Below are 72,089 nucleotides of genomic sequence, written 5' to 3' on the forward strand. Positions count from 1 at the left end.
AATCTCATCCCTCCATGAAACATGGGGGCGCTAATGTCCTGGTTTGGGCCTGTTCTGCTGCATCTGCTCATCATTGATGGACCAATGAATTGTGAATTCTACCAGTGAACTCTAAAAGAAAATGTCAGGACATGAGTCCATGAGCTGAATGTGAAGAGAAACTGGGTCATGGAGGAAGACAAGGAGCCCAAGAACACCAGTGGTTCTCCAGAAGAACCAGATGAATGTTTAGGAACAAGTCAAAGTCCTGACCTTCATCCAATAGAAATGTTGGAGCATCAGCTGATGAGAGGAAACCACCAACATCTCACACTGACACAAAGGATTTGAGTGATCAACAGTTACCACAAACAACTTCCACTCAGTTAATCGTCTCACTGATTTGAACAAATGATTCATTTACTTGAATTACTAAACAGTTTAATGTGTTTGCGTCACTAGGACAGGCTTTAAAACCAGTTGTGTCTGTGGTCATTTCATTAATCAGTGGTCACTACATTTTATCCACCCACTCGTTTTAAATGGTTCCTGCCAACCTGGGTAGATCAGACATGAGCGGAGGATCAGGGTAGAAAGTGCCTTTTAAAGTTCACAAAACACATCTGACTGGAGGAATAAGTGGAGGGAGAATGGCCTCCTGCTAATTAACAGCGTCAACCTGCTCAGCTTTAATTAAATGAGTCAATTAAAAGGTATTATGAGAATGATGCCACTGATCTGATCTGAACAAACCAAATCATTCACTGCATTTCATTAAAATTTGAGGTGAAGCGAAAAATTCAGGTTTTCTTCCTTGCCATGAGGAACAAGTACAACAAGGATGGAAAAACATTTCCTGTTTTACACAAAGCATCAACAGAGATAAGAAATATTTCAGTGCTTTAAAATAAAACCCCTTTACTATGACTTTAGCTAAATAACATTAATTATTATTCTACTGCTGCTAATTGGCCAAATTAATTGAGAACTCATTCTGTTCTCTTCAAGTTTACTCTATTGTTTTTAAAATGTGGACATCGACAAACAATAAAACTGTTAGCATGCCTTTGGACTAAGACCTGTCAGCTACAAATGATAACTGACATCCGGGCTAAAGGCTGCTTCACAAAGGTTGTTTGAAATACCCGTTACATGCATGTGAAGTTCCACAGGGATCGGTATTAGGTCCTCTCCTTTTCTCCAAGCTTCCACATGGATGAAAAATGTCTCAAGTATAAATAAATAAATATATGTAGAAACAGATAAGTTAAGACACAATAATTTACTATATTTCCTCTTTCATTCCTTTCATTATGGACTAAAACAACAGTTTAGTCTATAGACACGACTCGTGCAGCCTCTGTGGCTTTACATTTTATGTTATATTCAGAGATGTTTCTTTATTGGTGTTAATTGGTGCAAATGCTGATAAATTAACAGAGACCTGATCTCATGGATATCAGTCTCATCAGTCAGTGATTTCATGAAGACGTGATCTAAATGCTGTGAAGCTTCTAATTCCATCTAGTCTATTCCACAGACCAAGGAGGGTAAAGTGACGGTCTCCTGACGCTTTCCTCCACAGCGTGACTTCAAGTGAGGAAATAGCAATTTTTCAAAGTGCAAAAAGTGGCTTCCACACTCATAAACACAACCTTTAACACACACACACACACACACACACACACACACACACACACATCCGGATCATGAACACCGTGTTTTTCGCCTGAAGGTGTGAGGCGATAACGATGGAGACCAGAGGAAACAAGCTGCACACGAACAAAGTGATGGATGTTGAGCCTCTCTTCAGTCCAGTGTCACATTCATGACGCCTGTTTGTACGGTGATAAAATATAGAATAAAACACAACAATAAAAACCACATGATCAGAGAGTGATGGAGGCAAATAAACAACACCTGTGACAAATAAAGGCCTCACACACCAAAAACTGGCATCACTGAAACTCTGGTTTGGATTCTGTTCCTTGGTAGAATAGAATAGAATAGAATAGAATAGAATAGAATAGAATAGAATAGAATAGAATAGAATAGAGGGTATCTACGTGATCACAGCTAGATGAAGTCTCCATGGTTACGGCAAAAGGTTACAGTTGAAAATGGAGATTATCAGCACTACTTTGAATCATAGGCTTTAATAGCATCTAAATAGTAAAATTAATTTTAAAAAGCATAAAGAGCTGTTGTGTGACTGACTGAACCAACAGATTTAAAAGCAGTCAAATATATTTTATATTTTTACAGATATCAGCCAAAGAACAGAAGGAAACGGATCACTGCATTAGAAGAAACAACTGGAATCCAGACATAGAAATCCTCGTCATCCTTTTAACGCTACAATATTATATGGCTAACATTACTTCTCAGTAAAGCTCTTAGCATCTTTTATTTAGCTACATTTATCAGAACTGAAACTAACTGAAACTGAGGTTAATCCACTTTTCAAATCCAAACTAGTTCATATGGATCATTGTCTAGTCCAGTTGTCCTTAATTTGTTCTGATAATCCACATTCCTGGTCTCTCTGCATTCACTGATACATGTTACCATGTTTTTCCACTCAGGGGGCGTGGCCTCAGTGCAGGAAAAATACTCAATTCATCCCTTAGGGATTAATTCGAGTGTCCAGTAGCTTAACTGGATTAGCATCAACAAAACAGCAAAGTCAACATAAGTAAAAGCAGCAGTAAGAGCCGTGCAAAAGGAAAAGGAAGACTGTGATATATATATATATAAACTAACCTATGAACAAAACTATGTAATATCGTACAGTTGATCAGACATGTTTACATTTGGCTGAATACTAGCTTAGCATAGTAGGAGCTAGGTACAATGTTTCTCTCCTTTAAAAACACAGAACAAAAGAACATCAGAACATCCAAAAACTCTTCAAACAGAAAATGTCAACTGAATGAAAAAATAATGGTTGGGTCTGAAAACTGGAATGAATCCCTGGAAAAAGAAAACAAGTTGAACCCAACCTTTCTCTTTTAGATGGTTGGATGTTATTGTGTTTCTTAGCTCTGGGACACAACCAGTCGACAATCATTCACTCATTTTCTGTGTTTCCAGTTTGACGACTGGGAAAGTCGTGATTAAGCAAACTTTAATTCAACACATGAGTAAAATATTTAAAATATTTAAAATGCTGCAGTGACTTTTATGAAAAATAGAGACTACCAAGAATATTAACATGGACAAACTAGAGAGCTAAAGAAATGGACAGTGAGCAGGTAGAAGACGTCTCCCGTGTCCCCATCCATCATGGCCTTTGTGTGTTTGGAAAAAGGCCAATGGTGTTTAACACATAACTCATCCAAGTCTTCATGCTCTGACAACTGGAAGAATCACCGCACACACTCGGTTTTATTGACATGTCAGGATTTAAAAGCCTCGTCCTCAAACTAATGGCAGCTCTCAGGCGCATGCAAACACATCTGGAGACGAGGAGCAGCTGTGAGGAGGGAGGACCAATCAGCTGATTTAACAACAAAGTCTTCACTCTGTTGGGACACGAAAGGTTTTATGACAAAGAAGAAACGTTTTCAAAATGCTTTTAAAGGACGCTCTTCCTTTATTTTACTTTTGTTGGGTTCTTAATGGAGCTGGAGAACCTGGAGAACCCACACTGATACTTAGAGAACATGGAAACGATGGATCCAAATTAACTTAAATATTCCTTTTATATTAACACAACTCTACTTGTTGCCACTCGTTTGTGGATGTCTGTGGGTTCTTTCTCGTTTGTTTGTATTTTTTATTCACCACCGTAGAGTGAAATCAGATCGAATGTGTTCCCACGTACTCTATGATCACTCTAACAATCATCCTACTTCAAGTGACCTCAAAGATAAACTGTGTCACAGTCTTTACCATCTGTCTGCTCAGATCCAACGACAACACAAACAACACTAACGCATGTAGAGCTGCATCCAGGACCATCTGGACTCATTTTAACTCCATATGCTGCAGACAAACACATAACCATCTTTATCCTTTAGAGCACTTTTAATATTTAGACTCACAGAGGCACAAACCATGAGGACATTAAAATGTGTTACGTGGACTGGAGGACGTTTTAAATACAAACATCACAAACTAACTTGACTTTTTTCTGTATGAACCAGAACCTGGTGAAGCCACTCACCATTAACAGCTGGATACTTGTCTGTAGTAGTACTCAGCCCTAAGGCCAGTATCCAGCTGTTCTAATCTACATATAGACCAGAGCTCTGCAACGTTTCTCAGGCCAAGGACTCAAACTGATGGAGACGTTAAACAGAGAAACTAAAAAAACTAAAAAATGTCTAATCAAACACCTGCCAAACCGCCGGTACATTCTCCTCCATTTCTCTCTCCATGTCCTGAATGTTCAGAGTCCTCATGTTCATTCATTCATTCATTCATTCATTCATTAATAGATGATTAGTAGATTATTAGATGATTGATAGAAGTTAGCACCAGAAAAACTACGAGTTCTTAGTCATTGTAACAATAAACTGAGCATCATGTTATTAATTTTTAAATTATTGATCTGTGTGCAAAATCAAGCTGTTAGAATCCTGTCAGATGTGCTTCGTGTACACGTTGTGTATCTTTGAGTGTATTGACATGAGTGACCTGTCAGCTGAGCCTGTACGTCCTCATCGTCAGGAAGCCAGAGTGTTGACAGATTCCTCTCCTCCCGTCATCCCTCCGTCTTCATCCCTCCGTCTTCATCCTACATCCTCTCGCTGTCAAGAGCTGTTGGATGACACGTAAAGCCTCAACCACAAATAGACACTCACACACACACACACACACACACAGCACTGTCATTACACCTCCACCTCGGGTACATGTTGTTTCACAGGATGTTTTATTGGTGCAATCAGCGGCTCAGCAGTGACAGAGATGACCCATGATGCACCGGGGCGACTTATTGAGCTCACAAATAAAACTCTGGTCAGCAGCTGCATGACGGACGCTTCATTTATTTATTCATTTATTTATTTGGTGGTCAACAAACTAAATGAACAAATAGTTTCACATGAACAGATTTGAATTAAAAAGGTTAAAAGCTGAAGCTTTAAAGACAAAACTTTAACCAAACGTCAGAGGAGACCAAATGAGTTTTTCATGATTGTACATGTTTGCTTTTAAAACCAGAAACAAATGGTCATTTTATTTTTATGGTTAAATTAAAAACTAAAAAAAAAAAACCTTTTCATTTATTGTCTAGTCTGAAGTGAATCTTATTGTTGAGGTTTAACTATAACTACTCACAGAACAGTTGGTCTGTTCCTTTAGAGGATTAGTTCCATTGGCTGAGGATGAAATGTCACAGTGAATGTTGAGAAATGTCAAACTGAGTCAAACGGTTCAGTGAGAACCTGAATGATCTGAGTCAAGCTGGTCAGATTCTGTCCGTCTAGAGAACGATGTCTGACTCTGTGCCACCTCCTGACTGCTAACTAGATCACACAATCACAAAATACTAGAGTTCTAGTTTTAGTAGATTCCGTTTTGCTGCATCTCGCTGCCACGTCGTCTTAAACTGGTCATGTGATTTGAACGCTCTGGTGTCTGTCGACTCCCAAGAGGTAAAAAACAAAAAAAAAATTAGTTTGATTTTCATTTTAAAATTTATTCATTTATTTATTTTACGAAGTTGCTAAATAGTAAGAGCACATATGAGGACGCTGCTGTGTTTCTGGCCCAGATACAGGACTCCTCCCTGTGGTTTAAAACGTCTTTACAACTTCACTCTGATGTGATCTGTGATGCTGTCATCTGCTGAAATTTCTGCAGCCTGTCAGTGTAATGTTAGCTAGTAGCTACTAACTCCCTGATTATATGGAGTTATTTTTAGTTTCTACCTGAAATGCGCGGCTTAGTTTTTCTGCAGTCACGTCCTCTTCACTGAAACTCTTTCATTGTTTTAAACCAATGTTCTGATCCATGTCATTGACCTCTGTTACACAGCGCCGTCCTCATACAGGCTCTTTGTTTCTGTCTTCTAAAGATTGTTTTGTTTTTACAAATAAAAACTGAAAATGAAACTAGTTTTTAAAGTTTTATTTGTCCATTCTTGACCCCGATATAGAAAAATGCCTCAAATTTAAATTTTTGAATTGTGTTTTTTAATACTGTTTTCTGATCAGAAAAATCCAACGACCAGACGTTCACGGACCTTTTATTGTCTATAAATCTTCTTCTTCATAAACCACCAGGAAGAAGATCCTCCATCGTCTGTGTCCAGGTGAATCAAATTCACTTCTTCTTCTCCTTCTTCTCTTTCTGCTTTGGATTCATTTCCTCTTCCTCCTCAACCGTTTCTTTTTCTGTTCCCTTCCGTCACCATTTGTTCTTCTTCTTTACCTCCATGTTTCCATCTTCTTCCTCACGCGTTGTTTTCTCTTCTTCTGTCTATTCTATGTCATAATCTCTGCATTTGTCTGCTCCAGTCTTTTCATGTGGAGGAGGAAATAAAAATGACGTCACACATTTGAAAGCAAATACAGGTTTTATCTCATGTGGAACTAGAGAATTTTTAAAAGATATTTTTTTCTTTGACACAGAAATGATCTTATTTGTGTTTAATGTTCAGAACGTTCAAAATAATAAAGATTTCGTTTGGTTTTTGTGTTAATATCCTGGTAAAGAGGAGGCAGAAGAAGAAAAGCTTCATCCTGGTCCTTCTCCAACTAGATTTCTTTTTCTTTTTTTTGTCTGTATGGAATTGTTTTATTTTGTTGTTGGAAATTGATGCAACTCGTTCTTGGTTTTATGTGTCGATGGTTCTAGAAAAATAAAGATCAAATCAAATCTTTGGATATTTCCTCTGCTCTCTCCTTCCTCTCTGCCAACCTTTATTAAATTTTAACTTAATCATTCAACTTCTGGGTTTTGTCCTTCACTTTCCATCCTCTCGTCCTCGTCCTCCTCGTCCTCCTGTTGAGGACCGGTCACAGGGGGTGAAATCATTAGTGGAGATGGATGTGTTTGGATGTGGATGAGAGGATGATGTCGGGGCCCTCGAGCCAAAACACCAGCGTGACTCATTCGTCCGATTCTGAAAACACGATAAACGCTGAGAAGCTCGGTGGCTCCTGCAGGAGAAAGAAACCTGAAGCAAATACCTGAAAAAATAAGAACTATGAAAGTGCTGATTCACAGCTGAGAGAAGTCAGGATGTTTGTCGTGTTGGATAAACGCACAAGGAGGGAGGAGCTTTAATTTAACTGCTTATATGAATTTTTACTTCTTCATGTGATTCAAATTAAAATTTGTATCATGTTTGATACATTTATAGAAATATACTGAACATTTGTTAATTCCAGGACAAAAACTGAACATTTTAAATATTTCTGTTGGTTTGGTTTTATTTTTTTCTCCTTTTTGTGACCTTTGTTTTATTTAGTTTCAGATTTTATTCAGTTTAAGTTAAACTGAAATAAACGTCTGTGTTTCCTCTAATGCTGAAGTTTTAAATATATTATAGTTTATCGGCGCCCCATACCTGTAGGTTATGATGCTTGTTTCATTGTGTTAGTGAACACTGATGATGGATGGGTAGTTATAAGTAATCAGTGAAAAAAAAAAAAAAAAATTAAAAGCTGCTGTATCTGGCCCACAATTGATTTTACTCCAACACAGTGAATAACATGTTTTAGTCTTTAGAAGATTCAATAAATTACAACATGTTGTTGTTGGAGCAGATGCTGATTTCTGCTAATAATCAGTGTGTCATTTATTTATTTATTTATTTATTCCTCCACTGACTCGTCTGTTTCCTGTTGATCGTTGTAGGAACTTCTTCTGTTCTGTTGTGTATCAAGAGGAGAGGTGTAGAGGTGATGAGGTAGGCAGGGAATCCCAGGAAAATAGGTACTACGGATGGCAGGTAATTCAGAACTAAAATAAACTCCAGAAACATGACTCAACAACTTACAGGACACGAACAACATCAGGTAAATTACATCAGGTAAGAAGCATCAGGAAGTAACATGAACTACACGACAGGGAACAAAGGGAAGGCAGGGCTATAAATAAGAGGGCTGAGGGATGACGAGACACAGGAGAAACTAATAAGCAATCAATACCAAGGAGGCACAAGAGACAGGAAATCCAGAAACAAAATAAAACAGGAAGCTGAAAACAATGATCACAAAATAAAAGACAGAACCATGACAGATCCGTCACAGGATCTGGATTTAATCGAGAACAAAAGGAGAAGAAGTGGAACTTAGAACTCAGGTTGATACATTTATTTTCCAGGTGGATGAAGAACTTCTTCTTTGTGGATAATGAGCTTCAGGTGAAGAGACGGTGGAGTTGGTCCTCCACCTCTTCTTCTTCTTCTCCTCTCTCTTTACGGGAGTTTAAAGTGTGTGTGTGTGTGTGTGTGTGTGTGCGCGTGTGTGTGTGTGTTGTTGGATTAACAGGAGCAGCTGGAGCGTTAATATGAATCGACTGTGACGTCTTGTGAAGTCGTCGCTGGCGTCTTGAGGCCAGAGAGGTGCTTCATGCAAAAGGTCTCGACTTCCCGAGGCCCAAGAATATAAATAATAAAAAACTGTTAGTGAATGTAAACATCACCTCTACAGCTCATACATGCTTTAAAGAGACAGACTCATCTGAAGCCTGCTGGTCTTTAGATTCTCACCAGGGAGCTGCTCAGAGTAAGAGCTGCTTTCAGTCTGACACCATGTCCATTTAAGATGAAGACACTGTGTCCGCCATGTCCTCAGAGTCTTCAAGGGCAGCTCAGGAAAAACAAGAGACAGAGGGAAAAAACTAGTTTCAACTCCTAAATGTGTTTTATTTGGATTAAATCTACAGATGTTAGACAGTCTGGTCTGGTCTGGTCTGGTCTGGTCTGATCTGGTCTGGTCTGGTCTGGTCTGATCACTAGTTTTCACCTTTAACTCTGAACTTGAATCACCTCAGGACATGATTGAATATCTCAGTAAAAACTGGTAATGACTAAAAAGATAAAATATTAAATAAATCAACCAATAAATAAAATAAAATAAATAAAAATCAATTAATAGCCGGACTACGAAGGTAAAAATAATAAAAAAAGAAGTAAAATTCCATTAAAAAACTAAAAATATAAAATGATAAAATAAATAAAAGCCAAAACCCTCTGAAATAACCAGACTAAATGAATTCTAGACTAAAAATTCAATTGAAAGCGAGACGTCGGTCTTTACTTTGCTTTTAAAAATGTCCACATATTTTGCAACAAAAACTATAATGGAAACAGTTGATTCACAGCAGCTTCCTGTCACGGCCGAGGCAGCGTCATGAAGTCAGGCTGAAGGTTGATGACGACGTCCAGGGAAGCTTTTACATGCTGCCAGCTGACTGTCCTGAACTCTACATTAATTCACCTCAAGCTGGGACGTGGACCAGTCTGCTGAGTGTGTCCATACAGTAAGTGTGAAACATGGAACGACGTGTGAACACCAGCGACATGCAGCAGTGTCCTGCTGGGACTGGACCACTAATAAAGAGGCATGTGCTTCAGGACATCCTCAATGCCACAGGCAATGTTACAGAAATAAAACATGAAAAAATAAAAAACTAAACCAGGCTGAGCTCATGAAGAACACCAACACAGACTACAACACGGAGCCATGTCGGATCAAACTGCAGCTAAAACATCAGGGAATTCTCGACTGAAGCAAACTATAAAGCACCAATGACTGTTGTCTCATATTTGATATTTGGCAAAAAAAAAAAAAAGTCATTAAAGGATCCAATTTATGAAAAAAATAAAACCAAACCAACAGAAATGTTTTAACCCTCAGACTTCTGTTTAAATTATCTGGACAACAACGTCCACGTCCAAAAGCTGCTATAAAAAATGAACTCACTGCCCAATAACGACGAAACTACTGATTTTAGTGTTGAACACTAGTGTGAACATTGTTCTTGTAAATGCTGTTTTTAATCTTTCATGGCTGAGAGATTAAAAATGTAGTTTTAATGGAAGTCGGGGACATTTTTAGTTGTAAATTTTAAATCGGATGCTAAACAGAAACTAATAATGCAATCAAGTCAGTATTTTAGATAATGTTGGTCGTACCAAAGACTGACCAGAATCAAATGCCCCAGCCCCCCAAGAGGTTCAAGAGATTTATGCAGAAACAATCAGAACAAAATATTAATCACTTCAGTTTTTATTGCAGTTCTTGGATGTTGGACATTATTGTCCACTGAGGTTACCAGAGGGTGGTACATTTTGTTTTTTTTACTGTGTTCTGTTGACCTATTAGAATTATTATTAGTATTTTTTTATTTAAAAATTGTGTAGAGATAGACTTTGTTACAAAAAATTGTGCCATATGCAATAACAGCTAAATGAAGAGGAACATTCTGCTCACATGGACAAACATGTCCACATTGTTAAATGTGGTTTCTTGTAAATTGTGACCAGTAAATTGCCCTAAAAGTTCCTGACAAAGGACTGAGAAGCACTACAGTTATTAAAAATAACCACAGACTGAAACCAGGTTTAATACCTGGAACCAGGGAGACGAACCAGGAGCTGACGTCACCCTGCACCGTTAGTCACAACGGCACCATATTGGCTTCTCTAATGACTATTGGGTTGACAACTGTGAGCAATTAACTAATAACCTGGAGCTGTTGTGCTTCTAGTTCGGTTACTACACAAGTACAGAAATTAAGTATGGAAAATAAAAACGAGTGTATGGAACAATATTCATGTTTCCAAGACTGTTCCAACTTTCTAAAACTTAAAATTCTGAATATCTAAAATAAATGGATTGATCTGTTTTTTAAGGCAGCACAGTTAAAATGTTGAGAGCTCAGTCGACTACACGTCCAAGAACCTTATGAAAGTGACTGAAGATGAATGTCCTTTACTCTTCTCCTACTCCACCCATGTTAAAGCCCAATGTGAACCTTTAAATGACTTTTATTTAATATATAATTTATAAATTTATTTTTGTATTTAACTAATTTAGTTAAATGTTAAACAACGTTTAGTGTGTGTTGTGGTGCATTTAGACATTAATTTAAACTGTGCTAACGTCATTAAAGGTTGACATATAACACAGATTATTTAGCTCAGTTACATTGTGCTGCTGTTATGATAAAGTGACGCTGTTTTAGCTGGATGTCATCATGAAGTCTGACTGTGTCCGTCTGGACCCTCCAGACTCCTGAAGGCTTCCACTGACTCTGGCGTAGGATGAAGGGACATAAACTCTAGAGTTTTCCTGCCAATATGGCGGCATCAACAAAAAAGTCACCTGACGTCTGGAGCTCTACACACCAAGGAAAAGCAAACTGGGATTAAGTGAGAGTCAGTAGAGTCTAGAAACAGACAAAAAGAGAACACAGCGTGGACCCAGGATGATGACACCTCTGGACATCGGACCACAGTCTGGCATCGTGGCCCAGTTTCACTGCTCTCGTCTTTTCTCTGTCTTCAGTCTAGAGTTTTTGGTCTAATGAGGCTGCAGCCGCTACAGATGCAGCTAACACCGCCTCATTAGAGCTGCAGGGCCGTTCCATTAGCGCTGCTGCCGTGGCTGTAGCACCACTCTTCTCAGTCTGATGTTGGTTTGATGAAAAATGGATCAGTGATGTCCACTGACACTTGAGTCTGTTTATTTCTTTATATTCTATATTCTCTATCTCCACTGTGCTCTGAGCACAACATGCTCATTTAATATTTGTGATGTGGAGATGTTGCACAAACACTGCGGCAAAAACTGGTGAAAATCCACAATCAGGCCTGGACCTGTACAGAGCTGAAGGCTTAACATGCAACTTCCTAAATAAGCAGCATTAACTCCACTTAAAACTCTAAATAAACACGAATCTACTTCCTGGTCCTCACGTCTCTGTAGCTGGAAGCTGAACAAAGCTCCAGCTCTTCTCCCGCAGGGTGTCAGGGTTATTAATGAAAAGAAGCATTAGCACGAGGCTTCCAGACACAATTACGAGGAAGAAGGTTTAGGTTTAGGTGAAGCCTGGTAATTACAGACTCCACCTGGATCATTGGTTGAACACATTATCATCCTCACACATGTTGATGGCTTCTTTTAAGGAGGGGGCAGGTTTAACACTGAAATTACATACATCTTTTAAATGCTGTTTGCCTGCAGTTATTTTAAACAATGTAACAATGAATAACTTCTATTCTGTTTATTAAACATAAGTCTACCAGGGTATATGTCCTGCAGCGCTCTCGCCTTCTCTTGTTGTTTTGACTCTCTCTGAATTAACCACAGTGGGAGACCAGAGTGTTCTGATTTCTTAATTTCCACATCAGAGCAGATGAGCCTAGGGGGTGTCAACGCTGCTGATGGCGTCCTGAACCTGTAGACAAAACAACAAAGCTTCCAAACTGAATATTTAGATTCTGCTGCAAAGAAAATGTTGTTTCTGCTCCTGTAGGTAGGCTTACTTGACTTCTGCTAGATATCATGTGTAGAGGTGGTCCCCTCCAGTCGACTGGATTCAGTCCAATAAATCTCCCCCATCATCGTCTCAGGTCAGACTGTTCCTATAAATCATGAAGATAGATCTACAACCAATCTGTTTCTCATCAAATCCCTTTAAATCTTCAACAGTGGCCCTGGAAACATTAAACACTACGACTGGATTCAACAAGATCACACGTTAGAGATGACTCAGTAAATATGGAAAATAACAGCGTCATTCCTCAAATCGCCAGCAGGTGAAAAGAGACGTGGAAAAGACATTTTACTGTAGACATATTACAGTAGTTCTGAACCTGATCTGATAAACATCCTAGAGTTGGTCTTCTGTAGTTTCCTAAAGTCTTTTCTAGAGTCGACTGGATTCAGTCCAATGAATCTTTCTTTCAGTCAGAGTTATCCCTCCTATTGTCTTCAAATATTACTAACACATTTTACCCTCAACAAAATGATTTACATTAACTTGTTGACCAAGTTTTTGTGTCAGGCACTTTGTTTATCTGTTGACCACATAAAGAACCTCTTGCTACCAGTGAGTTGCTGATATTTTTTGAATGATGAACATTGATTGGAGTCAAATTGACCCAATGATAATAGGAGAGTTAATAAAGAGAGATGAGCTCGTACCTCGTGTTCTCTGCTCCAGAAATGTTCTGGTCCTCCAGGTCTGCCATAAACTCCCTAACCCTCTCTGGAAGATTAGTCTCCAGGAAACTTTTCTCTTGTTTGAAACGTTGCAGCGTTCAGTGTTTGTTGTTGTTGTTGTTTTTCTGCAGTCTTTGCCTCTGAGTGTGTAGATGATCTCCTGCCTCCACCTCACCACACAACCACATCACACCAGTTACTGACTAACACTTCCATCATTGCATGGTTGGACACAGGGACCTGTTTCTTCTTCTTCTGCTTTGATCTTTGTCAGTCAACCACCATTAAAACAAAAGAAGAAGAAGAAGAAACAGTAGTCCTCCTCTTCTTCTTCTTCCTCCTCATCCTCTTCTCCTTCTTTCGTTCGTATGTAATAATGGTTGATTCTAGTCACAGTCAGAGAAGAGGTGGTGAATAAAATCAATTAAATGAGGAGGAAAAATAAAGGACAAAAGGTTTTACTAATATATGGGGTTCAACCACAGAACAGTAAAGACAGGATGAAAACAAAAGAGAGGAACAAGGAAGCAGAAGAAACAGTCACACAGGAGGAAAAACGTGAATAAAGTGAAACTAAATGAAAGACACAGGGACGAGAATCTTTTCAAAATCAAAAAAAAATCGTTCGGTACCGAGGTTTGAGATAAACCATTGATTAATGAATAAATTAGTGAATTACTGGGTGGACTCAAGGTTAAACTCATTAAGAGGTTTCTATCATATTCATTCTTGTTCATTCATCACAGACAGCTCATTGTACATTACATGTGTTTAATCTACAACCAGAAACCAGCACCAGAACCCTCACCCCGATAAAAGTCCTCATTCATCGGTCATATCAGATCCACCGTTACTCACTTCCATTATTTTCTATGAACCCACAGAGTCAACAGTTCAGATTCTCTTCCTGCCTCCAACTGTGAAACCACTTCAGGCTTTTTATCCACAGCTGTGAAGTCATTTCTCCGCAGGGATTATCTAAATTATTTCGACTGTGATTATGTTCCCAAAGAAAATGATGAAAATCAATGCAAACCCATCTGAGGAATACAAATGGATCGAAAAAAAGAAGCGCAGTAAACATAAAAGGAGCAAGAAACTCAATACTGGCAATGAAAAGAACTCTTTCAGGATTCCTGAGCTCTGTGTGGATGTGGAGAGGTGACAACTGATGTTCATGTTAATTCAAAGATAAAAAGGAAAATCGATCAACATCCTTTGTGTTCTGGCCTCTAACACACTCGTATTTATCCGACGCTCCTGTTCACATCAGTCTGACGAAGAACTTCTAGAAACTCAGCTCATGATGATTAACGGCGTGTGAAAGGTCACATAGACAGATTTAATGACGTTTATTTGTTGAAGTTATGGGACAGAGGAAATGTCTTGATGAGCATCTGTCTGCTTTGATAGTGTTAGCGTTGGCAAAGAAAGGATCAACAGTGACTCCTCCTCAGGGGCAGTGAAGGCAACACATGGTCCTGCTGATAACGTATTCAGAATTTTACAGGATACTTAGACCTGACAGACATGATGTAAAGTAGAGTGACCTCTCTGGTCTCATTCAGCACAGTCACTCCCTCAAAGGGCCATAAATGTCACTGTGGTGCTTCAAAGCAGGAACACCTGAGGCTGAAAAATAAAGAATCTAAAATTGCAGTTTCGTTATCATCCACTAGAGACTCAGTCCCCAGATGTTGTGTTCCATTTGTACTCAGAAGTAGTTTTCAACTGAAACACCCCCGAAGTCAGATTTTCTCCTCAGAAGGTCGTAGAATCCTCACTACCCCCGAGTTGAGTTTCCAAGATGGCCGCCCCATGTGTAAACAGTGACTAGAAGCTCCTGTAGTATTCTGTTTATTAGCTCTTCTGATTAGTTGCTGTAACAGTGTAATTTAAGTGTTTTTATCTGTTATATGGGAACTACAAGCCCATGTCACGCTAACAGCAGCTAAAAACAATAGCCTGATAAAACCAAAACAGAGACAAACACCACGGTGGTAAAATGGGATTAATAGGAGATTTTTTTCTACATTTAGATTAAATAATTCAAACTTTTGAATATTTCTGCGTTGTGTGCTCTTGTAGATTTCATCACTGTAAATAATTCTAGTAAAAAACTCATGAGTTGGTTCAAGTTATCTGTTCATTTACAATTTGTGGAACTTAAATTGCATAGATTTAGTTTAACATTATAGAAATAATATCAGTTAATATCAAGATTTTTTTTGATTAAGCTTTAATTTCATTTTGCACTCAAAACATATTGAACAAACCAAGTTATATCAGGACAAGGCAGGAGCTTTCCTGGAGGCGGCCATCTTGTTTTCTGACTTCTGTAACTGGAACGTAGATAAATCAGGTGTGACATCATTCCTAGCTCCGCCCTCTGAGGTAAATGGAATTCACCAATAGAAGTCAATGTTAAATCAACATGTTCACAGCCTGATAGTAAAGCAGCTCTGGTTTCTAGAACATTTTAATCAGATCAACGATTAAAATTCTTCAAAATTAAGGGGTGTGGCCTCTTTGACACATGGGTATCCTCACCGCTCGTCCTCTTTGATCTGTGTTGAATCAACTGGGAGTTAGATGGAGTCAGACAAAGATGGAGACACGCTGAGCTTCAGAAGCAGGATGGAGGACTCTGTAGAGTGAATCTAAACAATGATCAGAGTGTTCTAGTTGACAGAGTATAAATCTTTCTATTAAAAGCTCTGAAGATGGAGGCGCCAATGACCTTCTGAACATACTTCCTCCTCCTCCTTTTCAAATTTAATTACCACTGAATAGTAAATGATTCATGTCTTTTTATCTCGAGCTCAACCAGGTTCTGGGGAATTTAATGGCCATGAACTTAAAACTTTAAAAACCTGTATAGTTTTAGTACTTTTGGTGATGACACCTGCTCCCGAATGAGTGCAGTATGAATTTAATGGTTTAAACTATTAAACACTACTTTCAGTTAAAACAGTAGAGAATTATTCAAAGAATGAGCTGTGATGAAGCCAGCTGCATTGCATGGTTTCTGGAAGCTACTGTGATCTCTCATAGTGTGTCTGAGTGCAGTATGTGTTCACGGCTTGTAACACAAGTATTAGAAAGCAGAAACGTTAAGAATGAAACACAACGATAAAGGTTTCTGACAGAGTGTGAAATTGCTGGAGATTTTCTATTCCTCCCACAGCTTCAATAATATCTCATGTGTCTGCATGAAGAGAAACACACACACACATCTGTCACAGTCTGGTAAAAACATGTGCGACGGACCTGAGGGAGTTCAGGCTGCTGCTCGCTGCAGGAACACACTCACTAAGTGATGTGTTTCCAGCCTCAGATGGATCTCTGAGGATTCTTCAGCTCGGTGCAGGTTGGTGCGACAACTGGGCTCAGAAAACATTTCTCCACCAACAGAGAGGATCTTAAAATGTTAAAGATGGACACACATAAAAATATATATATAATATGAAAGACAGTGAAACTGCAGGAGGAGACGTGGTCACTGCAATTTATTTGCTACATTCACTGGAAGATGAGTTCAAAGCCTCCAGTTTATTAGAACTTCAGTGAACCAAGGAACTCCAAACTCAGTAGCCTGGTTTCCATGGAAACTTTTCTCTCATAATGATTGAAGGTTTCAAGTCAGCTGTTTCTATTCTGATCTGGTGTTTACATGAACCTCTTCATTTAATGTGAACAGACGTAATGTGACTGGTCAAAGGTGGAGGTCTTCAAGGTTTTCCAGCTTCAGTCTATCCTGGCTTTAATTCAATTTTGATGGACCTTTTTAAACAGTTGAATATTTCTATTTTTCTGCTGTCTCAACATGCAATAATGTCTAGTTCTTTCAGAGTTGTTATTAAAAACAAGCTCTCCAGTTGAGGAAATGTCACTTTAACGACACTGAGAGTTTGCATCCAGACTGGGCATGCTCACATCTACATCACTTTAGATTAAGTCAGTGTGTAGAGGGACTGTACGTTTTCACAGTGAATGCACAGTCAGTTTTTAGTTTGTGATTGTGTAGAAATGTTGATACAAATGTGTGATGAGCAACATAATCCAGAAAAGAGAAAAAGGAAAATTAGCTTTTGTGTTTCACCAGCTATTGGGACCATTCAGAACCAGGATGGAGACGGTTTATTTAACTTTATGGACATCATCAACCTACATCAGAGATGAGCTTTTATTCTTCTTCCTCTAACTGACTCCAGAGCAACAAAAGGCCCTTCAGATATTATTTGTTTTTATATGTTTTAGTGCCGTTTCACTACAGCTTTGTACCAGAAAACAGTCGGCTGATCCAAATATTACACCTGCCAGTTCCACATTTGGCTGCTTTAGTTTCTGTTGTTTCCTGCTTTAATGTAAATGTTTGGCAGCAACAGCAAAAACTATGAAGAGATTCATGTGAACAAAAGAAAAAAGCAACACAACATGACAGCGTTAAATTAAACTGGAGCAGATAAAGAGAGAAGCCACTGTATTACTGGGACCAGATTTTATCATCATTTCTAATTAAATCTCCTTCATGTTGTGAACGCTGAACGTTTAAACAGCTGATGTCCTTCCAGTCTTCTGTGAATCACTGAATGCTCAGAGTCTCCCATCTGTAAATGTGGGAGTTAAATTACACCTCGGAGGAGTTTGTGATTCATCTTATGACTATAATTCACTTGAAAATGGCTTTAATTGTCCTGGACTCAGTGAATGTGGTGCTTTCTCTGGATTGCAGTGTTTGGCTGTGATGAAAGATTTATTACATGATTAGTGTTGGAGCTACTGAGGGTCAGGACCCATGACAAGAAGAACAATCCTTCTTTAAAAATGAGCCCTGAACACATTGGTAAAGGTTTAAAGGATCAATATGACTCCAACCTGATCAATGACTGTGATCAGAGATGAACCGTAGGACTTAAAGTCAAATAAGACTGAATGTTGAGGAAGATGAAGGTGGAAAAGTAGGAGGTGGACAAGAAGGAAGGTGAACGAAGAAGAAGAGGAGACACTTTATTTCCCGGCAGTGTGGAAATAAAGTGAAAGTTGAATCAAATCTGGTGGAAGTATAACAGGAGGAGAAGAGTTTCCCTCCATCCTTCTTAGAGGAATATTTAGAGTCTAGCTGATGTTGTGCATCTTTCTCACTGACTGGTTTATTTTAAACCAACTCTTTGTAATGCAGTTAAACAAAGGCCACTCTCACCCTCAAGACATATCATGTCCTCACACATCCTTATATTAGGACCCAGCTCTGGTCTGGGTGAAGGAAGCAATATATCTGTGAATGTTCTCAGTCATCCAGGTCATGGTAAACAAAAAGGTGTTTGAAGAAATGTAGGTGGACTTGAAGAATTTTCTTGAAGACGTTTCATCTGAGTAGCTTCTTCAGTTCTGAGAGACTGACTTGCTTCTGTAGAAGCAACTTCCTGATGGTTTTACCCACAGAGTTTCCTATTTAAACCTCAACTTTGGATGAGTGGAAAAACGTCTTCAAGAAAGTTATACAAGTCCAGTTGCATTTCTACAGACACCTTTTGGATGAGGGAAGCAACATTAGAACCAGGTGAAAAAGCTTTTAGTTAAGATTTATTGTGAAATGATAAACAGAGCACTGCACTAAGGCTGGACAAGGAGTGTTGGACAAATCAAAGAAATTAGTAAAACAAAACAACACTAAACATGTAGACCAAGTCTTAGCTTCTCCTTAACCACAGCAAAACACACTAACTTAAATGTGTCTATGCAAAGGAAATCTAGCCTTTGTGACCAGAATAGTGTCTAAAGCAGACGAAACAAGGGCTTAACAACCCTTTTCACTCTAATGTGCAACTTGAATCCTAATTTGGTTGTTCCAGTGGCCTGGAGTAACAATAGCACAACGTTTAAAAGGAACCCTCGACCAATCAGTCCTTCCAGGGGCGTGGCCATCAGCCCTCAGAGGAAAATCTGCTGCACCTGAGAGCTCATGAATCAGGAAGCTCAGTGACCATAAGACCTCGTCTGCCATCACCACTGCAGCCTTTTTGCAGGCTGTAGGTGTAGACGACAACACACTACAAGCTCTGTTCAAATCCTGTTCAAGAGTTTTGTTTGTCTCCCTGATTCTCCTGGGAGCAGCTGAAGGACAGAATCTCTCAGAGTAATATGCATTCATAAAACAAAGCTCTTCTCTGCAGCTGCTGCATCTCAATTGAAATTTCACACCTTTTGGCCTCCGTCAAGAGCTCAGGGGCAAGTTTCAGTTCAAGCAGACGTCCTTGGAGGAAGGGGAAATTAATTACCCTTCAGGTCAGATGAAGGGCTTCACGAGTGAGTCGTGTGGTTTTTTCTGCCACTGTGTCAAACAAGATGTCGAACCATTTGTGCTGATGAAGTAAATACTGACCACAGCATTTGAACTCACAGTGGCTTTGAAAGCATAAATCCTTCCTTAATATTAAAGGATCATATAAAACCTAGAGGTTGTCAGCTGTCGTTAAATGTGAACTGGTGGAACTTCTTCCTCCTTGATGAGACCATCAGTTGTGTCGTGTTGATGTAGTGATGATGTCAAGTTATTGTAATTCATACAATGTCAAGAAGTCACAGAGAAACAAAAGGGATTGAACAAGACAGTCAAGGTGAGTAAACCACTAAAAATCCAGAGGTTCAACTCGAGAGATGGTTGTTGGTAGTTGAAACTGGAAGAACATATGAGCACTTTATATGTCTTTATGTAACCTGTGAGCTTCCATTAGTGATCATGAAACAAAACATTTGATTTCTCGAATTAAAAAAACTCTGTCCTTCATAGATCAATCTTTTATGGGAGTAGACCAAAACTTTACTCTTTTTTTGAGCTGCTCGCAGCTCTGGAGCTTCTACAATGACACAGTCTGACAGGTCGTCCAGAGACAAAATCAGAACACGACAGGCAGGTACATCAACGTCATTGTGTAAATTAGGTGGTCGATGCAGCATTCCTGTTAACATCAAAGCCGAGCCAAGCAGATAAAATCCCAGGTCGACCCTTTCACATCGCACGAAACATCCCGGTCGACGTGGGTTTTTGTGCGATGTGAAAGGAGCTCCACCAATCAGTTATCAATAGCAACTGTCAATCACCTTGACATCATGTCTCTATAGCATCCAATAACTAAAACAAAACTTCTCTGAAAAAAGTGGGAACTTGAACAGACCTCTACATTATATCAACTACCTACAATGACAGAAACCAGGAGTTGTCATGATGTCAACTAGTTTTACAGTCTGTTCACTGTTTAATGTGACAAACATTGATCTACCTTTGAATGCTGTAATGAGTCCCTCCATTAGGGTCTGACGGCAGCTGCAGATTTGTCAATGTGAACAAAATAATCCTTATTTTTTTATGTAAAACCTGTGTGAGGCATCCAGCTGTCCACGATATATGAAGTCCAGATGATGACTCGAGCTCCTTTGCAGCTCCTTTACCAGAGAATGTGCTCATCTTTCTATTCCTTTGAACTGCAACAGTCCTGTATTCTATACTTCCCGCCATCTTCATTATCTATACTCTCATTCATTTCCTTATACCTTTTGATCTGGTCTCCACCGCGGAGTGCTCGAGATTAAAGCATGCCTTTTTAAACCTATATGTTTGTCCTTGAGGATGTGCAGCTGAAAAATTAGATTATAATATGCTCCATAATTCATTTGTTTATTTCAGAAGGGACAGTGCACATTAATCAACATTTTGACAATATAAATGCGCCTGAGTTAGCTAAAAGGCTAATTTACATATGCAGTCCTGTTGCCAGGTGTTTTATGGCAAAAAACAACATGCAAATACAACATGTACACAGTAACATATGTCATTATAAGAATGCACTCTGCTCCCACTATTTATATTTAAATCTGTCTGTATTTGTGCTGAGACACATCATGGAGATTTTTGCCAGCTTCCTCTGGTCTGATCTTGTTTTATTTTGATGAAACATGAAGCATTTGCTGTTTTTCACTTTTATGGAGTGAAAGAAGCAAATAATGATGTAGTTAAAGAGCTAGAGATCCACAGAGTGTCAAAGCTGACACTCACAGACCCATGATGAACCTTTCTCTGTCTCTGATAGGAAGAACTGAACCGAGCCAAGTGTTTATTAGACGTCTGCCCCGGAGAGACGATCAGCAAAATGACCAAAGGCTCGACCTGGTCTGACCCCGAGCTCCTCGTTTTATTCCCGTGGTCCCCGGAGCTGCATCACTGGAATAAAAACACACACACACATACACACACTCTCTCCAGATCCTCAGTGTCAATTCTCGTATTGACAAGTCCTAAAGCCCCCCGCAGTACAAATAGACTCCTCCAAGCTTTGTTGTTAAGAAACCAAGAGGTCAAGAACAATCTCCCAGGAGCTGCTCGGCTGATTGGTTTCTCCTCTGCTGCACTTTGAGCGGCCGCCAAAGAGGTTCTGAGCAAATGATTCGGTCCAAAGCTTCCTCTGGAGTAGATAGAGAGCTTATTAGAGAGCTTTTTACCGTCATTGTTCTTTTCTGGGAGTTAGAATTCAATGAGTCGATTGTTTGTTCAAACATTGAGTGTTTTTCTGCAACTCAGCATCTGTAATAAAAAAAAAAATCCTGTGTGAGACAGCAAAACTTGAAATACCCCAAAAAATGCGCAGACTCCATCCGGGTATATCTATGTTTCATTGTGAATTTTCTTTGTGTGCACCATCCTTCATTGACACTTCTCACATCTTCCTCTGGGGACTCAGATTAACTTTCTCCACACAGAGAGTCGATGCTACAATGGAACCGGCTGCTCTTACAGTTTCTCCTCCTCCTGAATTCTTTTACTTGAGCCCGTTTGTGAATTTCAGATCGGAGCTGCCGGCGGCGTTGTCAAACTCGTGCTGAGACTTGACATGAATGAGGAAATGAGTCGGGCCGGTTTGAGGAGGCGCCCGTTGAGCTGAGCACACAGGTTGACCTCAATCTGAGTGAAATGGGGCAAAGATTGATGGGAAAGGGCCAGGGGAAAATCAGCTGGTGGAAAATGATGACCACTGTTTAAAACAACACAACAGACACCGGGAAACAGCTTATATGGAGGCAATGCTCACCTCTGATTGCCGACTTTGGCTCCATTTTCTTGAAGAGAAACAACATTACCAGGCTTTTGCTGTCAGGATTGTAGCTGTAAGGTCTTGTGGCAAAATGTGCGAGAGTGCAGGAGGAGGAATCTCACCATCAGTGCTGATGGGACACAAAGACGTTAATGGACTCAAATTAGCCACCGCTGGCTCCAAACCTCGACCCACGTGGTTCTAATGGAGGCTTTCCACCGGACCTTTTGTCCAGCATAATGTCACCTACAGTTACAGGCAGACAAAAGCCGGACCTTGCCAAGGACACAACCTCCCTGTGCTCAGGCTGGTTCACAATGTGCATCCAGATAAAAAAGATGACAAAGAAATACAGATACAGATTTCATATACAGATGTCATTCTGTGGAGGATAAAGACACACGTCAGAGCGCCTACAATGGGCCTGTCATTTTAAAGCTGCTTTCAAATGTTCTGATTCATGAAACTAATTCCTCATCATCACTTGCAGAGAGGATTATATTAATTATTTATATTGTTAGGAACAAATACAGACAGACAGTGGTAGAAGAACAACAGTCAGAAAATGAAAGCAACGCTGCAGCAGCGTCTGCACCAAACCACCAAACAAATGACTGAAACCAAGTGAAAACATATTTAACTGTGGAGCCATTATGTCCACTGGTTAAATTAAGAGCAGGCTTGTTAGAGAGAGTCTGTCCAACTCAAATCATGGACACCATGTTCGCTACATCAGATTCTACAGTGTAACCCTATGGGGTTGAAATAAATGTCTTATTTTCTCCTTTAACATTCCTATAAATGTTATTAATATGTAAAAGGTCCTCACTTAAATATCCCAGCGTCTACTTCTTTTAAATATGTTAAATGAGCTGTAAAATGCTTTGTAGCCCAATCACCTCATCAGTCATGGAGCTGTGTTTACCTTCTCCTCAGTCTCCGTGTTCATCCACCACTGTTAAAAGGTTCAGATTACTCAGAATTAAACTAGTCTTACTGTTATTTAGTATTATCATTATAGCATTAGCACGCTAGCCATAATAACTTAGTAGTAACCAAGTCGTTTAAATGTGTCTATCTACATGTACATAAATCACATGAACACATGGGTTTCACAGTATATATGACGCTAGCTGCTATTTTTCTAAGCCTTTAGTCTAGATAACTAGCTAGAATCTGTTTTTGTTCACTGGGGAACGGTGGAGTTTCCTCCGTGTTTTCATGATCCTGTGCTGGAGCCGTAGGCTGAGCACTGTGGCATATTTTAACTTTTAATCCAATGTTATTCTCTGTTATTGCCACTTCTCTATGGATGAATATTGGTTAGAGGTATCTAACATGGTGCTCATGAAACATGTGACCAGCTCAGAACCAATCAGACGCTCCATTCCCTGGTTGGACAGACTCTGATATAGGACTCTGAGTCCAGTTGCTTTAAAACAACTACTAAAATATTAAAACAAAAAAAAAAAAAAAAAAAAACTCCCCACAATCATTTTTATTTCATCACAGTTCATCATAAAGAGCAATGACACTAAGAATGATGATGTGTAATGAACTCAGATATTCAACCACATACAGTGAAGTCACAATGGAAAGCATGACCAGTGCTTTCAAAGGAATGTCTCTGGGTGTTTTCACACTTTTATTTCGTTCCGATTTAATTCACAGATCCAACAAAATCCAAAAAAGTCCTGGAATGTGTCAGGCCGGGCTCAAAGCAGAGGGGTGGCGGTAAAGGTGACTTTATTTCACAGAATAAACAGGGTGAGGATACTCGAACAGAGTGAAAATAAAAGTGCTATGAAACAAGCTCCTGATGTGGCTATGAAATCTTATCAAAGTGGAGAGGAAAACAAAGATACTCACGGCTATGAAAAGGCTATGAAAGATAACAAACAAAAGGCGCTCCAAACAGGAGGAACTCACAATGCTAACTACACTGACTAACAAACTAACCTGACCTAACGGGAAGGGAAAAATATAACCCTGGCAAAAGGGAGGAAGCAAAACCTGGTAAGAATAACTAGGAAATCAAGAAAAAAAATCCAAAAAAACGGGAGGAAAAGCAAAGAAGGATAAAACACAAAATCACTCCAAAAGGAGGAAACAAAAACAGCAAAATCTAACAGAAACCTAATATCTACAACTAAGCTAGGAAGTTAAAAAGAAAAATCACTCTTTCAAGGAAACTCAAGGCAGCAAGGCAAGAGAGACTGTGGCTTGGATTGCAGGCACGGGTAGAAACGACAAAAATGACAAACACACTGGCACAATACAAGGGAGACGCAGACTATTTAAACACATGGAGGGAAGGGAGCACCAGGTGGACACAATCAGGAATCAGGGAAGTCAATCAGACTGGTGACACATGAGGAAGAGCAAGTGACCTGAAACAAGAGGAAAGTTACTTTCCAAAATAAAGCAGGAAATGACGAGACAAACGCACCACAACAAGACATGACCACACCGCGGTGTGACAGAACACCCTCAAGACTGTGTTCTAGCAAACAGTTTTTCTGGCATAAACATCTAGGCTACGGGTAGAAAATAATGAACATAATGGGATGCACCTGAGAGTGTCCACTCCAATCAGGTAAAGTACTTGTATCATTAGGACCTTGTATCAGTCCATGGGTAACATCGATCAGCAGCCTTTTTTAAATGGATCCAAAGGTTCAGGCTGACAGAGTGGATGATATTTAGAGACACACAGAAAGTCCCTTTGGTGGAGCGCCACCCCATCGTCCCAGTGGAAAAACCACCAGTGGAACAACAATGTCAGCAATGATTGGTTGATGTTATGGCTGCAGCTGTGGCTGACGGACTCCAGGACACCTGGTGTTTTTGCAGGAACAAAACTCGAACCACGATCAAAGAAAATGCTGTTGTACCCCCCCAGGCTTTGTTATTATCACCCTGAAACAACATCTGACGTATCTACATATACATACAGTTACACATGGTTACACTCTATGTGAGACATCAGACATACATGACTCAAAGATGCTCTAAGGCAGTCCCATGAACAAATGTAGCTTTGTTCCTCTTCCTTTATGTATAATGAATGATGCTGGCAGGTGGTCAGCCTTGAAACCCAAACAGGAGGAAGGAGCAGCTGACAGTACACAGCGCTGCTCGGAAACACTGCAATTTGTGCGTCATATGTACAAATAAGAACCGTCAAGTGTCGTTTAAATATTTCAAAGAAGCAGATAACAAGGTCTGTGGTGGAAAGAAACCAAGCCAGCTGGAGGTTTCTCTGCCTCCGAGACACAAACAATAGCTTCATCTATGTGTTTTGCTTCCCATTGAACACTGAGCGTGGAGGGAATGGCAGTAAAGTAAAAGACAATATATTTGATGGCTACATAAAAATGGATTCCAGGCTGGGAGGTCAAAGATGAAATCATCTGAGCTGATCTGACTGCTTCGTTCCACTCAGCTGGTCTTTATAGATACAGTCATACAATGTGAGGACTGTTTAGAGATCATACACAAAACTGATTCCTTTTCAGGCCTTTCTGCAATCTCCATTTAATTATTGTTCTATAGATGACCATTAAATTTGTTCATATTACCTGGTAAAGAGCTGCTATGGCAGCGTTCACCATGAGGTTGTTGCTTCTAAACCAGGAGAACTCGTCCCTCAGGTCTGGAGTGAACTCAGTAATCACACCTCCTGACCTGCTCCGTTAAAAGGCCACGGGGCATCTCGACCCAGACCTCCCAGTGGTCATCACGGAAACCTCCAGGATGTCCCTGGGCTTAGGTGGTAGGAAACCATCCGACCTTCCGATAGTGTGAACACAGTAATCACACTCTGTTCTGAAACAAAGCAAGTCAGGTGGAACACACTTTACCCACAAATCAATACAACTACCTTCTAATGGTAGAATCTGACAGTTCAGCTGATGGTCTTTGGAACAAGAGTCTGGCAGCAGCGGAGCTCCTTCTGTACGGTGTTCTGAAAGGCACAAATAACGTGTTTTTTACACTTATACACTAAATAAATAGTTTTAAAATGATTTGTATTGGAGAACGAGACAAACATCTAATCAAAAAGCTACCTTTCCTCATGTGACCTCATTGAATATCTGAGTGACATTCAGGAGTCAGGGTGAAGTGTGTGGACTCTGTAAAAAATTTAAAACCTTAAACTTATTTTGAATTTGTTCCCTCAACAAATATAAATATATAAGCTAACATTGTTTTTTACCTGAGGGACTCGTAGATCAGGGTTGTCAAAGTCTTCTTAGTTCAGGGGCCACACTGGATCTTCAGGTACTGGGACCAGTAACACAACAGCACAGTGACCTATAAATGATGACAGTTTTCCCCATTGTTTTAGTGCAAGTACATTATGAAAATGTTTCCAATGACATTTTATCAACAACCTCAAATTGAATCAAATCTTAAGAAAAAATACGAAGAATTTCAGCACATTGCTTCCATCTGCTGCTTAGTTCAGGGTCAAGTGTCATGTTATGTGTATTACACACACACACACACACACACACACACACACACACACACACACACACACACACACACAAACACACACACGCTGTTTTGATGTTTTTTCCTTGGTTTGCTCTTTACTGTTACTCGCTGTGTTTTCCTGTGTGTTGATGGCTTTGTTGGTCCTCATTAGTTTCACCTGTGTCCCTTCACCCCTCTGCCCACTGGTGTATACTTTCCCTCCGTTGTGTCATTTGTCATCCTGCCGTGTTCTTGTCTTCTCGTTGTTATTCTCTTTGTGTTCAGATTTACCTACAGCGCCTCATGTTAGATTTCATTGTCATTAAATACTTCGTTTTGTTTCCTGGTGTCCTGCATCCTTAGGTCCTACATCTCCCACAAATCCTGACAAAGAGTCCTAAAGAATGATTTAATTTAATGAGACAATCATTTTTTTTTTTTTTATAAATATACTCAAATTCCTGTTGCTGACTGCTGTCACTAAACGGAGGAGAACTAATTTCCTTTGGGACCAATAAAAAACTTTTCTAATCTAATCAGAAAGCTCTTAGTCTTGAATCATTAACCGGATCCTCCATCATAAAGAAATTACACCTCTATTCATTAGAGTCACTTTACTGTTGGTGGAAGCTAAGCGCATCGATAGGATTCATAGGAGAAAAAACTGCTTCATGACTTTGGGTTTATTTGCCCTGGGTTTTGACTGTCACATTTTATAAGGTGACAAGAGGCTGGACGCTGGGAACATGTACTTAGAACTGGAACACAACGTGGACAGAGGCTGATAACAGACTGATAATCACCTCTTGATTCTTAACGATTACTTCTTTCAGATATGCTTAGCATAAATACTACACATAAATGCAGGATTATTACAAATTCATGTTTTAAATGTTAACTAAATTAGTTAAGTTGCTTATTTATTTTAAAGTAATTTGTATGTAAATTATATCCTCAGAGCGCTGGAAGCTTATTGTCTGGATTCATTGATTTAAACATCAGTGAAAAATCACAAGAAAAGTCATATGTTTCTACATCATGTATATATTGTATATATTTTATATATATTTTTTACACAGCATTATATATTCATATTATTATATAACCTAAATATCTTTCATGTCTTGGCATCCAGTCCCAGCTACACAGGCAACCTTGACTTTTATCCTTTTTATCCTTTTATCTTCTCTTTTACTCTTTTTATGTTTTTTTTTTTTTTTTTTTTTTTTTTGTGCTCCTGTACCACTAACATGGCAACCTTGGTTTTATTTTAATAATTTCTTTGATGAAGCTACTGGACCCCGAAGTTCTCAAAGTCAATCTCATCTCATCTCATCTCATCTCATCTCATCTAATCTAATCTAATCTAATCTAATCTAATCTAATCTCCGTCAGTATTCACCGCGTCACCAACTAGGAATGTTGTTCTAGAAAAAGGGTAAAGGAGGACCAGTGAAGGATTCCTTGCTACTTGTAGATGTAGAAAACATGTAGAAAACTCAGACAGCAGTTGCATTGTAATGTTTAATTTTCTTCCTTCACATACGTAAATCTCCTGCAGAGGTTTGTCTGTAAACCACGGTCTGAACTCTTCCAACCTGAAACCCGGCTGCAGGTTTGAGTCAATGTGATCCTGCTGGAGGCTCGACTCAAAAACAGAAAACAAACTGCTACTAAAGGCTTCTGCTACCTGAACCTTTTTTTTTTTTTTTTTGGATCATGGTATTCTCTAAGAATTCCTATTCGAGATAAATGAGAATGTAACCCAGAGTTAGAATCAAACAACCAGCATCTGAGCTGCTTTCAGGGGGAAAAACCATTCAACTGGGAGCGTAAACACACCTGATCATGACTCACCATCGGCCAGCGTTAATAGTGTCGGCTTCCTACTCGAGGACACTTTTTCTGTGCGTCATCTGCTCCGAGAGCTTCTGTGAGCATCTAAATCTCTGAGCTTCTACTTCCACATTAAGTGTAACTTTTTAAGCCTTCCCCAACCGTTTGGATAAGGAGCGTTGAGGCTGCTGTCCGCTGATAGAGACGCAATCCACTTTGACAAATTGCTACTTCGGTGATATCTTATGGATTTAGGAATGATCTGTAGGCGTTCCTCTTCAGGGAAAACAGTGTTGTAGAAACTGTCTGCAATACAAAGATAGATTCTAACAAGAAACAAAAAGATACTGGATGCATTGAGTGTCTTTTATTGGTTTTATTGCAGGAAGAAAGATGGTGGAGAGCTCAGTGTCTCTGGCTGGTTCACATTAACATCAGTATCAGTATTTATAGGTTCATCAAAACAAGAATAAGAGCAAAGTTCAAGAGCAGATGTCTAGAAAGTCTCACTGTGGAAACATGGAAGGCTCTTAAATCATCACATTATAAATTAGCTGGTATGTGATTTGAATTTGAAGAATTCGTCCAGATTTTGACAAACTGCCATCAATAAAAGAACACTGAGTCTATTAGTGACGAATCTGATTTCAATATTTTCTTTAAATGACTTGACCACATATGCTGTAAATGAGAGATATGTCAGCAAACAGGCTGAGAAGGGACTCATTAAACCTCCTCATCATCTCCTGTTTCCTCCTGATCTGCCCATAACACATTTAACTACTGGTTCGCAGCCTCGGTTGAGTCACAGGTGACAAGAACAACTTTAAAGATGTCAAGCCATGGATGATGTGTGGGTCAGAGGTTGGAGGATGGAGGAAACATCAGAATTAGTCTGATGTAAAGCTCCTGACCTTCAGGCTGACCTGGGACATCATTACTGCTTCAGGTGCCTCTTCATGATGATGGATGCCTGAGTGGCAACACAGGAAGAGCCACTCAGACAAGAATAGAAAAGAAAAGCCTTCACCTCTGGAGTCACTCAGCTGATTACACTCAGGGGGTTGTTAAAAGAAGAAGTGACTATTTGCTGGTGAACAATCTAAATAGAAAACATGAGGTTCTGACCTCTCTGGCAGGACCTCTGCTTCATGATCCCAACACTGAAATAATTCCTTTGACAGCATTCAAACCAAGAGATGTTTTCAAACTGAGAAAACATTTTCATTTACATGATATTTTATGACTTTGATTGAAGACTCACATTCATAAAGTCTTTGTCTATATGTGAGTTTTCAGGTTAAGTTTCCGTCTGTGTCTCTTCGTTCATGCTCTAGATCAGGGGTCTTCTTCAGGTCGAGGACCCCAAACTGATGGAGAGATTAAGTGGGGACCCCCTACCTACTATATGTGTTCTATACTAAACTCAGGCTAGTGCTATTTATGAATGTACATTATTATTATCTTTTTGCATCCAGTATTAAGTTATAATAATCCACAGGTTCAAATAGAAAAATCTGACAATATTTTATCCAGAGAAGAGAGGTGGATTGAAAGATCAGTAAAATGTCGATGCTTTCACTGCCCATCAGACACTGAGGACCGTCCTCTCTGGGAGCCATGATGACCTGGTGGGGATGGTGGGGGCGGTCACTGCCTGTGGTTGTGGCATGGACTCCTCAGTCTGCCTGGGCCAGGGGGGTTCTGGTGGTTCTTCTGACTTGTTTTATATTTGTCTGTTCTATGTGTTTGTTCTTGGGTTGCAATTCATTTGTATAAAAGTTGCTATATAAATAAAGTTTATTTGATTTGATTTGACTTTTGAGTGAGGACCCTACACATCTTTACCCCTAGAGATCAAAAGAAAATGGTGCATATCCCAATGTTGCACACCTGTGGTGACTCCAACTACAATTCTGTTCTGTTTCACTGAATCTCCACGACCTGAAGAAGGCACAAGCTGAAATATGTTCATGTTGGACTCCCACCCATAAATTAAAGTTTTTTTACTTTTTCAAACCCATTCCAGCACTTGGACCTGTATTTTTTTATGTGCTTTTCTTAATGATTTTTCTATGTTCCTTCAGTCATTGTTCTGTTTCCAGCACACCATTGATCTGAGGAACACCAGCAGTGCTCCGGACATTTTTTATCCAATCCAACCTCAACAGTTTGTGTTTTCTGTTCCTTCCTTTATTTCTCAGTTTGTCCTTCATGTGTCCAGGATTTTCCAGTGAGAAGTGATCATCAAAGTCAGTCCAGTTCAGTGGACTGACAGGAGTTCAGTGGTCAGAGGATAATTTCACTACTTCTAAGACAAAACATATGGAATTAAACCAGAGAGATTCATCTGAGAACTAAAGAGAAGCGTCATCCTCCATTAACAATTAAACCTCAGACTTTGAAGCTGTTGTCACTTCAGAGACTCTCCTTCCTCCAGAGAACACAGAGACACTGAGGAACCAGGAGAGCAGACCCCAAATCCAGGATAGAGAGGTTGAGTGAATGTGGTTTTGAAGGTGTGGAGGTGGATCAGTTTGTCAGAGGAGACTCTGTAGAAGGACAGAGTTCCAGCAGGACAGTCCACATACACTGATACTCTGTTAGAGACAGAGGAGGAGATGAGTGTTGATCTGTTATTGTTACGAACAGAGAAACCATGATCAGAGCAGCTCAGACTCCAGGACTGATCATTGAATCCAAACAAACAGTCCTTCATGTCTCCTTTCCTTCTGATTCCTCTGTAACTCACTGATATATCAACATCTCCTCTCCACTCAACTTCCCAGTAACATCGACCAGTCACAACATTTATACACAGCAGCTGATAACAGTAGTCAAATCTGTCTGGATGATCAGGATATGACTGCTCCTCCTTCATTACATGTGTCACCTTCCTGTTGTTGTCAGATAGTTTGAGTTTTCTACCAACTGAGTTTGTGTCGACTTCAAGTTCACAGAAATCTGATGGAGAGAAAAAGACACAACATAGCTGCAGTTTATCATGTGACACATCTGATCGATTCATTCTTTCTTTACTCACTGATCTGTTGTTCATTCATAGAAAGTTTAATGGTGAAACTGTTTGTCAGGATTCTCTTGTCAGTGATGTTTGAATGAATAAATACCACAACTATCAGCTTTGAATTTAAAGATAAACTGCCACTTTAATGTTTTGTCATCATTCGTCAAACTTACACTTCCTGACATCAGGCTTTAACCTCTGCTCTCCACCATGGTCCATCCTGGAGGAACAAACACACAAACAATGATTTTCTATCCAACATGAGTCCAAACTGATGTTCAACATGAACAGAAAATCTTTGATGTTACCAGAGAATAAAGGAACCTAGAAAGGATTTAGTCAGTAGATGATTTGCAACATGTCATTTTGTCACTGTGTATAAATGTATTCATTCTTTCTGCCTTTAATGTCTAATACTTAGAGTGGCAACATCTCACAAGTTCACAAAGTATGTTTTAAAAGGAATTAAAGCTGAATCAAAAGAAACACCCTCAAATGTATTGTCCTGTTTCATACATTCAAGTCCATCCATATCACAAAGGTCCATGACTTTGAAATGTTTTAAAATGGAACCAGTGACAAAGTGGGCCTACAAATGTTATTTGTCACCTGTATTTTATTTTTCATTTTTTTTTTCAATTATTTTTATTTTCAAAACAGAAGGGCATGACAGGTATCATAAGCAGTAGTACAACAAGAAAGCCTGCAGAGACTCTACTTCCTGAGGAAGCTGAGATCCTTCAACGTGTGCAGTAAGATGCTAGAGATCTTCTATCAGTCTGTTGTGACCAGAACCCTTTTCTCTGCTGTGGTCTGTTGAGGGAACAGCAACACACTGAATAAACTGATCAGGAAGGCTGGCTCATGTTGGCAAATTTCTTACTCTGCTTGAGCCTGAGCGATAGACGGTGACTAGGTCTAGGGCCATGGAAATAGTATGTCCTTCTGGACTTGTAAATCAAACATTCGACCCTTTGTTTGAGCAGCGAATTGATTAAAAAATACCATCTGTGTCCTGTTTCTTAGACAGCTATAAGTGCTGATTGCTCAAAGTCATGACAGGAAAGTTTCTTCACTAATAAGTCATGGTCAATGATGTCAAAGGCAGAAATATGGCACCAATTATATTTTTCTTTTCAATCCCTCTGAGCCAATCATCAGACATGTGTCAGCGAGGTGGTAGTGGAGTGACTCTTTCTGTATGCATGTTGAAATTCACAGGTTAAGATATTAGTGGATAAATAGTTATTAGGGGGTAGCCCCTACAGCTAGGGGCTATTTTTATCCCGCGCGTTTCTTCTTATTGTTATTATTTTTCATCTTCCTCCTTCTTTTCATCCCTTAAATTTATATATCAAAATGTAGGGCTTGATTGGGATCGGTCTGCTATTACTTTTCTTTCCAAAATATGAATTGAAAATGAATGGGACGGTCGAAAAAAAAAAAAAAAAAAAAAAAACACGCAAACAGACAGTTTTTCAAAGGTCTACTGCCACCTACAGCCTTAATTTACTTAATTTACACGCTCGTCCCAGCCACAATTTACACACTAGACACATGATTTTTTCCACAGTTGTAGAGAAACTTGTTGTGTCTCTCACAGTGTGCTCAGCAAAGCAGTGAGACGTACAGAATTTAAACTGCAAGCGTCTGTTCGTAGCAAAGTACCTGTCTCCTCTCCATTCACTCCAATGTAAAGAATTTCTAAGAAAAGGAAAAGGACCTTTGTTTTAAGTCGCGAGTGTTTCCAAAATATTTACTCTAGAAGAACAAAAAACATATCAAAGTCTTCAGGAAGGTCTTACAACGCCCACAGTCTGCTTGTTTTTCTGATAGGAGCTCCTGTTTTGACACAGTGAGCCCAAATGTGAGACCAGCGAAAAGGGGGACATCTCGCTCTTATCTGTGTCCCGGCTCCGTGTGCTTCTGTCGTCATGACGACCACTGTGAGTTGCCACGGCAACCCCTGAGCCTCAGGCCTGGGCCACAGCTGAGACCAGTTCATTAATCAGATGTCTCTGCTGTTAATGCAGCTGATCCCTGTGTCCCACACATTTATGTTACAACAACACACACCCACGCACACACCTCCCCACCCACACAGGTAACTTTGTAATTACAGCGCGCCACACACATGCACACACAAACACACAAGTAGCTTTATGTTATTACAGTTACAAATACACACAGGAAGAGTAGTAGGATATACAAATATGCGCGCGATAGCTGGTAGATAGCTGTAGGTTAACTGTGCTAATTCCCATGTTAACAGAGGCGGTACCCCGGCATTAGCTCCCGTAGCCCCTTCAAAATCATTTTACGATAGAGGTCTGTAGCACCCTGAAATGTAATAATTTCCTGAAAATGTAAGAACATTTGCACTTAACTCGATTAAAAATGTAATAAAACCCAATAATGTAATAACTTCACCAATAATGTAATAAAATATCCTGACTGATATTGTAATAACATTTTTACCAGCATCAATACCTTCAGATTTCTGTATGATACCAGAAAAGAAAACCTTTTCCTTGAACCTTGAAACACTGCATACTCACTTACCAAGTGATCATATAAAGGGAGAAAGCTTCAATGTTACTGGACATATTTTAAGCTTGCCACCACTGAAAGAGACCCTGATCGTGTTCTTCCTTGCAGGCCCTGGTATTTACATCTAGACACTGTTTATGTTATTAGAATATCAGTCAGGAAATTTTATTACATAATTGGTGAAGTTATTAAATTATTGGGTTTTATTACATTTTCGATTGAGTTAAGTGCAAATTTTATTACATTTTCAGGCATTATTACATTTTCAGGAAAGTATTACATTATAGGGTGCTACAGAGGTCCCAGTCACATATATTTCCTGGTTTTTTTTTTTGTTTTTTTTTTTCATTTTGTTTCTCATTTTCATAGTCTTCAATATCTTTGTCCAACCAGTGTGTTATGGCATTCCTGGCTTTAAACTTCTTTAATGGTGCATATTTCTCTACGAGAGGCAAAACTAGGTTGTCAAACCTATTTTTGATCCTAAATTGACCCTAATTGTGAGTGTATGACTGAATGGTTGTTTGTCTCTGGGTTAGCTCTGTGATGGACTGGAGATCTGTCCAGGATGTCGGATTATTTTGGATAATGGCTGAAATGTAGCAAATGACTATGTATTTAACGCGCACATGACTCAACTGCTTATTTCAACAATCCATCCTTTTAAAGACATCCATCAACAGTTGTTGATTATTGATACATTTCACTAATTTCCCTTGGGGGATGAATAAAGTAATCTATCTATCGAAAACCTAAAACTGTAAACCCGATAGATAATGGTTCATCCTCTGAGGTTTTCTGTAACTTGAGATATTTTGCAAGTTCCTGTTTTTTTGTCCATACCTGAGAGTGTCAAGTCTCCAGAGTGGATCCTTCAGTCCAGCAGACAGCAGCTTCACTCCCTTGTCTCCTGGATGGTTGTAGCTCAGGTCCAGCTCTCTCAGATGGGAGGGGTTGGAGCTCAGAGCTGAGGCAAGAGAAGAACATCCTTCCTCCGTGATCAGACAAAATGACAGACTGGAGAAAGAAACATATCAGAAACTCAGGAAAAACAAGGAAAATCCTCCACATGTTGAACTTGTGCACCAACATGAACCTTTTCAGGGTTTAACTGATCAACAAGCAGCTGTATCCTGACCTGAGAGTTTCCAGTTTACATTGAGGACTCTCCAGTCCAGCACACAGCAGCTTCACTCCTGAATCCTGCAGGTTGTTGTTACTCAGGTCCAGCTCTCTCAGATGGGAGGGGTTGGAGCTCAGAGCTGAGGCCAGAGAAGAACATCCTTCCTCTGTGATCAGACAACCTGACAGACTGGAGATGGAAACATATCAGAAACTCAAGAAGAAGAAGGAAAATCCTCCACATGTTGAACTTTTGCACCAACATGAACCTAAATCAGGATTTAACTGATCAACGAGCAGCTGTATCCTGACCTAAGAGTTTCCAGTTTACAGTGAGGACTCTCCAGTCCAGCACACAGCAGCTTCACTCCTGAATCCTGCAGGTTGTTGTTACTCAGGTCCAGCTCTCTCAGACTGGAGGACGGGGAGCTGAGAACTGAGGACAGAGCTTCACAGCTTCTCTCTGAGAGGTTACAACTGCTCAGCCTGAAGAAGAATCAACATCAAATGTTTTATTTGTCATTTACTAAATGAATCATGTTTCAAATATTTCCTAAATCCACCTACAGAGCTTTGTTGGAGGCTTTGACCACTGGCAGCAGCCTCAGAAGAGCCTCCTCTGAAGCAGAGTATTTCTTCAGGTCAAACTCATCCAGATCTTCTCCTGATGACAGTAAGATGAAGACCAGAGCTGACCACTGAGCAGGAGACAGTTTATCTGTGGAGAGACTTCCTGATCTCAGGGACTGTTGGATCTCCTCCACTAGAGAACCATCATTCAGTTCATTCAGACAGTGGAACAGGTTGATGCTTCTTTCTGCAAACACATTCTTCTTGATCTTCTTCTTGATGTACTGAACTGTTTTCTGATTGGTCTGTGAGCTACTTCCTGTCTGTGTCAGCAAGCCCCGTAGGAGAGTCTGATTAGTCTGCAGTGAAAGACCCAGGAGGAAGCGGAGGAACAAGTCCAGGTGTCCATTTGGACTCTGTAAGGACTTATCCACAGCACTCTGATGGAGATGTGTTAGTTTAGGTTTGTTTCTAAAGACTTTAGACTTCTGACTTGTAGCTGGTTGTTCTTCCGTCAGGTTGACACCAGAGTTGATGAAGGTCAGATGAACATGAAGAGCAGCCAAAAACTCCTGAACGCTCAGATGGACAAAGCAGAACACCTTGTCCTGGTACAGGCCTCTCTCCTCTTTAAAGATCTGTGTAAACACTCCTGAGTACACTGAGGCGGCTCTGATATCGATGCCACACTCTGTCAGGTCTGATTCATAGAAGATCAGGTTTCCTTTCTGCAGCTGATCAAAAGCCAGGTTTCCCAGAGACTCAATCATCTTCCTGCTCTCTGGACTCCAGTGTGGATCTGTCTCAGCTCCTCCATCATACTTGACCTTCTTGACTTTGGCCTGAACCACCAGGAAGTGGATGTACATCTCGGTCAGGGTCTTGGGCAGCTCTCCTCCCTCTCTGATTTCCAATGCATCTTCCAGAACTGTAGCAGTGATCCAGCAGAAGACTGGGATGTGACACATGATGTGGAGGCTTCGTGATGTCTTGATGTGGGAGATGATGCTGCTGGCCTGCTCCTCATCTCTGAACCTCTTCCTGAAGTACTCCTCCTTCTGGGGGTCAGTGAACCCTCTGACCTCTGTCACCATGTCAACACACTCAGGAGGGATCTGATTGGCTGCTGCAGGTCGTGTGGTTATCCAGAGGCGAGCAGAGGGAAGCAGTTTCCCCTGATGAGGTTTGTCAGCAGCACATCCACTGAGGTGGACTCTGTAACATCAGTCAGGATCTCAGTGTTGTGGAAGTCCAGAGGAAGTCGACACTCATCCAGACCGTCAAAGATGAACACAACCTGGAAGTCTTCAAAGCTGCAGATTCCTGCTTCTTTGGTTTCAGTGAAGAAGTGATGAACAAGTTCCACCAAGCTGAACTTTCTCTCTTTCACCACATTCAGCTCTCTGAAAGTCAATGGAAATATGAAGAGGATGTCCTGGTTGGCTTTGTCTTCAGCCCAGTCCAGAGTGAACTTCTGTGTTAAGACTGTTTTCCCAATGCCAGCCACTCCCTTTGTCATCACTCTTCTGATTGGTCCATGTCTTCCAGGTGAGGCTTTAAAGATGTCTTCTTGTCTGATGCTTGTTTCTGGTCTGTGTGGTTTCCTGGATGCTGTTTCAATCTGTCTGACCTCATGTTCATCATTGACCTCTGCAGTCCCTCCTTCTGTGATGTAGAGCTCTGTGTAGATCTCATTCAGAAGGGCTGAGTTTCCAGCTTTAGCAATCCCCTCAAACACACACTGGAACTTCTCCTTCAGACTAGATTTAACTTTACCTCCACACTCTGCAGCAACAGTTCCTGCACAAAGAAGACGTATAAACAACATGTAAACTCATTCATTTTTAATAACATTTACAGTTTTCAGTCCAGTAAAATTCATAGATCTGATTCAGATGTTTGCATCATATTAACATCAGAGTGTAGAAATGTACATCTCCTCTATCCATCTCCTCTTTCCATCCAGTTAAAGCTGTTAAATCCTCTTACTGCTCTGCAGACAGTCAGCCAGCTCCTCCTGCTTCATTCTCCTCAGGAAGTTCACTGTCATCTTCACAAATAAATCTCTGCTGCTCCTCCTCTGCTCTTCATCATCACCCTCCAACACTTCCTTATCCTCCCTCTGATTCTCTGAGCGTTCTGGGTAATCTGGACTCAGAACCTTCTTGATCTTCTTCAGCTCGTTCTTCATAAAACTGACCATGTTCTCCTCCAGCAGCTGGAACAGAGAAATATGTCGTTTACTTTGAAGTGAAACCGAATAAGATCAATGTTATGATCTATATCATAGTTCAACAATATCTGAACAATATAACATCATAATGAAGTTGGTGATTTATTGGATCACTGTTGTATTAGACCGTATCATTTTACCTACCTGATCTACAAAGCTGCTCAATTAGTGTCTGGTTCATATTTCATGTATAAATAAAAACTAAATCTTCCTTATTGTTGATCACATTAAAGTGTTGAATCTTAAATGTTCTCACCATCAATATGGATTCTAGATGTGTTTGTTGCTGAGGGACAGACTGATCACTGAGAATCTCTGAGCTCTGCTGGTTAACTCTGGAAAAACATTCAGCTTCAGCACATGTACACTTTGATAAAGGTGTCTTATAAAGATGAATCCTGACACAAACCAGTCGTTATGAGAAGGTACAGATTGTGATGGAAACAAATACACATAATAAAGTATTGTAAAGTATTATATAATGCAAAAATAAACATGGACAGTGCATGTGCGGGTCATGTGCCTCAGTATGAAATCTTAATTTAAGTCTTTGTAAAAAAAAAAAAAAAAAACTGTAAAATTAAGTTCTCTGATTTATTTTACTAAGGTCACATTTTTTTTGTATTAAAATGGTATGCACTCAATCCTGTTAACTGTATTGTTTGAATGAACAGATCATGAAACTGGAATTCCGAAGACTGATTTGAATAAATTAGTTCTTGTACTACAAAAAGGTCACAATTTGTGTGGACATTTCTGAGTAGAATTAAATGAAATGTAATAACTTGAAAGAGTAAATTTAACACAATTAAAATAAGGTGGTTTAACTTAAATAAGCTTGTAGTCTGGAGGCATGCATTCAATACTAGCCAAGTTGAAATAACTTAAAAATACTCATGCAAATTTTTACGTCAAACCTTTAGATTGACCCAGCACATAATTTTTTGTTTTTAGAGTCCAGTACACTCTCATAATGTTTCTCTCTGCCTCACTGTGATTCATATTCATGGCCTTGTTCTGAGGTTTGTTATCTTTGTGGACCTTGGTGTCACAGAGGAGCATTGCCTAGATCTGACTACACCAATATCACAATAGTGACACTTCTTAGATGGTGGAGCCTATATGAGTGACCATGTTGGTTATTAACAGTAACCACAGACTTTATAAGTATATGTGTAGCCCTCTCAGGTGTGGCTCCACTGGCTCCACCATTATCATCTAAATAAAAAGCTTTATTAGTGAGAGCAGAACTCGTTATTCTATGGATGTGGATGGAGATGTAGGAGAGACCTGAGGTGGACACAGACTGTGAACAATCTCTAAGACTGAACATGAGAAAAATGAATCCAGCAGTGACAGCACAGACCACACTCATAGTACCCGGGGTTACCTATTAATCTGTAACAAAGGTTCCTGCACCAGCACAATATGAGAGAACGTAGCCTATACTAACCAGAGACACATTCAAGTATTTCTTACTTACTGAATGAATCTTTTCATTCAGGAAATAAGAAATACAAGGTGCAGCGATATTATTACTTAGACAAACCGACAGAACATAGAAACAATGAAGCTCATCTCATCTCATCTTCCATACTGCTTAATCCTCACTAGGGTCGTAGGGGTTGCTGTAGTCTATCCCAGCTGACATTGGGTGAGAGGCGGGGAACACCCTGGACAGGTCTCCAGCCTATCGCAGGGCTAACACAGAGACAAACAACCATTCACACACCTAGGCTCACCAATTAGCCTAACAGAGAGACCGGAGTATCCATGCTGACACAGGAAGAACATGCAAAGAATGGCCCAAGCTGGATTCAAACCCGGACCTTCTCGCTGGGAGGCATCAGTGCTAACCACTGAGATGCTGTGTCACACAAGGAAATTACTGTTTTGGGAAAATTCATGATCTCACCCTTCATGAACAGACTGATGTCCATGTTTGAACAAAAGGGGTTCCTCCATGGACATGTGACTCTTCATTGAGACACAGCTGGGTACAGGACGAGGAGAATCTGATCTTTGCTGGTGGATCCTGAAGGAAACAAAAAACAACACAGACTGACACTATGTTAAGTGGAACTTTTTCTAAAATGGTTCCCATACTGTGCAAATGTGAATAATCTGACAAACAATAATGAAACAATAATGGTGGTTGGTATCACTTTGACTTCTGGTGTTCAAATGAGACATTTCTGTTTGAGGTAAATAAGCATCTCAGAGCTGAGGTATAAGCACCTTTAAGTAACCTGGAAGTATGAAAGATTACTACAGATTACTGCAGCTACCTGTGACCTGAGGGTATTAAGACAGTTGTATGATAAGAAGTCAAGAGAACCTCCACTAAACTATTAAGATCTCAAACACACAGGTCGGCAACCACCTAAGGAGGTGACTCTATAGGTGACTACAGACTACACAATAAACCAAGACTGCCCTTCAAATCCTTAGGCGATGCACTAGAGAATCTCAAGGTATCACATGGTGGTCAATCCTGGGATGTAAGACAAAATGGCAAAGGTCATTTTGTTTTATCTGGTTTGATGTCAATACAATCTTTGTCACTCATAATGTTTCTCTCTCCTTTACAGTGATTGACATTCATAGTCTTGTTCTGAGGTTTGGGTAGCAGACCACACTCATAGATCCTAGGGTTACAATAGGTAACCAGGTTGCCTGTACCAGGACAATATAAGTGGGCATAGTCTATACAAACCAGAGACACATTCAAGTATTTTCACTCCCTGACTAAATATTTAGTAATTACAAGGTTCAGTCAAATTATTACTTAGAAAGACAAATAGAACAGAGAAGCAATGAAGCTACTGTATTTAAATCAGTTATGGAATCAATTTAAATTCAGTGATTTCCTACAAAGAACATTATTTCTGTTCTGAATGCAACCTTGTTATCATTGATTCATTAACTGTTCACTGGACTCTTCTATTGTAATGTTGACATTTATCTTATTGAGAAACTGAGATGAAAATCCCTGTGGAGCTGTTTTCATGTGTGGTTTATCAGCAACAAGAAGCCATGTTGACATCAAGGAGACTAAAGTGTTTGTCCTCTCCATCAATCGTCCTGTCAGACTGACACTATGTTACGTGGAGCTTGTTCTAAAATGGCCCCATACTGTGTAAATGTGGAGAATCTGTTTTGTGTGTCTACATTGAACATGGAGCTTTACAGAAATAATGTCATCAAATAAGAGATGTGCTCTTATAAAAAAGAAGTAAGGAAGGTCTGAACCTAGTCCTGGATTAGTGAGAGTTCCAGTGATGTATCAGTAAGACATTGACACTAAGCAGATCAAAGTGTTTGTTCTCTCCATCAGTCAACCTTCCAGACTAAAACTATTTCAAACAGAGGTTTTTACTAAATGGTTTCTGTGTCATATATCCTGTAAATAGAGTTTAAAATATTTATCTTCATATGTTTTCTGTGGTGGTGTCTTGATTTGTTCCCTGGAGGCTCAGCAGTAGGAGAATTATCTGTTTTCATGTTTGAATGTGGACGGAGGACAGATTTGCAACCAATCTGAGTTCATCTGGCCATAAACTGTCTTTGGTAAAAGAAGACTGACACAAACCAAACTTCACACATTTATTCCTAACTGCATTCTGCAGGTATGTACACAGGGGATTCTTCATATATCATTCAGAGCCAGACTTATAGAACAGTTTATTCCTACAAAATATGGCAATGCGATTGTTTTAGTTTGGACTGTTGACAGTATTTTGTGATTTATGTAGTGATAAAAAAAGATATCCAAAATTTCCTTTATAAATACCTGTAAATCTAGTATGTTAACAAAATGAAACAAAAATTAATTTGAACCTCACCTTATCCATTATACAGATTTCTGTTCTGGGAATGTATGCAAATGAGTGCATATTTAAGTAGATAACTCCTTATTAACATATTTAAATATACATTAATAGAAAACATGTAAAACCAACAAATGTTGTATTCATGTAATATCTATTTTATATCTGTTAGTTAAAAATTTGAACCTATTCACCTATACTGTCTCGCATTAAACAGCATGGCTTCCACCATGGACACGTCACTCTTCATGGAGACACAGCTGGGTACAGTAGATTCTGGTCTTTGCTGTGGGATCCTGATGGAACAAAACCAACACATAAGTATAATTAGAGGGACACTCCACGGAAAACCTTCTACACAAAACAAAATAATTCCAATCAGTCCCTCTATGACTGTACACTGGACTCTTCTATTGCAGTGTTGACATTTATCTTATTGAAAAACTGAGATGAAACTCTCTGTGGAGCTGTTTTCATGTGTGGTTTATCAGCAACAAGAAGCCATGTTGACATCAAGAAGACTCAAGTGTTTGTCCTCTCCATCAACTGTCCTGTCAGACTGACACTATGTTACATGGAGCTTTTTCTGAAATGGCTCCATACAGTGTAAATAATGAGAATTTGTTTTGTGTGTCTACATTGAACATGGGGCTTTACAGAAATAATGTCATCAAATAAGAGATGTGCTCTTATAAAAAAAAAAAAAAAAAAAAAAAAAAAAGAAGAAGAAGTAGTAGTAAGGAAGGTCTGAACCTAGTCCTGGAGTAGTGAGAGTTCCAGTGATGTATCAGTAAGACATTGACACTAAGCAGATCAAAGTGTTTGTTCTCTCCATCAGTAAACCTTCCAGACTGAAACTGGTTAAAATGAACTTTTTTACTAAATGGTTTCCATACTGCATCAGCTAGAATGTAAACAGAAAGCACAGTTTCGTATTTGTTCTTCGTATGTTGTCTGTGTTGGTTTGTTGGTTTGTTCTCTTCAGGCTCAGCAGCACAAGAATTATCTGTTTTAGTGTTTGAATGTGGATGGAGATGTTTAAAGAAACAAGATGAAATGCTACTGAGAACAAAGGTCATTTTGTTTTACCTGGTTTGATGTCAATACAATCTTTATCCCTCATAATGTTTCTCTCTCAAAGGAGAGAGAAAAATTATGAGACAAATGTGAATCATTATGGAGCAGTGATGTGAGTGCTGAACTCTGACATGGAGAAGAGTCATGGACAGTTAGAGATGGTCATCTCACCTCCGATCTCTGGTCTGGTTCTCATGGTCCCCCCTCAAAGTGGTTTTGGAGGGACGGACTCCCTCCTGTGTGTCCTCAGTCTGATCCATAGCAGAGTCCACCTTCACACAAACACAACAACCTGATCAGTTATTACAACAATTCCTATATCACATCAGTTCTCACTGTCAGGAACATGGCTTCAATTCTGGGTCAGTGTAAACCTTGCAGGGTTTATTATAGATAAACAAATATGGAGCATCTCAAATTTACTGGACAACAACATCACCATAATGTATTTCACAATGTTATCATACTTTAAAGTTATTGCTGAGTCACAGATTGAGGTTTGATGGTGTCAAAGAAACCTCAGTCACACTGATCCAAGCTGTCAGACCAGTTCTGACATTCTCTACATTTTACCATCGTCCACGTGAACACAGACTCAGATCAAACCGATAAAGACTTATTTTAAAATATATAGATTCTCTATGGATACAAACTTTAGAATATAACATCAACTAATAAATAAACATTTGTAATAATTGAATTATCCCAGAGAAACTTTCTACTCTACAAAGAGTGAAACAGAACAATGTGACCAATAGTGAACTGTTCATCGGTCATTTACAAATGGATTTTACCTTCTTCTTATCTTCTGAAATTCAGGTCGACTTCCAGACACTTTCCACCTTCATGTGTGGAGGAAACATTTAAAGAGAAGAAGCTGCTCTTTGTCCCTCGTCAGTCCTGGATTTGATCTGAGGACGAAGTCACATCCTCATAACTTCAGAGTCTAAAAACAGATCATAGTGATAGAGTTAAAACCAGTCCAACCTGTGGAGGAAACCCAGTCAGTGTCAGAGGAGACTGTTTCCTGACTCCTCCCTCTGACCTCCTGAGCTGATTGGCTGGTTAATGAGCAGGAGGTGTGTTTGACTTGGTTCTTGTTTTGAGTCTTTATCTCATTAGTTAGTTACCACAGGTTTTTAAAGTGGAAATCTCAAACACAGTGAAATACCACAGAATTCAGAAAAGAAACTGTTTTGGGGAACACCCCAGATAGTGTCCGGGGTGTGAGGGGTCAGTGGAGATTTTACCAGCCCACTTCTTGACCCTGGCCCGGTACAGGTCCTGGATGTCTGGTGGCTGATCTAAACCAGACCATGATGGATGAATTAAAGATGTCTTCAGATGATGGACATGTCTCTGTATTGGTCCTGCTAGATCTTAGTGCTGCATTTGACACTATTGATCACAGTATTTTACTACAGAGAGTGTGATCAAGGTTACAGGATCTGCTGGTGTTTAACTCAATGAGTAGAGCACCCGCCCCATGTTCTGAGGCTACAGTCCTCACAGCAGGTGGCCCTGGTTTGAGTCCCACACTGGCTGCCCTTTCCTGCATGTCCTTCCCCCCTCTCTGCCTCCTTGTTTCCTGTCCATCTTCACTGTGCTGTCAATTAAAGGCTAAAAGCCCAAAAAATAGATTACAAAAAAAAATTAAAGGAATTTAATTCTTTTATATATGTGTCAAAGTAGGCTATGGAGTTTCTCAGGGTTCTGTGCCAAGACCAATATTATTCACATTTTACATGCTTCTTACACTATTATTAGAAAGCACGGCATAAACTTCCATTGCTGCGCAGATGATACCCAGTTATATTTATCCACGAAACCAGATGAAACTAATCAGTTAGTTAAACTCAAAGCATTCCTTATGCCGCTTTCACGTCAAAAATCCCAGGTCAACCCGAATTGACTCGCCTTTGGTGCTTCACATCGGCAAAAGTTCTGTGTCAGATCTCCTGCTGTGAGAGCTGCGTGGCAGTTATTTTCTCCCTCATACGTCATCGCGTATATTGCAGATAACATTGCAGTTTGTTGAAGATGTGTAGAATGGACCAGTCAAACCCCCGCTCATTCAAAAGGCTGCTAATATTAGAATAAATCACTGTGTCTTGCACAGAGCTCGATATCTGCCACCAAATCACCTCTTTTCCTGGGATGCAGAGCATTTAAACTCAAACAAAACTCAGACATGGCAGAGATTCTTTACCTAATCACCTGGTTTCTTTGGATGACATTACCTTGGCCTCCAGTACTACTGTGAAAAACCTAGGTGTTATATTTCACCAGGATGTCCTTGTCCTTTAATTCTTACATGAAGCAAGTGCTTTCTTTCACCTGTGTAATATCATTAAAATTAGGAACATCCTTTCTCAGAATCAGAATCATCTTTATTGGCCAGGTATGTGAACATATACAAGGAATTTCACTTTGCTCAGTGGTACAACAAAATAACAAACAACACTTGAATAAGCATAAAATAGAATGTTTGAAAAAATACAAAAACTGTCCAACATAAATATAATGAAAAAACAGGGTATACATCTATACATTTTGTGATGATCCCTCCCACTCTGCCTACCTTTTTACCTCTGCTGTCTGTTGCAGGTATGGTGAGTGGAAGGGTCTTACTTCTGCCTGCCCATGTGGGCTGGGCTATCCAGATGGCTGTTTAGCTTTTCTCTCTCGCAACTCTCTCCCAGCAGGCTCCAGACCTGCTGTTGTGGCTTCTTATATAGTATATATAGCAAATATGAACATCAATATGAACATGAACAGTGGTATGTAATGTAATGGGAGTTACTAGGAATGGTCACATGTTCTGTGACTTCTCAGAGTTCATGAAAGCGACAGCCCGGGCAAAGAAACTGTTTTGGGGAACAGTCTGAATAGATAGTGTCCGGGGTGTGAGGGGTCAGTGGAGATTTTACCAGCCCACTTCCTGACCCTGGAGCAGTACAGGTCCTGGATGTCTGGTGGCTGATCCAAACCAGGCCATGATGGATGCAGGAAGTACAGCCACTGCTGGGCATTCTTCCTAACAGAGTCGATGTGGAAGGTCCACTTCAGGTCCCGTGAGAAAGTGGACCCTAGGACCCTAGGAGTTGTGGTATGCAAATGCATGGCTCACACACTTGGCAAAGACACAGTTTCTAGTGGAAACACATGAGCAGACACCACCATGAAAGCAGCTGCATTACAACCCACTTCCTCTCTTCGTGCAACCCACCCCTCCTACTCCATCTCCTCCACTTCTCCGTCTCTCACTTCTCCTCCTCTCCGCCCTTCTCTCTGCTTTCTACCCCTGTTGAACAATCCCTTTGGTCCAAGAGTGGCTGTTCCTATCTTGACAGTGTTTGGTATGGCCCTGATCACAAACCCTGACTGCTTAAAGCTCTCTATCCTGCTTAAGCTAAGTTGGTGCATGGGTTAGACCATGTGTCAAAAGGAGAGATGTGTGCATCAGTACAAAAATATTGGTTTACAAAAGGCTTCATATCTTTCACAGCAGATTATTTCTCAAAATGTATGATCAGTGCCCAAAACAATCCAGGTAAAACCAAATCCCTCACACACCCGGCAGCACACCCTCCACTGAACAGACCCCACGCCAAGTGAGGGTAAAAAATACTGCCTTGTGATGGTTGACATATTTTCAAAATGAGTGAAAGCTTTCCCAGCAAAAAACGAAAATGCAACAGTCTCAGTAGTAGCCTATGCCTTGCTGACAGAAATTATTCCCCGATGGGGTATACCAGAAAAACTTTCCTCAGACAATGGAACCCATTTTGCGAACACGGTTCTCTCTTCTCCCAACAAGTATAGAAAAGCCCTCACCTCATCACTTTTCCAGTCATCATTTAAAAAAATGTTCTGACACGAGAGGAGAAAGTTGAAAGTGAGCACCTTACAACTAGTCAATACCGTCGGACTTGTCAAAATATCTTGCTTTGTACCTGACGCAGAATCACGACAATTTTTTTTGACCAATCAGTAGTAAGCAGCGTTGTATGTCACATTTTCAGCCCCAATTCACCTATTCACTCACCTCATCTGTCCATCTCTTCACAATTCTCACTACAGGCTTGGCACACTGCAGCTTTTGTGTGCAGGTTGGGATGAGATGGACCAGGCAGTGGTCAAAGAGTCCCAAAGCAGCTCGGGGAACAGAAAGATATGCGTATTTTATTGTGGTTTAACGGTGGTCCAAGGTGTTCATGTCCCTGGTGGGGCACATCACGTGTTGTCCGTATTTAGGCATTTCAAGCTTGAGATTTGCTCTATTAAAGTCCATGAGAATGATGAGCAGAGAGTCCAGGTGTCTTTTCTCCAAGTCTGTGATCTGATCCTTCTCAGAGTGATGTGGAAAAACTAGTTCATGCATTTGTGTATTCCAGGTTGGATTATTGTAACTCATTACTGTCTGGCCCCAAATAGCTCTTTAAAAAGCCTTCAGTTGATTCAACATACTGCAGCACCCCCTCCACTCATGCTCCATTTTGTTTTGAGGGTCTCTGGTCTGGAGTGCTGTGTATCAGACCTGTGGAGCTCCATGAACTACTTCTGTAGTCCTGGTCCCAGTCTTCATGGCCTCCTCCAGTTGTCCACACCTACCAGGATGAACAATTCTCCAACCTGCGCATGATTCCTGATATACTCTCAGACTGTCACATAAGATCATCAGCTATATATTGTATTATTAGATTCTATGTGTTTTCTTCAGCTTGATAATTGTATCTATGACAGAAGTTTATCTTGTTTCTCCTATTCTTCTTTTCTCTCTATCTTCTCTGTTTCTACCCGGCTGGTCTTCAGCAGATGGTTCCTCCATATGAGCTGGGTACTGCTCAAGGTTTCTTCCTGTTAAAAGGGAGTTTTTTCCTTCAGACTGATATGGGGGTTTCAGGACATTTTTTTGTAAAGTGTCTTGAGACAATTTGTGTAGTTATTGATGCTGAATTGAACTGAATCTTTGGATCTCAGCATGATGTCTTGAGGATCTTTTGGTATACTTGTCCTTGTCAGGCAGGTATTATTGAAGTGATTTCTTGACGGAGAACAGACATGGCAGTAATCGGGCCTGGGTGTGGTAGAGGAATTGAACTCAAGTGATTAACCACAGCTAAGTTATGCTTTAACAAGTTGGGCAAACACTTTTTACCACAGGACCATGTTGGTTTGGATTTTTTCCCCTTAAAAAATAAAATCATTAAAAACGCATTGTGAGTTTACTTGTGTTATATTTATCTTATATACGATCTCGGTGTGAAAAACACCTAAACACTATTTTTTTTACAGGCCAGAAAGAAAATGGTGTATATCCCAATGCTACAGACCTGTGGTGACTCCAACTACAGTTCTGTTCTGTTTCACCGAGTCTCCACAACCTGAAGAAGGCACAAGCTCCAGGGCTTTTACTTTTTCAAACCAACTCAAGTGCCAGGACCTGGATTTTTTATGCGCTTTTCTACATGTTTTTTTTTTTTTCCATTTTCCTTCAGTCATTGATCCCTTTCCAGCACACCATTGGTCTGAGGAACACCAGCAGTGCTCCGGACATTTTTCCTTACTAAAACTGATCTGTTGGAAAATCCAACCTGAACAGTTTCTGAACTGTACCTTGATCTCCCAGTTTGACCTTCATGTGTCCAGGATTATCCAGAGAGAAGTGATCATCAAAGTCAGTCCAATTTTTACAGGAGTTCAATGGTTAGAGGATCATTTCACTACTTCCAAGAAAAAACATATGAAATTATATCACAGAAATTCATCTGAGAAACAAAGAGAAACATGATCCTCTATCAACAATTAAACCTCAAAGTTGAAGCTGCTGTCAAGACTCTCCTTCCTACAGAGAACACAGAGACACTGAGGAGTCAGGTAACCAGAATCCAAATCCAGGATAGAGAGGTTTAGTGAATGTGGTGTTGAAGGTGTGGAGGTGGATCAGTTTGTTAGAGGAGACTCTGTAGAAGGACAGAGTTCCAGCAGGACAGTCCACATACACTGATACTCTGTTAGAGATAGAGGAGGGGATGAGTGTTGGTCTGTTATTGTGATAGACAGAGTAACCATCATTAGAGCAGCTCAGACTCCAGGACTGATCATTCCATCCAAACACACAGTCCTTCATGTTTCCTGTCCTTCCGATTCCTCTGTAACTCACTGATATATCAGCCTTTCCTCTCCACTCAACCTCCCAGTAACATCGACCAGTCACAACATTTCTACACAGCAGCTGATTCCAGTAGTTAAATCTGTCTGGATGGTCAGGATATGGCTGATTCTCTATCACATGTGTCACCTTCCTGTTGTTGTCAGATAGTTTGATGAATCTATTGACTGAGTTTGTGTCGACTTCAAGTTCACAGAAATCTGGAGAGAAAAAGACACAACACAGATGCAGTTTATCATGTGACACATCAGATGGACTTATTCTTTCTTTACTCACTGATCTGTTGTTCATTCATAGAAAGTTTAATGGTAATATTGTTTGTCAGTTTTCCCTTGTCAATGATGTTTGAATGAATAAATACCACAACTAACTATATGACACTTTGATGTTTAGTCATCATTAGTCAAACTCACACTTCCTGACATCAGGCTTTAACCTCTGCTCTCCACAATGGTCCATCCTGGAGGAAGAAACACACAAAGAATGATTTTCTATCCAACATGAGACCTAACTGATGTTCAGTATGAACAGGAAAAATCTTTGATATTACCAGAGAATAAAGGAACCTCGAAAGGATTTAGTTAGTAGATGATTTGCAACATGTCATTTTGTGACTGTGTATAAATGTGCTCATTCTTTCTGCCTTTACTATCTAATACTTAGAGTGGCAACATCTCATAAGTTGAAAAGGGGGGGTTTTAAAAGAAACTACAACTACAACAAACACTCCCGAATGTATTGTCCTGTTTCATATATTCAAGTGCATCCATATCACACAGGTCCATGACTTTGCAATTTCGTAACATTTTCCTTTTAAAAACAACCTCCAGGACCCAGATAATCTCTCTCCAGAATGGAGCCAAAGAGGGACAGCTCCAACAAATGTGACAATGATCTGTTGAAGTGTTCAGGACCTCCCTCCACCAGGCAGTCTGATTACAAGAGTTGGAAAATCTAGTTCATGCATTTGTATCTTCCAGGCTGGATTATAGTAACTCATTACTGTCCGGCTGTCCAAGAGATCCTATTACCCCAGTTAGCTCCTCTTCATTGGCTCGCCTTAAAATCTAGAATTAAATTTAAAATCCACCTCCTTACATACAAGGCCCTGAAAGGTCTAGCTCCATCATATCTGAAAGACCTCATAGTACCATATTGGCCCAACAGATCACTACGATCTCAAAGTCTTCTTGTGGTTCCTAGAGATTCAAAAAGTAGAATGGGAGGTAAAGCCTTCAGCTATCAGGCTCCTCTCCTGTAGAACCAGCTTCAAGTTTGGGTTCTGGAGACAGACACAGTCTCTACTTTTAAGGTCACGACAAAGACTTTCCTTTTGGACAAAGCTTATAGTTAGGCCAGGACTTAGGAGCCTGCTGTCAAGGCCATCAACACCTAGTGGTTATCAAGAAATCCTTTACCTTACTTATGGTTATTTTTTCCAGTTTAAACCTATTTTTTTTTTTTTTTTTTGCCATCATAATTTTATTTCTTATCAAAAGGTGAGATATATCATTACTTATACTAGGCATGTTTTCTCTTACTTGTCTAGTTTGGTAATGAAATTATCATTTAGATAGTTTCTCATTTCTACAGGCTTAGTTATGAATTTAATCATGAATGTAAATCAGATAGAGAAGGGTTCATCCTCTGAGGTTCTCTGTGGCTCCAAAGAATTGAGATATTTTACAAGTTCCTGTTGTGTGTCCATACCTGAGAGTGTCCAGTCTCCAGAGAGGATCCTCCAGGCCAGCAGACAGCAGCTTCACTCCCTTGTCTCCTGGATGGTTGTAGCTCAGGTCCAGCTCTCTCAGATGGGAGGGGTTGGAGCTCAGAGCTGAGGCCAGAGAAGAACATCCTTCCTCTGTGATCAGACAACCTGACAGACTGGAGATAGAAACATATCAGAAACTCAAAAAGTAGAAGGAAAATCCTCCACATGTTGAACTTGTGTGCCAACATGAACCTAACTCAGGATTTAACTGATCAACAAGCAGCTATATCCTGACCTGAGAGTTTCTAGTTTACAGTGAGGACTCTCCAGTCCAGCAGACAGCAGCTTCACTCCTGAATCCTGCAGGTTGTTGTTACTCAGGTCCAGCTCTCTCAGACTGGAGGACTGGGAGCTGAGAACTGAGGACAGAGCTTCACAGCTTCTCTCTGAGAGGTTACAACTGCTCAGCCTGAAGAAGAATCAACATCAAATGTTTTATTTGTCATTTACTAAATGCATCATGTTTCAAATAGTTCCTAAATCCACCTACAGAGCTTTGTTGGAGGCTTTGACCACTGACAGCAGCCTCAGAAGAGCCTCCTCTGAAGCAGAGTATTTCTTCAGGTCAAACTCATCCAGATCTTCTCCTGATGACAGTAAGACGAAGACCAGAGCTGACCACTGAGCTGGAGACAGTTTATCTGTGGAGAGACTTCCTGATCTCAGGGACTGTTGGATCTCCTCCACTAGAGAACCATCATTCAGTTCATTCAGACAGTGGAACAGATTGATGCTTCTCTCTGCAGACAGTTTCTCACTGATCTTCTCCTTGATGTACTGGACTGTTTTCTGATTGGTGTGTGATCTACTTCCTGTCTGTGTCAGCAGGCCTCGTAGGAGAGTCTGATTGATCTGCAGTGAAAGACCCAGGAGGAAGCGCAGGAACAAGTCCAGGTGTCCATTTGGACTCTGTAAGGCCTTGTCCACAGCACTCTGATGGAGACCTGTTAGATTTTTAAATATTTTAGACTTCAGAGATGTAGATTGTTGTTCTTCCATCAGGTTGACACCAGAGTTGATGAAGGTCAGATGGACATGAAGAGCAGCCAGAAACTCCTGAAGGCTCAGATGGACGAAGCAGAACACCTTGTCCTGGTACAGGCCTCTCTCCTCTTTAAAGATCTGTGTGAACACTCCTGAGTACACTGAGGCTGCTCTGATATCGATGCTACACTCTGCCAGGTCTGATTCATAGAAGATCAGGTTTCCTTTCTGCAGCTGATCAAAAGCCAGTTTTCCCAGAGACTCAATCATCTTCCTGCTCTCTGGACTCCAGTGTGGATCTGTCTCAGCTCCTCCATCATACTTGACTGTCTTGACTTTGGCCTGAACCACCAGGAAGTGGATGTACATCTCAGTCAGGGTCTTGGGCAGCTCTCCTCCCTCTCTGGTTTCCAACACATCCTCCAGAACTGTAGCAGTGATCCAGCAGAAGACTGGGATGTGACACATGATGTGCAGGCTTTGTGATGTCTTGATGTGGGAGATGATCCTGCTGGCCTGCTCCTCATCTCTGAACCTCTTCCTGAAGTACTCCTCCTTCTGGGGGTCAGTGAACCCTCTGACCTCTGTCACCATGTCAATACACTCAGGAGGGATCTGATTGGCTGCTGCAGGTCGTGTGGTTATCCAGAGGCGAGCAGAGGGAAGCAGTTTCCCCTGATGAGGTTTGTCAGCAGCACATCCACTGAGGTGGACCCTGTAACATCAGTCAGGATCTCAGTCTTGTGGAAGTCCAGAGGAAGTCGACACTCATCCAGACCGTCAAAGATGAACACAACCTGGAAGTCTTCAAAGCTGCAGATTCCTGCTTCTTTGGTTTCAGTGAAGAAGTGATGAACAAGTTCCACCAAGCTGAACTTTCTCTCTTTCACCAAATTCAGCTCTCTGAAAGTCAATGGAAATATGAAGAGGATGTCCTGGTTGGCTTTGTCTTCAGCCCAGTCCAGAGTGAACTTCTGTGTTAAGACTGTTTTCCCAATGCCAGCCACTCCCTTTGTCATCACTCTTCTGATTGGTCCATGTCTTCCAGGTGAGGCTTTAAAGATGTTTTCTTGTCTGATGCTTGTTTCTGCTCTGTGTGGTTTCCTGGATGCTGTTTCAATCTGTCTGACCTCATGTTCATCATTGACCTCTGCAGTCCCTCCCTCTGTGATGTAGAGCTCTGTGTAGATCTCATTCAGAAGGGCTGAGTTTCCAGCTTTAGCAATCCCCTCAAACACACACTGGAACTTCTCCTTCAGACTAGATTTAACTTTACGTCCACACTCTGGAGCAAGAGTTCCTGAATAAACAAGAAATGTAATTAATCAGTCAAATAATTTCTTTTAAAAATCAAGTCAAATTTATTGTCAATTCTGACACGTGCAACTCAGAGGCTAATGGTGCACCAACTAAGCAAAAGATGTAAACAAAATGTGGAAACATTAAAAATATATAAAATATATTCTGTAGATGAAAGAGAACCTTGACATAGTGCGCGACATTAACACACCTAAATACGCAGTATGACATAGATGTCATGTGTGACTGTTTTCAGTCCAGTAGAATTCATAGATCTGATTCAGATGTTTGCATCATATCAACTACTGAGTGTAGAAATGTAAACTTGTCCCATGTTTCCTCCATTTCCTCTTTCCATCCAGTTAAAGCTGTTAAATCCTCTTACTGCTCTGCAGACAGTCAGCCAGCTCCTCCTGATTCATTCTCCTCAGGAAGTTCACTGTCATCTTCACCAATAAATCTCTGCTGCTCCTCCTCTGCTCTTCATCCTCACCCTCCAACACCTCCTCATCCTCCGTCTGACTCTCTGAGCATTCTGGGTAATCAGGACTTAGAACCTTCTGGATCTTCTTCAGCTCATTCTTCACAAAAGTGATGATGTTCTCCTCCAGCAGCTTTAACAGAGAAACATGTAGAGTTTACTTTGAAGTGGAACTGAATAGAATCAATATTATGATCTATATCATAGTTCAACAACATCTGAAGAACATAACATTATAATGCAGTTGGTGATTTATTGGATCACTGATGTATTAGACCATATTATTTTACCTAAATGGATCTAAAAAGCTGCTCAGTTAGTGTCTGGTTCATATTTCATGTATATATAAAAACTAAATCTTCTTTCAAGTTGATGACATTAAAGTGTTGAATCTTATGTTCTCACCATTAATATGGAGTCCAGATGTGTTTGCTGCTGAGGGACAGACTGATCACTGAGAATCTCTGAGCTCTTCTGGTTAACTCTGAAAAAAATTTCAGCTTCAGCATATGTATATTTTAATAAAGGTGTCCTATAAAGATGAATCCTCACACAAACAGAAAGTATATTTTTTGATAAAAGCGACGTATCTCCTTCTTCATCCAAGACACTGAACCCTTATTGATACAAACGGAGTATTTTGATCAGGACAATATTGATTGTTGGATCGATATGAGGGTTTTCTGGTGGGTTTATGCTTATTTCTTTTTTTTATTGTTTTAGACAAAATGTGTTGATTGTGTCTGCTGTGTTGGTCGAATCCTACAATGTAATCAGAGGAAACAGAACTTTCCAACAACATGCTGCGTGTAGCATTTGCTCAAACCTTGTAGAAGGTAAGGCAAATCATGCTGCTTGTATTTAAGTAATTGAGTTGGACTAACTAGAGAAGTCTGGAGGCATACACTCAATACTACGCAATTTGAAATAAGTTAACAGTACCCACGAAAATGTTAACATTGGGCCAGCACACTATTTTTTAGATTGTAGTAAATTCTCACAATGTTTCTCTCTGCCTCACTGTGATTCATATTCATGGTTTTTTTCTGAGTTTTTTTTTTTTTTTTTTTTTGAAATCTGATTGTGTACCTTGGTGTAAGAGAAGAATAATGACTACATCTGATTACATTATCCTAATAGTGACACTTCTTAGACGGTGGAGCCTACATGAGTGAGCATATTGGTTATTAATAGTAAGCCCAGACTCTATGAGTATATGTGTAGCCCTGAGAGCTGTGTCTCCACTGGCTCCATCAATATCATCTAAATAAATTTTTTTCTTAGTGAGAGCAGAACTTGCATCATGCAGTTATTGTATAGATGTGGGTGGAGACTTAAGAGACACCTGAGGTGGACACAAACTGTGGAAGAATCTCTAAGACTGAACATGAATGAAAGGATGAATTGAATAATGACGGCACAGACCACATTCATAGAGCCTAGGGTTACAATAGGCAACCAAGATTTTTGCAACCGGACATTATGAGAGTGCGTAGCCTATACACACCAGAGACACATTCAAGTATTTTTACTTCTTGACTGAATATTCAATAATTACAAGGTTCAGTCATATTATTACTTAGAAAGACAAATAGAACAGAGAAACAATGAAGCTACTGTATTTAAATCAGGTATGGAATCAATTTAAATTGAATGATTTCCCACAAAGAACATTATTTCTGTTCTGAATGCAAACTTGTTATTATTGATGGGATACAGAATGTTATTCACTCACCCTTCATGAACAGTCTGATGTCCATCTGCAAACATGATGGGTCTAGTCATAGACCAGTCGCTCTTCATGGAGACACAGCTGGGTACAGTAGAGTCAGGTCTTTTCCGGATGGCCCTGATGGAAACAAAACCACCACATCACAAACAGTGTAATTAGAGGGGCACTCCACGAAAAATCTTCCACAAAAACCATAAAATAATACCAGTTACCCCCACTATGACTGTACACTGGACTCTTCTATTATAATCTTGATATTTATCTTAATCAGGCGTAAATATGTTTGTCCTCTCCATCAATCGTCCAGTCAGACTCAAAATATGTGGAGCTTTTTTCTAAAATGGCTCCGTACTGTTTAAATGTGGAGAATCTGTTTTGTGTGTCCACATTGAACATGGAGCTTTTTTTTGTTTGTTTGTTTTTTAAAAAAGAGGAAGTAAAATAAGAAACACAATGAAAGACACAATAATGAGATTTTATACCTGTTTGGTCACAACTCACTGGACATTTATGTCTATGACTCATCAAGACTGTGTACATATGCACAGTATATACATATATTAATTCATTCCACCTATACTTTCTGCGCTTTTCAAATCAGGGCTGCATCAGCCATTTTATGTATATCGTATATTGTCATGCGCTGTCATGGGGTGATGCCTGTAGTGGTCTACATCAATCACAACCCCTTAATGTTTTTTAATTCTCTGCCATGTCTGAACCAGGTGGTCCCTGTTATTACAATCAGATCAGCAAGATATTCAGCTTATTAAGGGTTCTGATAATGTAGTGGCAGACATGCCGTCTATAGCCCCTTACTAGTCTAGTCTGTGCATAACAGATTGTGTGTTTGTCTCATCGATGTCATCTCTTCTTCTTCCTCGTAAATTGCTTCCCAGTGGTTCCAGGTTGCTGAGGTGGAAGGGGTATGGCATCAGGTCAGTTCTTGAAGAATATCTGCCATGATATTAATGTAAACATGTCGAAATGTCAAGATGTAATTTTGATTAATTTTCGTCCCAGGGTTGGAACCCTGTTCTTAAGGGGTGTGTGATAGCCTCCTGCCTAGCAGAGCCTGTTTTGGTCTGATGGTTTTGTCTTTCACGTACCTGGCTGGTAGGCCGAGCCTAGTTAGGCAACTGGGAGCACCTGGCCAGCCTCTCAGTGGGTGGCTCTTTTACCTACTTACTTCATCCAACACTTCACACTTCATCCAGCAACCGACACACTGATGAACACTGACATTCACATCCCACCTACGTAATATGTTTTTTGTTGTTTTATTCTTGGTTACTATAAATTTATTTCGTTAATGTTATGTTGTGGTGTATTTTCGCTTTTGTTGCAGCTCATGAGCCAGGTCGTGACATTCTCCTTCATCTACTTTCGTATATATATGATATATTTTATTTTTTTCTTTTATGTTTTTACATATTCCCCACATTTCTTGTTTACATTTTTTTGTTTAACTGCTGCATCGTAGCCTTTGAGGATGGTAATTTCAATCCTGTCTTGTGTTGCACATGTCAGAATTGACAATAAAGTTAACTTGACTGTTTGAAGCAGTTTGACTTCTGGTGTTCTGAGTTTTAAATCCAATTTAATCAAAATGGTAAAAAGATAAAGTGGAAACAGAAACTGTTTACTGTTCCTTCTTCATGTGTTTTCTGTGGTGGTTTGTTGGTTTGTTCTCTGCAGGCTCAGCAGAAGGAGAATTATCTGTCTTTGTGTTTGAATGCGGACGGAGATGAAATGCTGCTGAGGACAAAGGTCATTTTAATATAAACCAGAGTTTAACTAGTTTGATGTAGAGTGATTCTCTGTCAGAGGGAAAACCTTCAGCCTGATCTCTGACTAAAGTTTCATCTCCTTTGTGAGTGTGGAGCTCAGACCCAGAGATGAAGATCTTTGACAGTGAATAATGATGGAGCAGTGATGTGAGTGCTGAACTCTGACATGGAGAAGAGTCTTGGACAGTTAGAGATGGTCATCTCACCTCCGAGCTCTGATCTGGTTCTCATGGTCCCCCCTCAGAGTGGTTTTAGAGGGAGGGACTCCCTCCTGTGTGTCCTCACTCTGATCCATAGCAGAGTCCACCTTCACACAAACACAACAACCTGATCAGTCATTACAACAACTCTCATATCACATCAGTTCTCATCACTGTCAGGAACATGGGGTCAATTTCTTACCAAGAACCACGTCAGTCACATTGGTCCAAGCTGTCAGACCAGTTCTGACATTCTCTACATTTTACCATCATCCATGTGAACACAGACTCAGATCAAACCCATAAACACTGATTCTAAAATATATAAATTCTTTATAGATACAAACTTTAGAATATAACATCAACTATTTAATGAACATTTGTAATAACTGAATCATCCCAGAGAAACTTTCTACTCTACAGTCAAAGAGTGAAACAGAACAATGTGACCAATAGTGAACTGTTAATCAGTCATTTACAAATGGATTTTACCTTCTTCTTATCTTCTGAACTTCAGGTCGACTTCCAGACACTTTCCACCTTCATGTGTGGAGAAAACATTTAAATAGAAGAAGCTGCTCTTTGTCCCTCGTCAGTCCTGGATTTGATCTGAGGACGAAGTCACATCCTCATAACTTCAGAGTCTAAAAATAGATGAGAGTGACAGAATTAAAACCAGTCCAACCTGTGGAGGAAACCCAGTCAGTGTCAGAAGAGACAGTTTCCTGACTCCTCCCTGTGACCTCCTGAGCTGATTGGCTGGTTAATGAGAAGCAGGTGTGTTTGACTTGGTTCTTGTTTTGAGTCTTTATCTCATTAATTAGTTACCACAGGTTTAAAGAGGAAATCTCAAACACAGTGAAATGCCACAGAATTCAGAGAGCAACAAATCAACCTTTTGTCATTTTAATTTAAAAAAAAGTCAAACGTAGTCAAACTGGTGTCTGATTTAATTGAGGACACTGTCACACCCTCATGACTAAGAAACATAAAACCAGTCCAACAACTGGAAGGTTTCAGGTTTCATGTGAATTTATTTACTCATTTCTTCTTGTTTACATTCTTTATGTGTTTGGTTCATTAATGCTGATTGTGTTTGCATTAATGCTGATTGTGTTTGCATACTGTGTTGTTGTGTAAATGTTATTTTTAGATCTGGGATTTGCTGAGGTACCTGCTCCATCAATTCACTGCACAGAACAAAAAATCTAATAAACTTTATGTGAGAGTAGACAGAAACAAAGAAGCAGCTTTACTTTGTTGTGAGGTTTAATAAGAGACTGAGGTCCTTTATCATCTGTTAGACGATGTTGAGGATGTTTTGTGAATCTGTGGTGGCCAGAGAGCTCCTGTACACCATTGCATGCTGGGAGAGGAGGATGAGAGTAGCAGATGTAAACAGACTCAACAAACTGATCCTTAAGGCCAGTGATGTTGTAGGAATGGAGCTTCGAACACAGTGTCAGAGAGGAGGGTGTTGGCAAAAGGCTTAGGGTTAGGCCCTAGGGTTATGCCCTAGGATTAGGGTTAGGGTTAGGGTTAGGATTAGACCATCCTCCCACACACTCCGCAACACACTGGCCAGTCTGAAGAGCACTTTCAGTAACAGACTCATTCTACCCATAATGCACCACAGGAGTTCATTCCTGCCTGTGGCCATGAAAGTTCATAACGTCCATCATGCTTAACACCCCAGGCTTTTTATTTTTTATTTATTTGTTAATATTTACTTTTATTATACTATTACTACTTGTGCAACATTTGAATTTTAGAAATTTTACATCTCATTCTTTATTTATATTTTCATATATTTTTCCTGAATTACTTTATCCTATTTGTATTTGGCTCAGTTATCTTGGAAATGTAACTTTATGGGAGCAACTTCAAAAAAAAAAAAAAAAAAAAAAAAAAACAGCTACCTGTAAGCATTCTGATACTGACTAATTGTTTTTTTTTTTTTTCATGTTAACATTTAACCTATCATTATTTGTTATTTAGTTGAGATCTGAGATGAATTATTTCATTGATTTAGTAATAGTGAAAAAAGAGCTATGTCTTTAAATCTTTATTGTTCTCTTTAAATCCTGACGTACTGACTGACTCTGACTCATGAATCTCTGTGTTTGTTTAGTGGATGAGTTTGAAAAGAAGAAAAATAATTAGGATTAGGGTTTGGCAGTTTCTAACATGCAGCCATGTTTGATCCAAGCTGTCAGACCAGTCCTGACATTACCTGAACTATCATGTGAGCTCATATTAAAACCACTTCATCTTCTATTCACCAGTCACACCAGTAAGTAACTGCTGTGTCCTCCTCTTTCCCTTCCCCTTAAATAGGTTTGAGTGGAACTGATAAACACACAGAATTAATAGATTTACAATTATCCTTGTCAGAGATCAGACTATAGGTTTTCCCTCTGACAGAGAAACTCTCCGCATCAAACCAGTTAAAACATTTATATTGACCCTGTTCTCAGCAGCATTTCATCTTGTTTCTGTAAACACGTCTGCCCACATTCAAAGACTAAAACAGATAATTCTCCTTCTGATAGAGACAATCCTGGTTTAAAAACACACAACAGTACAGAAGTGACATTTACTCAATACGATCTTTAAATATTCATCTTCATCAATCAGAGACATGTCACAGAGTAAAACATCTGCAACACGTGGATTTTCTGAAACTACACAAAACTTACAAATATTAAATCGAAAGAAATTTTGAGGTTGTGATTTGCGGGGAACGAATTATTAAATTCAGAAAAATTTAAGCAAAAATTGTTTTCTTTTTTTTTTTTTTACTAAAATAAGAAAATCAATAAAGCATATATGACTAGATATAATATGCACTATGCAAAACAAACGAAACAACACTGAAAGGAAAAAAATACATATAATATAGATTAAAATATCAACCAAAAACTGTGCATTTAATTAATTTCATAAACAATGACACTTTTCACAGTAAAATAGTTTTAAACTAATTATTATTTTAACATGTTCTCATGTCTCTTTGGGATGCCTGTACCGGTCCCTCAGCTCCATTCACCCTTTGAAGCAGCTCAGCAACAATAATCCACTCAGCTATCAATAAAACTTAATATCTCTCTCTCTGCTAAATGTCAAGTCTCCTGACAGACGACATCTATTCCTGTGACCAGATGTGATTTAGAGTTGTGTTTAATTAGTGCTCCGTGTTCCTCTAATCATCCCACTCTTTTAATTACTGGGACAGTCGCTGTCATAAGCTTTAATACCAACACATGCTTTCTGTGAATGTAATTAATTTATTGTGTGGTCTGTGCTCAGACCTCTGATCAGGTGGAAAGTGCAGCTTTAAAATGCTCTACAGGGTCAATAATATGAGAAAGCTGAAGTTTTTGGAGAAATAAATGTCTAAATTGACCTAAAACTGAAAGAAATAAAATGTTCAATTTACCCAGGAGACCTTGTAACATTTCCTTTAGTTTGGTTCCATAAGAGTGGATGCTATGTCAGCTCCTACAAGGTGAAGCCTGTGTAGCGCCCCCTAGTGGTTGGCTGCAGTGTAGTCTAACCTAATAGCTGTTAATTAACTAAATAAATGAAAAACAAATCTAAGCATGAGCTAACTCATGAAATGATTGAATATGCGTATTATGAGTGTAAATATTTATTGACTTATGACTTGGTGATGTATATGTATTTCCTCAATAATGACTGGTGTCTTTAAATTCCTTTATTATTCCTTTATCATGGTTCCTAATAAATCAGGTGGACATTGTAGACCACATGAGACCCTGATTAGACCTGACAATGTTTCCTTGATCTTCTGATTGCCTCAGTGAAAACCACATGACAATAAACCTCTCAGGTGCTGTGTTTTCATTCCCCCTAGAACTTGCACAAAACCGAAATCTCTCATTAATAAACTGGTAATGGAAACACCTACATTTACTCTCTCATCAGGGTTTCTTTCAGACGTATCCATATAAAAGTTTACCTCAAAAGTTCAATGGAAACACTTTTTTGTCGTTTCCCTGGAGATGATGCAGGGGATCATGTGACCAGTTCATCAGAAGTCACAGCTCATTCACTTAACGCTTAACAAAAGAGCAACTGGACTTTATCGAAATTTCAGAAATATCACTTTTATTTTGAGATAAACTGGAATGAAAACAATATGAGAGGCGGTTTAAAAAGTTTGTTTGATCTCATAAACCATTAAAGATGGACAGGTGGGATCAGATTACCCAGGTAGGATGTTAAGTCTGAACAGGGCTTTGTTTTCTGGTCTAACTGCCGTGAATAGATATAGAATTTAATATAAATCAGCTGTGTTGTGGTGGGGTTTGTTCTTCTGAGTGATTGACAGCTGCTTGGCCCTCAAAACCACACACAGCTTGATGAGTCCACAAACACACCCACCTCCTCACACATCTGACGAGGCTTAATGACGGATCAATCACCACCGTCTCTTTTCTCTAATTATCCATGGCTCGTCGCTCTTCGTTAGGGCTCGTTAGCTGGAGCCTCGGTATCTGCTGGACTTCCTGGAGTCTGATAACAACTTCAGAGTATTGTTTTATGAGACTTCACCCAGCAGCCACTGCGACATAACACAATTAATAGAAAGTCAATCTGTTTGTGGCTCAGTGACGTTTCTCCATGAGCTCATTTGGTTTTCCTCTGATGGTCCATCATGGCTGGGTGAGTGTCAGCCTCCTCCTCTCATGGAGGTTTTAACCTCGTTATCCTGGCGACATTCAGAGCCCAGCAAAGACTCGGACAAACTGCAGACTTCGCTGTGAAAATCAGACATTAATCTCTTCCAGTAAATGTGAGGGCCTGAAGATCTTTATTACCAAAGCATTTAATGATCTCACATTAACTTTTACTGCAATATAAAGTCAGCAGAATGTCTTAATATTACAGATATAATGATATTCACTGCAGGGTGGTGAAGAACACACCAATACGAGTTAGAAAAGTGAACTTAGACTGAGACAGACTTTAATGATCCACAAGGTAAATTGCTTGGTCACAGTAGCTTATTTGTTAGAAAAAGATGAGCTGTTATACAGCTGGATAGAGTAAGGTTCTGTAGAGAGACATTAAACAATCCTTGCATGAGTTACACTGTAGTTGAATCTTGAGCTTTAGGCTGATTGTAGACCTTTATTTTGTACTGATTCAGGGAGGAATTCATCAAAAATATGTTACATTTAACCTTGTTTCAGTGTGAGTCAAACTTCTGACACACACTTAACACATTATGTTCTAGCCAACAGGTTTGTGGTTGCCCATAATTTGCAGAAACAATTGAATTTCATGAAATTTGAACAGAAAATGGAGCGTCTTCATTAGGTCTGGGTCTGGTTCAGGTTTTATCTGATACCAGAACCAAAACCGGTATTTTTAAATGGTGCTGGTGTTTAAAGAATGAAAACATACAAATTTTGTCCAGAAATGGTGCTTTTATTTTTTAAGGCATTTCGTGAGGTGCAAGTTGAATAGAATAATAATTTAAATAATATAAATACAACTAAGAGATAAATGAACCAATATAAAATAAATAATAAACCCAGTGTCGTGGGGTCTGTCAGGCATCAGAGACGCTACATCTTTGGTCTTTTAATAAAATACTATGCTCATGCTATGTGTGGTCACATGTTGAATCTAATTCCAGGTGTTTCCTCCTTGTTGCACCTTTAGAGGTGAAGTCCAGACAAACTTTACACAAATGTTTGGTCTTAGACATGTTGAAGGTTCATTTCCATCCATACAGGCTAATTAAAAACTCACTGGCACCAAATGAAGCAGCCAAATAAATTACTACTGATAGAGTTGGCACCGGGGCCATTATAGCAGTCCCTAATCACCATCAAAGAGTGTGATCTCTGCTATTTATTTCTGTTCTGTGGTTTGTGATCCAGAGTTGTGTCTATGAATATGTTGAGTCTGATCCAGCATCTAGGCTATGAGTGGAAAATGTTAACGTCTCTATGATGAGTAGGAGCTCTGTTGCAGCCAGACTGAGACAGAGTCTGTGGTTGGTTCATTTGTTCCAAGTGATCACTGCGTTCCCACCATCAAAAGGATAAACCAGGGTAAATCTTATTTCCAGGGTTAGAGGTGCATGTAGCTGAGCCCAACACTGTGTTTACAAAAGTTTTGTACGTTAACTTGCTGCAACCGATCCCTGGTAACCTATCACTTTCAGTCTCTTTCAGGGGGGTTCAGTGATGGATATTGGGGGATCTGGGTCAAGGTGACCCTGTGGCCTTTTAATGGAGACTAAAACCTCTGTGTGAAAGTAGTTTAACTGAGCAAATGCACGTCTGAATAAATGAGTCCTTAGCTGCTTTTTACTGGGGTCGAATGAGCTTAAGTTAAAGTCAGCTTCATCCTGGGCCTGTAACAAACCCTGATGTGGGTGAACTGGCCAAGAGTGGAAAAATTATCTATAGAGACAAAAGCTGTTTTATTACCAGGCAGGAAACATTTAACATGGCTGTATCAACTAAAAGAACAACTGAGTATTACATTATTGGAATTTGCATCCAGATTCACATTAAAACATCATTAAAACATCAGAAATCAGCTGGATTGTCCATCATTTTAGCTTGGAGAGCAATTTGTTGAAGTTTTATGCCGCCTCACATTGAGCTAAGAGACTACTTGAAACCCTCTGCAGTTCTTTTTATTTTCTCAGTGGCCTGTGAATCCTTCTACTCTGCAGTGTTGCCACTTTCCATGTTGGCTGAATATGGAAATCAACAGCTCGATGCTGGAGGATGAACACGAGGCAGCAGCTCATCCATCTAACCGCTGAATACACGGATCTGCTCTGCATTATTTAGAATATCCAGACTCAGAATGAGCTGAGAATAAATCAGCTCTGGCAGAAGCAGAATCTATTTTCATAATTTAAATAATAAAAAAATAGTATTTTGGAGTCAAAACACTGGAGGGTCGAATTCTCCATGTAAATGCTGTCAAACTGCTAACAGGCAGAAGGATCTCCCCAGACTACTAACTCCCCAAGAAAAAGACAAGAGAGCTTAAGTGGAATCAAAGAAAACTAACCTGATCCTAAAAACACTTCAGCATCCCCTCCTCTCCTTCAACCCTCAAATTAAAAGCCGTGGGCTGTAGTTGGATCATCATTACCATAGATTAACTTACTCCAACATTAGCGGAAGCTGTCTCTCCAGGCTGGAGGTCTCCTGCATGGATGTCTTTTATCTCAGAGTCGCAGACGCAGCAGGCCAAGCAGAAACGAAGCTAAATAACGCACTGCACTTTAATTATGCCACTTAATGCACATGCAGGGAGAATTAGCAGAGAAATTGATGCTAAAAATGAACACGGGGCACTTTAGAGGTTATGTAAGGACTGATTTGTAATGAATTTGACTGTTATTCCTCCAAGAATTAAATGTCTTTTTTAAATTAGTACAGTTATTCGAGCAAATCTGCCCTGACCTATTTAGCTGAGCTCGGCGCTAATATGCAGCTAATAGGCGAAGAAGTTGCCGTCAACTTTTGTTTGTGCTGGGGGTGACTAGTTTTGACTGGTTTGATTTCACACAGAACATGTGTTAGCGACCGAAACTAAATAATGTTAACACAAACAGAGAAGAGGAGCAGCTTTGGGGAAGTCAACAAAAACTGCAGAGAAAGAGAAAAGTATTCAGTTGCTTGGCAGCTTATGGCTTTATGCTTTCCTCCATCAAGTTTTCTTCATCACTTTGATGCACTTGAAAATATGGCAAACTTTCCAAATTACATTAAATGGGTTGAGCTGCACTGATTAGTCAGATGATTAGTTTAAATAAAATCAGTCTGGAGAGCAGAATACTTCACACTTAACTACTTTATCTTCTTATAGTCATTAGTGCTAAGTTTAAGAAAAATAAAATCAGAAAAATCCAATATATTTTCATAAAATAGGATTGATTGACAGTTGTGCCATTGTCTGTATCCATCTGTCGACTTGTGTGAGTTTCAGAACATGACAGAACCTCTAACTCTGACAGCATCGTTGCGACTGAAAGATAATTGGGTTTAAAAGGTATGACGACAGAGAAGAGTTGGACAGAAGCAAAGACAGAAGAAAGATGACAAATCTACCGACTCTTGATTCAGAGCAGAGAAGATGAAATGAGGCAGAACCAGTGCAAGGTTATCACCTCTATGTAGAATATAGTTCGGCTTTTGGTAGCTCCTGATGAACATGTTAGCGCTCAGATGGTTTCTGAATGGTTGGAATAAATCCATTCTCGGAGCACAGAAACAAGAAGGTGGAAAATAAAGATGAACCTAAACTGGAATCCATCAGGTTTGTCCACTGTTATCTGATTAAAGAGATATTGTCCGTGTGCATGTAGCCACTGAGCCCTGAGCAAATAAGATTTGGCTCTTTGATGGAGAACAACAGTCAACAGGAAAAGAAAGACATCAACAGATAAAGTGCAGGCTAGGCCTCTTGTAGCTAGACTCATTTTTTATCAGAATCATCTCATCTTCTACTACGGCTTATCCTCACTTGGGTTGTAGGGGTTGCCGGAACCTATCCCAGTCATCATTGGGCGAGAGGCAGGTCACACTCTGGTCAGGTCTCCAGTCTATTGCAGGGTCAATGTAGAGTCACCAATCAGCCTAACGAGCATGTCTTTGGAGGTGGGAGGAAACTGGAGTACCTGGAGAAAACCCATGCAGACACAGGGAGAACATACAAACTCCACCCAGAAAGGCCCAAGCTGGACGTAAACCCAGACCTTCTCGCTGGGAGGCATCAGTGCTAACCACCAAGCTTCTGTGCCACCATTTATCAGAATCAGAGTGTGGTCATCCTCCTGGATTTACACTTCTGCATCAACTGGATAGTCCTCCAAACAATCACAGAAAGTCTCAAACTAATTTAATTCCACGGTAATCAGATATCATGTATGACCACATATGTGGTCAAAAACAAATTCAGTCCTCAAGAGACTGATCAGCCGTCTCAATGAAGAGATAGGGCCATTTAACATGCTTTCTTGTCTGTTACAGTCCAAATTCCTGGATGAGTTCCTGCTCCATTTGTTTTACTGAGGATTCGTTTGGAGGTGACTTGTGTACAGTTGGTACAGCCGTCATCAGTATTCAGCTGTTTCAGTGTGTGCCCTCAGCCAGTGAATCTGAAGGCACCACTTTAAGTTGTGCAGGAGGAAAACATTCAGTCAAATACAGTGGTGTAAAAATAATAGATCCATTCAGAGGTGGACTAGATGCTGTTTTCTGGATCATTATCCAAGTTCTCTTCAGCTTGAGATCACCAACAGTTTGTCCTTCGGGGATTTTTGGTAGACAACAGAATTCACGGTTCCATTTATCGCAGCAAGTCTTCCAGGTCCTGAGGCAGCAGAACAGAACCAGACCACCACACTACCAGCATCAGGTTTTATTGCTGCTATGATGGAATGGGACACATATCCTCCAAGAAGTACTTTGTTTTTTGTCCGGTCAGTATTGTCCTAAAGTCTTGGGGCTCATCCAGATGTTCTCTGGTCTTTCTGTTCTTGCGGTTAACCAGTGGTTCTGGTCTTGAACTCTGCCATGAGGCCATGTTAGTCCAGTCACCTTCTGATGGTCATGACCTCTGACCTTAACTGAGCCCAGTGTGGCTGCAGGTCTTTGGATGTTGTAGTGGGTCTTTTGTGACCTCTTGGATGAGTCGTTTCTGAGCTCTTAGGGTCATTGTGGGGGACCGGCCTCTCCTGGGATGGTTCTCTACTGTTCCATGTCTACTCCATTTGTGGACAATGGTTCTCACTGTGGTTCTCTGGAGTCCCAAAGCTGTAGAAAGGGCTTCTTAACCTTTTCCACACTCAGAGATTTCAATGACCGTCTTTCTTATTGGCTCCCTAATGTCTTTGGATTTCAGCATGATGTCAAGCTGTTGAGGATCTTTTGGTGTACTTCACTTTGTCGAGCAGGTCGCATTGAACTGGTTTCTTACTCAGAGAAGTGAACTTAATCAGAAGATGTCTCCATGTCCCAATACATTTGTTTTCTTAAAATTTTCTAACAAAATGCTTCTAAAATTAAGTTCCAGAACCATAGCCCCTAAACAAAACTGCATTAGTTTCTCAGCTTTAACATTCCTTTGAAAAGGTTAAATCAGGCCTCAGTGTCTATTTGTGGCAGACATCTGTAATTTCTTGGTGAAAGGGTTGCAGAGATTGTAACCTACTTGATGGAGGGGTTGAGAAAATTTCCATTTAATGACATTTTCTCTTCCTTAAAACACATGTTACTGCTGTTCAGTGTGACAATCAGAAACACGTACGAAGCAAAAAGAATGACCTGTGCTGTTAATCTGATTGCAGACACACCTCTTACTTGAAATACAATCTGTGTTGTGGCCCCTCTGAGACCGACATCTGTGATCCTTGATCCCTGTCTGATCATTGAACGCTTCTACGTCTCTGATGAGTCTGAGACCAAAAACAAGCTTGTTGGTGCACTCCTCATTTAATCTTTCTGCTGCCGTTTAACCGGGTTTAACCCTTTCAAGTGTTTTTTTTTTTTTTTTTTTTTTTCAGATTTTCTGCTGGAAAACGTAAGGAATTTGAACATTGTTAATTTCGCTAATGGAGGCAGTGTACAAAAATATTCGTCAATCACCATTTTTTCCTCTGACTAAGACAAGACAGCAATGAGCTAAAAGTAATATCCATCGATAAAACCTATGAGGAAATTGAGACAAGACGGGAAGTTATTTATTAATCAGACATTCAAATTCATGATTTGTGTGTGTGGATCCTTGTTTTTGGATTGGATAAAGGGTGTTAACAATCTAATCTCAGGCTGCTGACTCATGAGACCATTCCACCGTACTCTGTTTTCATTTTTACCAAAGAAAAATTAAATAAAACTCGTCCTTCTTTATATGGAGTCTGTGCTCTGATACTGGAGGAGTTTAGTGGGAATGAAAGCAGCAGTTGTAGTGGTGAATCAATAGCTGGCCATCAGGATCCAATACCCCAAAGGCACAATGGTTGTTAGCAAGCAGTTTTCAGTTTCATTTTATTTGGATGTTTTCATTACTTTGCGGTTCAGGGGCGTTTATTTAAAGGTGGCTTGGGGCTTGTATCTGACATAAAACACTGCAGTCAATCAAATCGTCAATACATAACACAGATGACTGCTTTGACCTCAGCCTCATCATGTGTCTTATGTCCTCTGCTTTTATTAATCTGGACATGTAGTGAGGGCCTTGACCTTAGAGACGCTCTATAGGGAGTAGTAGTTGACCTCTAGCTACATGAAAAAAAAATAGTCAAGTCTGCTCCATTACACCATGTTTTGGCTTCACCTTTATAGGGGAAAGAAATTCAACACTTAAAACTTCATGCAAGAGTCTCTGCTCTGATACCAGAGAAGTTTGGTAGAAATGAAGATCAGATGACAGGACCAAAAAACATTATTTATGTCTTCAAAAGGAGTTTAGGAGCTTATGTCTACGACATGGGAAGTCAAACACCAAATGTTTGGCATTCAAGTGATTGTATGTTGAGAGAACACCACTACAGTTAGCAAGCTAACATCTATGTATGTATGTATGTATGGAAGGATATAAATAGTTTCTCTGGATATAAACTTGATATAAACAGTTTAATTACCCTAACCCACATTTTAAGTGTAAAGTGGAGGTGGAGGCGACATTAACTGATGAACCCTGATGATAACATCAAAAATAGGAACTGTATTTTGTTTAAAACTCATATTTATCAGTTGCTTTACTCAAGTAACTGGTGGTGCTGCTGTGTTTAAGCCAATTGTGCAAAATGTGTTCTCACTCAAAACCTGAAAATCTAGGAATTTTTTTTTTTTTTTAAAGATATCAAATATGTCAGACTGGATAATGAGATGGAGCACATAAACTTAGGCATAAGACATTTAGAGCAGGGTATTTCCATTTGGCTGGAATGCTACAGCAACACATGATGATACTGCAGGATTTCAACAATGGTTTAATAGTAAAATAGTCAGAGGAGCTGGATTTAAAGCAGCGAAGAGTGATGATTAAAGAGTCTGTGGGGAAGAAGCTCCTTTTCTGATGTGTTGTGCCAAATCTTGGGACCACAAATTAAAAGTGTGTTCTTTAACTGTTAAGTAAAATGGAGGAAAAATTTTAAATTGGAAACAGATTTAGGACCTCATAAAAAATGTGAAATGTTTTCTTACAAGCATAGTGATGCAAAGTTTAGTTTGGGAGAAAGCACATTTTGTTTCTATAACATTATGGATCTTGTGTTGTGTGAAATCATCTATTAAAACACTGCAACAATAAGCAGTTGCAGTCCCAGAAAATATTTTGAACGTTTGTGAGCCTGATGGTGGAATGAGGATTTGGTTTGTTGGACGCCAACCTCATCAATATGAATCGGGTCTGCCTGAGGTAACATCTGCTCGGAGGGAAGCCGATGGTGAAGCTGCAGCAGTTTAAAAATGAATGACTGTTGACTTCAAAAGATCAGGAGTAAACAGGTCGCACAGTTTGACAGTGTCAAGATGACGATGGCCACTGTATGTCCAGGTACTAGAACAGGAAAGTATAATTATTTCTTTTTTGAATTACAGGATCTGAAAGAGAAGCCAAAACACCCATAAAATCTGTTGAGGAAGTAATTCAGTGAAAGCTAAAAAAACTGTCTGCACATCACAAACAGGACCTCTTTTGTCATGTTACAGAAACTTCAGCCCAAACGCAACGAATTTAAGCTTTAAGTCAAAATCAGGTAAAAGTATGGAAAACAATGGCTGTGGTCCCATTCGGACCCACGTTAACATCTGTCCTGGATGAACCAATCACGGGTGCCTAGTTTTAAGTACCTGTTATTAAATTGTGTCTTCTCACGTGTCCCCAGTCAGCACTTGAGATCTGATCCCAGTTTGTGTGTCTGTAAACAAACAAAGAGGTTAACAAAGAGTTTTAATTATAAAAATTAACACCAAAGTAAAACTCTTTCCTGTCGACCTCGCAGTTGTACAGAACCATGCCTGCTGGTCTGTTGCCAGAAACCTCCTCCAGTAGACATACACTTAGCAGTTAAAAAGTTGGATAGGAGAAAGATTTTACATCATTAGGTGCAGTCAGAGAGATGGGAATGGAAGAGGCAGTAAAGAAGAGCTGAACACAGATGACAGGTTGGTAGAAGATTATGACAGAAAACTGAGATAATCGCTGACAAAATGTGGTCGTTAGAGCAGAAGTTACCAACAGACCGACCTTGGTGTTTGTTTAGTTTGAACAGAAAAGAAGGACTTACCTTATGTCAAAAAAAAGCTCCTGCAGTAGAGCTTCGTATCAGTCATTAGTTTTTAATATTGCATTAATGGGAATAAGTTAATTTACATTTATTTGTCGCTCTGATCTATTTCCTCAACACACACAAAAAACTAAATACAATTTAGTGGACATGAGTTTCGTTCAGGTGATTCATTTTCAGCTATGGTCTGTTAGAATTAATGCATGGGCTGGATCTTGCAAACTAATAAGTAGGACTGCAGTGAAAGGGTAAGAGTGATTGCCACTGCTGCACAACGAAGTCGGCTTTATAATTAGTTTGAGTTTCATTTAGTTTGTCTTTCACATCCAAATAATGAACTTCCAGGCAGGGAGTGCAGGTCCTGACCAGCCAGACATCACAACTGCTCATTAAGTAGCCTTTAAACAGACCGGCACTGTCAATCATTATGATGTCACATCCTGTTTTTATAGCGCCAAATAACTAAGATGAAACATTGTAGTTTATCACTAATTAATCAGACATAGGAACAGACAACACTGAAGCCTGACCTATCCATAGAGACCAAGGTTCATAGAGACCAAGGTCCATAGAGACCAAGGTCCATAGAGACCAGGGTTAATAGAGACCAAGTTTATACCAGCCAGTTATACCAGCAGGTCAAGACCTCGTCAGCTCAACCATTAATGTCAATTCTTCACTTTCACAGACAACAACCTCCCTGTGCACAAAAGGACAATGGACTGGAATCACCAATAGATGCTTTTCCCGTCAGAAAGATTCCTTGGTTGTCTTGTCTGCAAAAGCAAACAAAAAATGCAAAACAAACTAACAAACAAACAAACAGGAAAGCTTTACAGAGCCAATTTTAGTGCCCAACTCAATGTCCTGCTTGTGATACCTCTCAGAAAAACCAAACAAAAAACAAAACAAACAAACAAAAAAACTGAAGAACATCATCCAGATGTCGTGGTTTATTCCAGCTGCCCCCTTCCATGCAACAGTTTTCTAAGTAATAGTTCATCTAAAGTTCAGCTGTTTATAAGAGCATGCATTACTCAAGCAGAAAACAATCACATATTGTACTTATCCTATATTATAATTGCCCGTTACATGACACTGTCAAAAGAGAATGAACTTGCTGAGAGTTGCAGTCTGTCTGTGACTTTGGAATTATTTGGCTCCTTTTGTCACTTGGTTCAGCTTTCTGTGACTCACAGACCTCATAACCTCTAGATCAACATTTAAGTCATCTCTAACAGTTGCATCAATTATGACACATACATTATAATTGGCAAATTAGGTGGGAGATTTTAATATTATAGCCTTGGAGGAGTTGCTGGCAGATTTAAATATTTATGTTCATGCTGCATTTTACTGCTCTACTACACTAGTATCAAAATCATTCAGACTGTAAGCTGTCACAAAACTTTTAATAGTTGCAAACATTCAACT

The 72,089-nt window shown here is 39.8% G+C and overlaps 1 protein-coding gene and 1 long non-coding RNA gene across 2 annotated transcripts; both read right to left on the minus strand.

Annotated features, from left to right (window-relative positions):
• Positions 1 to 28,879: 28,879 nt before the first annotated feature.
• LOC124998871 (NLR family CARD domain-containing protein 3-like) lies at positions 28,880 to 58,050 on the minus strand. The gene is given in 12 exon segments (XM_047573503.1): positions 28,880 to 31,480; positions 31,715 to 31,761; positions 34,935 to 35,108; positions 35,230 to 35,403; positions 35,526 to 35,699; positions 35,781 to 36,960; positions 36,963 to 37,583; positions 37,773 to 38,001; positions 38,273 to 38,351; positions 55,369 to 55,482; positions 57,362 to 57,462; positions 57,848 to 58,050. Coding segments are annotated over 11 exon segments (3,432 nt in total). The 5' UTR covers positions 57,451 to 57,462; positions 57,848 to 58,050; the 3' UTR covers positions 28,880 to 30,929.
• LOC124998917 lies at positions 41,609 to 43,864 on the minus strand. The gene is made up of 3 exons (XR_007111108.1): positions 43,718 to 43,864; positions 43,095 to 43,195; positions 41,609 to 42,142 (listed from the first exon to the last, which is right to left on the minus strand). It is a non-coding gene; the product is annotated as an uncharacterized LOC124998917 (long non-coding RNA).
• Positions 58,051 to 72,089: the final 14,039 nt, after the last annotated feature.

The sequence above is a fragment of the Mugil cephalus genome, chromosome 21 (assembly GCF_022458985.1).
Source record: "Mugil cephalus isolate CIBA_MC_2020 chromosome 21, CIBA_Mcephalus_1.1, whole genome shotgun sequence".
In the NCBI taxonomy this organism is placed as follows: Eukaryota; Metazoa; Chordata; class Actinopteri; order Mugiliformes; family Mugilidae; genus Mugil; species Mugil cephalus.